This window comes from Photinus pyralis, unplaced genomic scaffold (genome assembly GCF_008802855.1).
Source record: "Photinus pyralis isolate 1611_PpyrPB1 unplaced genomic scaffold, Ppyr1.3 Ppyr1.4_LG6, whole genome shotgun sequence".
Taxonomy (NCBI): Eukaryota; Metazoa; Arthropoda; class Insecta; order Coleoptera; family Lampyridae; genus Photinus; species Photinus pyralis.
In genome coordinates, this window is record NW_022170663.1 from 19,055,315 (window position 1) to 19,127,403 (window position 72,089).

The 72,089-nt window shown below is 35.5% G+C and overlaps 4 protein-coding genes, 1 long non-coding RNA gene and 1 other non-coding gene across 7 annotated transcripts; 4 read left to right on the top strand and 2 right to left on the bottom strand.

Annotated features, from left to right (window-relative positions):
* Positions 1–3,202: 3,202 nt before the first annotated feature.
* On the bottom strand, positions 3,203–5,591 carry LOC116175013 (crossover junction endonuclease MUS81). The gene is made up of 5 exons (XM_031493054.1): positions 5,529–5,591; positions 4,584–5,479; positions 4,100–4,526; positions 3,637–3,750; positions 3,203–3,583 (listed from the first exon to the last, which is right to left on the bottom strand). Exons 2-5 carry the CDS (start codon positions 5,432–5,434, stop codon positions 3,338–3,340), a joined length of 1,638 nt encoding a protein of 545 aa, XP_031348914.1. The 5' UTR covers positions 5,435–5,479; positions 5,529–5,591; the 3' UTR covers positions 3,203–3,337.
* Positions 5,592–15,850: 10,259 nt separating this feature from the next.
* On the top strand, positions 15,851–31,541 carry LOC116173139 (formin-binding protein 4-like). Of its 2 annotated transcripts, none has more exons than XM_031490429.1 (9): positions 15,851–16,134; positions 16,343–16,610; positions 19,002–19,080; positions 19,340–20,125; positions 25,115–25,248; positions 30,445–30,710; positions 30,760–30,866; positions 30,920–31,099; positions 31,153–31,541. In XM_031490429.1, the coding sequence occupies exons 1-9, from the start codon at positions 16,017–16,019 to the stop codon at positions 31,240–31,242; spliced, it is 2,028 nt and encodes a 675-aa protein (XP_031346289.1). In that variant the 5' UTR covers positions 15,851–16,016; the 3' UTR covers positions 31,243–31,541. The 2 variants fall into 2 exon arrangements, with proteins under 2 accessions (XP_031346289.1, XP_031346288.1); XM_031490428.1 differs by having other exon boundaries at positions 15,852–16,134; positions 18,999–19,080.
* Positions 31,542–38,361: 6,820 nt separating this feature from the next.
* On the top strand, positions 38,362–48,366 carry LOC116173412 (ubiquitin-conjugating enzyme E2-17 kDa). The gene is made up of 5 exons (XM_031490871.1): positions 38,362–38,707; positions 39,201–39,264; positions 39,325–39,356; positions 39,430–39,613; positions 47,720–48,366. The coding sequence occupies exons 1-5, from the start codon at positions 38,684–38,686 to the stop codon at positions 47,857–47,859; spliced, it is 444 nt and encodes a 147-aa protein (XP_031346731.1). The 5' UTR covers positions 38,362–38,683; the 3' UTR covers positions 47,860–48,366.
* A 7,492-nt stretch (positions 48,367–55,858) lies between these two features.
* On the top strand, positions 55,859–55,931 carry Trnav-aac. The gene has a single exon. It is a non-coding gene; the product is annotated as a tRNA-Val (tRNA).
* A 2,860-nt stretch (positions 55,932–58,791) lies between these two features.
* LOC116174068 lies at positions 58,792–59,612 on the bottom strand. Its single transcript, XM_031491852.1, has 2 exons — positions 59,362–59,612; positions 58,792–59,309 (listed from the first exon to the last, which is right to left on the bottom strand). Exons 1-2 carry the CDS (start codon positions 59,489–59,491, stop codon positions 59,074–59,076), a joined length of 366 nt encoding a protein of 121 aa, XP_031347712.1. The 5' UTR covers positions 59,492–59,612; the 3' UTR covers positions 58,792–59,073.
* Positions 59,613–62,050: 2,438 nt separating this feature from the next.
* Positions 62,051–68,930, top strand: LOC116173000. Its single transcript, XR_004145823.1, has 2 exons — positions 62,051–62,218; positions 68,822–68,930. It is a non-coding gene; the product is annotated as an uncharacterized LOC116173000 (long non-coding RNA).
* Positions 68,931–72,089: the final 3,159 nt, after the last annotated feature.

Here is a 72,089-nt window from a genome sequence, read left to right on the forward strand (position 1 = left end):
GGTAATTTTTAAAAGTGATAACTGATAAGTGGCCACCATTAATGACCCAGCATTTAAGTCATTTTTGCGGTCACTTTTAAATCTTGATCCAATGCGTTTTATATGCTGTATTTACTTTTACCTATCAAAACGACACCAAATACATGACCATTCAATAAATGTTTTGCCATTTAACCAGACTTGTAAAATTATGAAGAAAACACAAGGTCAGCGTGCAAAATAAGTTTCACTCTGATTTTTATTTTTTATTCACATATTCAAAATAATACCCTTAATACTTAAAAGTTAAAACAAAACTTAAACACTGATAGACTGCCAACATCAGACATTCTTGGTGCATGACTCACATATTGAATGCCACAAAATGTACAAGTAGCATATTTTTTTGATTTTTGGATAGGTTTTTTTTTTGTAATATTTCCAGACAATATTGTGTCTGTTTTTACCATTTTTTACGGAAGAGCTTCAAACACTTTTAGTTTTAAGCTTCATTTACATTCAATTCAAACACGAATTACTTCAATTCAGAAAGTAGTCATCATTTACATTACAAAGAAATTTATAGGTTAGGTCTAACAAAACAAACACATTTGTGTTGCTTTGGTTAATAGGTGTATTCTTGTAGAACTGTACCCTTTTGCTTGTGGGTATTGCAGGGTAATTGCAAATATGTTGTAAAAACATTTCATCATTAAAAGGTATGACCACATTTGTAAAGTCTATATATTGTCACTATCTTCAACCAACTCATCTTCAAACATACTTTTTCCTACTTTACTCCTTAAAAGTACACAAATATAACATAAGAAATACAGAAAAAATAAAACTATAACATTAAAATTTGGAATTACTAAATTGCGTGCTTGCACTAGTCAAGCTGCTTGACGAAATTCGAATTGCACTTCGGCTTACTTTTAAATTAAGTTGGTTTGTAAACGATACTGTGTGCTGCCACCATGGCACCATATGACAAGAAAGTAAATTTTACAATTAATTCAATATGGAATTGAATGTAAATGAAGCTTTACTGTTTGAAAGTTAACATTTTGAGGTTAGGACAATACTGTTGGTGAAAAAGCTGGTCACTTTAAACGACCGAGAATTTTTAAAAATGACACGATCATTTTTAAGCACTTTTGTGGTCACCTTGAGCATTTATAAAAGTGACGACCATATCACTACAGTAAAAAACAAAACTCCAGGGGTCTATAACACAAACTATACAATTGTAACAATAGTCTACAAGTTACAAGTAATCTGCCCGTAACTATAACCTATAATATAGGAGGATAGTCTGCTATAACGACAAGTCCTAATGAATTCGGAATTCGGTAGGTACCTATATGGAAATAAGTTGTGTTGTAGGCCCCAGGTGATTAAGGAAAAAATCACCCACAGAAACAATTATCATGAAATCAGAAGCATAGTAATCTTTATGATGGGAGTGGTCTCAAAAAGCTCGCCACAACCAAATAATGTTTAAATTGTGATTGTAACCGCATCAACATCTGTATACAACTGACAAAATACTAAGCAGTACAACAATGAAACAAAATGACACAAAGATTCACTAGAAATATAGCATCTGTTATGAGTACTTTTTTGAATGTACATGTACGATTGTGGTAGGTAGGTAGGAACTATTTCAACCAGCATCCATGAAGGTTTTGGTAAGACTCATATAGTATTTTATATTATAAATACAATGGTACTTACTTATAAGAGTTATAAGCTTGACTGGTGATGGACTAAAATGCTCTCGCTCCTTGTGTCGGCATGGTCTTTCAAGTGGACACGTCATAATGCGCGTACTTATTTGTGAGCACTAATTAGTGCAACTACAGCTAATAATACACTCTTAAGTGTCTCCTCTTTCTTGCCACGTATGACATAGGTATACCATCCATCTTGAAACCTTTGACTTTTCCATGGTAAGGTTAACATTCCTCATAATTACGTGAAGAGGAAATTGGCAATTAGTAGAATTTGAAATAAATGAAATATTTGATTTCTGTTGTTGTGACGGTTGTAACGGCGGATGTTACAATGAATTCGACTCCAACGAACCTCTAATTCATTTTAATATACGTCTCAATTCAATTGAGGTGTTATGTAATTATATTAAATATGTTCCGGCTAGCTGTCCTCTTCTGGCTTCTTACAGAGAAGGGTAAATGGAATAAGCAGTCAATGATATTTATTAAGAAATGAAACGGTTCCTTTTTTAGAGTTTTGTAAAGCAAATGATTAAAAGTTCATTTGTAGAAACACACTTCACATTGATAAGAAATATTCAAAGGTACTAAAAGAGAATGAATTGTATTTTCATAAACACCCTGTATAATTAAAAAAAAAAACAAATACCTAGAAGAATTTTCAGGCGCAGTCTAAAAATTATACCAGCAAAATGGGGTCCACAAACACCAAATTGATGCAACATTGCAAGTAGGAGGTTAAATAGTCTTTACATAAATGTACCAGATTAAACAGTGCTTGAACACAAATTTCTTTCCACTATTAAATACAAGAAACTAAGATGCTAGTTGAAACATACAACACGGCAAATAACAACAATGGCAAAACGACGACGCAATAAAACGAAAATCGTTCATAAATACCGTCAATGTTCTTGTACTCGCAATTATACATGAGCTCCCTTCTCTTTCTCGATGCAGAATGCAATAGGTTCCATCTCCCACTCTTATTTTAAAAAAATTGCACGGACCGGCTACAGAATCCGTAGCTTTCTTACCCCACTCGATCAACTCCTATTCTGATACCCGACCCACCATTGGCCGAGCTGTTTTCCGCTCACGAGCCCTTTTCCGCTCCTGAGCGTTGTTTTCGCTCGTGAGCGCTTTTAACCGCCCTCAAACGCTGAAGGATTAAGCGCCGCTCGCGAGCGTTATTTCCGCTCACGAGCACTTTTCCCGGGCACTTGCGATAAACCGCTCGAGCACTTTTAGCTCGGAACTCGCAAGCGGTTTCGCTTTGCAAAACAGCTTGATGCTCGCGACCATTTTTGAGACAATTAGAGGGCTCGTTGCTTGATTAGTTTTTTAGAACGTTCGACCCAGCTCTGCTTAGAAGTCACTGTATAAAGGTCATTTATGGAAATCGTTGAAAACTGTGTCGGTATATCAGTGTTTAAATATTGCAAATTTATCATTTAACAAATTTATTGATTAATCAAGATTATTACTTAAGATGTAAAAACATTTAATTTCCATTATCTTACATTCTTATATGAGCAATATACAATTTAACTCAAATAAATAAACAAAAATGCAAAGTAATGACAATAGTCATCCTTTTTTATCATTCCATCCACTCTAAATCAGTAAGATGCACTTGTGAAAAGTTGGTATATCACTTTGCTTATAATAGCCCCAACTTTTTTGTTTACCTTCCCGTGCTGCAACGTTGCCAATAAGTTTTGGCCAACACTTCCGCCTTTTTCTTGATATGCCATATTTAAATGTCTAGGCGTTGGATATTGTTCCACAATTGCTAGCGCTTTGTCAACAGACATCCCTTTCAATTGTAACAATTGCCGTATGAATAGTTCTTGAACTTTAAAATCCTGTACACAAATCTCATAAAATGGACATATACGTAGCATATAATAATACTTACATGAGTTTTAGAAGCTCCTTGATTGAACTCTGTGAACGTCATCAACGATATTAAATCATCATCCACGTTTACCTCAGAAAGATTCTGTTTGGGGCAGCTAATAAGTGTTTTATTCTGGAAGTAAGAATTGCTGCTTGCAAATACATAATTAACCAAAAGTAAATAAGTACCCGCCAATAAACGTAGAGCTTTGACAAACACAATCATACCAGTTTAGCCGCCCAATTTGAAAAATGTGTGATTAATAACTTTTGTAATTACCTGTGGAGATATTTTTTCTGGAAATAATGCTTTTCTGTCCAAAAAAAACACTCAGGCATTTTTATTCTATATTCATTATTATTCTGTAATTCTACGACAACTTATTAATTCAGACACACCTATTTTACTTAAGTCAGTTTGTCCTAAGGTTATACATCCTTACTTCTACTTCAACTATATAATTGCATAATTCAAACCATACCTTGTAAATATTTCCTAAGACTGAAGTAAAGGTGGCAAAATAATTAACAGTTCCTCTAACATCGTCAGTAAACTTCACATTAAAACCATCTTGGATGTAAGTATTCGTTGCGGCCTGATATAAACTGCCAATGGGCAAACCAACATGAGTATTTGATCCATGACTCTCAATCAAATAAATCACGTTTTGTATACCACATTGCTTTAGCCTAAACTTTTGTTCGTGGAATCGACCATCCTTTATACTGTGACTTAAATCGTCCATTCTTTTCCTTTCAACTACATAGGGTAAAACTAATTCTTGATTCGTTTCTTTATGTCGGGCGATCCAGGTATAGTCTCCTACTTTTAAGTGTCTCGATTCAAACAGTACGTCTAAATGTGCCAATTCTGTAAGGGTTGCATTATCTAGTGGTCCGCTTGAATTCCTACAAGTGATTGTTTTGATTTTGTAAGAAACCGTAATAAAAATAAATCACGCTTACCCTGTGGTTTCTTGTTTATCAACCAACAATATAATGTCAAAAGTGAATGGGGCAAAAATAAATGAATCTTCTTGAGTACTAGTACTCGAACACGATGGAGCTTCGATCTCCTTATCTAACTCAACATTTGCATCACTCTGTACCACATTAGTTTTCTCTGCACATTTTGCATTAGTTTTCTTTGCAGTCTTGACTTTTGTGGAGCTTTTCTCACTATTAACATTGTTCTTCGGTGGTTCTCCAACTTGATTGTCCTTTGTTGAGTACAATTTATGTGCGAGAGCAGCACCTTCTTCCGTTAATGAATACTTGGCGGGATTAGATCTTTTAATTACTAAATGTTTATCGAGCAGTGTTTTCATTGATGACCATGCCGTGTAGAAACTTCCTGGATCTGGTTTAACAAAAGACTTATCTGAAAGATGCTGACCACCTTTGATAATATCAATTTTAAACATATAACCGCAATAAGAAGGTTCCAAACTTTTCTCAAACATAGCAATTAATATAGCATAGGGACCAGAACGCCACTGTGGTACATATTCCCTGCCACCAATGGAATTTTTTCGGTTTGTTGCTGCTCCACCTTCTACGTTACTGTTTAGGTTCTTATTGTGTTCCACTAACTTTTTATCCAACATACTGCACAATTTTTCGCCAAAGCCTTTTAGTAGTTTACAGTCTCTTCCAGATTGCAATGGCAAGGGATATTTTCTTAAAGATTCCAATGCTTTCCCATAGCAATTTTGCATCTTTGAATTAGTTTCAATTGCCTTATCTCTCCATTCAATTAACCACTGTTCAAATAGAGGATTTGGGGTCTTCAATTTCACAGTTACTCTTCCGCTCATATCTGTAGTAAGTTGCTGCAAGGTAGAGTTGCTGAAAGACAGAGCCTGAAAGACAGAGTCACAGGAGATAATTGCGAAAAAATACTTCCACTACCGTTATTTATTTTCTACTGACTTAACCAGTTAACCTAACTTTTTTAAATCCTGTATTACCGGGTCATTGCTGCCAAATTAACAAAAAAAATTATTCTTCTTTTCTTATATATACAAGGTGTAGAAACAGTTTATGCACCATAGCGATTTCAATGTAATAATATAGGTACAATGGTAATACCATATACATACAATGGTTAAGGTTAATCAATGATTAAAAATAATAATAATAATGACATTTTCGTACTTCCGAGACTAAAGTGACAACTTCACTCCATTATGACAAGTACTGAAGTGTCACTTTTTTCCCGCCGGGATTAAATTTGGACGAAAATCCCGGAAGGATGAAATTACTAACAAGGCAATTTCAGTATGTTGTTCCACAATTTGTATGCGGCACTACTTCGTAAACGCATCGTGCTGCTGCTCATATAGTTTTTTGGATTTCGGTGGTATCAATTCTTTACCTACTTTGGCTGCTTTTTATCAAAATGAAATACACCTTTGTCACCCACGACCAAAATTGTGACACTAGCAATGACAGTTTCCAAATTATTTTTGTTACCATAGCATAGGGTTTGTCGTACCAACGCAACGTTCCTATGGTAACTTGTTAAGGAGCGATTTTTGAAAGAACGCGTTCTCTAACTCCATACATATTAAGTGTTTCCGTTTCGGAAGTATGAAAAATATCGTATATACCTTGCGACTGAAGCAGTGGTCTTAATCCGTCAGGTAAATTATGGCCCTCCCTTCGGTCGGGCCATAAACTTTACCTTCGGGATTAAAAATGCTACTTCAGTCCCGCGGTATATAATATACTATTATTGAGTTTTAAGTAAGACAGTATTTTAACCCAATATTAGAATGTTCGCCACCTTTGATTATACGCGCAATTGTCTCCATTCTAATATTTTTAATCAGTGATTAACCATAATCAACGTTTGTGAAACCGGGCATTAGAGTAAGATTCTTACTCTACTGGGCATTGAATAAAAAATGTTTTATTCAATGCTCTGAGGTAGCATTGTATATGGAGGTAGTAACCAAGTGGTAACATACCCCTACGGTTAGGCAACCCACCTCACATTTGAAAGAATCACAATAAGGGAAAAATAGGAAATGAGCTTATGTAATAGCTGGTCGTGAGTATTTTATGCAAAATGTAAATAATAACAAATTGTGACATGAAATTCAATGGTTAATAGTTAGTAAAAGAAAGATTATAATGTTTAACTTATACTTTTAAAGCAAAACAAACAAAATAAACATTGAGAAAATCCGGGAACGCGTGATGCACGTTCAACGCCATTGCCATGCCCAACCATAGACAAAACAAATGAATTTTGTATACCATCACAGACAACATATACTACAGACGGCCAATCTTAAGGGGAAAAAGCACGCTAAGTTTTGTGTCAAATGTCCCCTTATTTAAAAACCTGCTATCCCTCTATTTTGCTCCATCTATTAGCGCATACAACAATGTGTTGATTCTTCTACAGATTTCTTTTATTGGAATGGTTTTGCAAATTGTCTAGGGAAAGAAGTATTGATACTTTTTTGTTAGAAAGCTGTCCCACAAGAAATCCCCATAATTTACATCTGAGGCGAAGTGCTGATAATCTTTGCAGGTACACATACAAAGCAAATATCACTTCATATTCGCAATTACGTATTACTCGTTGTCTTTGGGTGCATAAGAAACGATATAACTTGCACCACTTTTCGAATTCTCGAAAAAAGTGTAATCTCCGTGTTTTTTTTATATACCTACGTACTCTACTTGCCTACTTGTCTCTCCGTTTGTGGAATAAATCTTGCAATCAGCAATTTAACTTCATTTAACTTGGATAAAGAAAACCTAAACGTAAGCAAATTTTCGAATGAATATTTGCCTCATATGTAATAAATCCCATTTGAGGTGTGCAATTTTCGGTTAATTACAGCGGTAATTGCATTGTAGAAAACGAAAGAGCCCTGCGATAATTGTACATTTCATGGGAATACACTTAACAATTTTATAAGTAGGTAAGGTGAGTTTGTAATGTTTATTCGGGAAATATTCCCCCGAATTACACTCGTGCATCAAAATAATCCTGATAATTTTTACCGCATTTTCCAACGAAGTTGGGTGCACTATTGCAGCCACTTTCTCTGTCCGTCCGTCTGTCCGAGGCCTTAACTACTCCCACAGTTTTTGAAGATATTTAGTTCGTTCTTTTTGCATTCGGTAGCGTATCGCTCTGGCACCTGAGTCAAAGAAAATCTTGACGATTGAACTGCGCAATGTTAACCTTTTTATTTATTAATATATTTTGTTGAAATTTTAATCACAGATACTTGTAGTAAAGGCAAATACATCGCATATAGTAAAAATCAGATGTGCGCATGCGCAGACTGCGCAATGCAAACTTTCTTTATGGAGATATTTCTTTGAAATTTTAACCAAAGATACTTATAGTAAAAGCAAACGTAAGTATTGCATTTTATAAATATCAGATTAATAAGCGCATGCGCAGGACGCGCAATATCAACTGCGCAGTGAGTGTCAACTTCCTTATTTATGAAGATATTTCTTTAAAACTTTAACCATATATGCGTCTAGTAATGAAAAACGTAGCGCACATAGGTATGGCCTTTGGGGAAGTATTGATCAATTTATGGAAAATACGCTGAAGTTACACTTCATAATTTGTTAAAAGAGCATTTTGATGCACTTGTGCAATTACCTACGAAAATTGTCACAAAGCAAAGTTTTAATAGCGATCCTCGAGATGGTTTATAGTTTTATATCTATTACCTACTGTCTGCCGGTTTAGTGTGTTGTCACTTCACTCAACGAAACCAATGTGTATTGTATGCAAAAAAATCCCCTGAATCCGTAAATGACAGTCTAGCTGACCGGAAACTCCGGGAACATATTGCTATACACAAGTAAACGAAGAAAAAATGGGAAAATGTCGTTTTTTCGCATTTAATTAGGTAGGTATCTCGTTAACTATTCCTCTTACGGAAAAAATGAAGAGAACGAATTTGTTTAGGATCGATTTTTGTATCAGATACAGTTGGTATGATTTTTATTAAACAGAGTGCCAAGGGTCTATTATAAAGTTACTTTCTTGTTCTATTTCTGGCGTTTCCACTAAACTAATTCCACAATCCGTCGATTTGCAAAACTCATCGGGACAACAGACAATTGTTGGAATAGGTTGTTTTACGGTTCCACCATCCATAAAAATATTGAAAACGCTCTGGGAGTCATCCAGTTTGAAGAACAAAGCATCGAGAAGGGCGTATCAACAAAAACAAAGTGCTCGGAATGGAAATTTTCGCCGGAACGCAAGCATCAGCCCATCAGGAGGAAGGGGGGAGGGGGGGGGTAACATAGAAAACATGTACTACGTACATTAAAACAACGAGAAAACGTAACAAAAATTAAATGTTTCATTTTTATTGTTTCCCTTGGTGTGGAGACCAGTGGATACTAATGGGTTTCGTGTGCTGGTATGATCTGAAGGACGTATTTTCGTTTCCATGTGATTTTTATCGCATTAATGACAAATAATCCAACAATATGTAGGGTTCTGTAAAATTTTTTTGTGTGCGGGTGGAGAGGATCTGACGCTGCGGTCCCTTTACGAAAAGGAACAGTGTACAAATATTTTCGACGAAACGGAACGATATTGTAATACTTTTTACCGTTCCGGACCATTCCGAGCCCTGGTACCAACTGAAAATTCGATTCTAAACAAATTCATTTCTATGAGCTCGAGCGACGAGATAATTGGAAGTCAAATGCATTTCATTCATTCCATTTTTTCTTGTTTTTTTTGTTGTGTATAGCAATATGTTCCGGGAGCTTCCGGGCAGTGAACTACATAGAATACACTTGGTTTCGTTGTGTGAAATGCCAACATCCAGTTCAGAATACTTTTGGAGCTAATTTGACTGGACTATGTTGACCCTACACATTGACATAAAATAAAGTTCGTTAAGTGCTCCCTCCCCTAATCAAAAAAATTTGTGATGGTATTATCACAGATACATATAGGTAGGCAAGGCCGTGTGAGGGGGAGGGGCGAGAGGGGCCCAGGCCCTGGACGCCAAGTCTGGGGGGCGCTGAAGTCGCCCGTCGTCGCCTTCGTCGGGAGCGTCAAAGGCGTGAGTGAAAGATAATAATAATAATAATAATATATATTTATTCTGTAAATTGCAAAAACACAATTATAGAAACGTCAAAATAATACATCACAATATAACATTTTTGAATAACATATAGACACAATAGACTAGCGAGAACAGATACAATTGTAAATATAAAATACTATACTGCACTCATAGAGCCCATTCCTGAAGTCTGGCGTCACAAAATTCCATGAACTCTTGCACGTTATAGAATGCATTTTGTTGGAGAATTGATTTTAGCTTTTCTTTAAATTGTTTGGTGGCACAGATTGTAAGGTCTTTCGGTAGTAGATTGTACAGTTTCGTGGCCATATGGAACGGAGATCTTGTATAGTATGTGTGGTGATGCCGGTGGCTTAGGATCTTTTGTTTGTCTCTAGTATTATGTTGATGCCAGAGACTTGCTATAACTAGACTGCGCTTAACGTATCTAAGGTGTTGTCGACACAGTATGCAACACACAATGCACCGCGGGGCAAAAATCGCTGAGATGATATGCAATATAATGAAATAAGCTGTTATTTTAGATGTTCCGTTCATTAATCATTCTCGTGATTAGCTCGAATTAGTGAACAGATACATTTCTGTTGATAATAAACCAATAAACTTAGGTTAACTTGTGCTTATCAACATGTACTCTGTCGATAAATTTTTAAATAATATGCTGATTTTCAACGGATACAAGTTTAAAGGGCCAATGGATCAGAGCCATTCGAAGAGAAAAATTTACTCCCACCATAGTGCATTTGCGGGGAATGAAGCCGATTTTAGAAAGATACCTACGAAGGTGTTAAAAAATAATGCAATACCGAGCGTTTTCGACTTTCCCATTCACTTAAAATAACGTAGAACTATTATTCGACATCCTTTACCAGCAAGACAACGGCAATACCTATTTGCCTATTAGGTATAGACGTAACTAGGTACTAAGTATATTTCAGGTTTTGTTACAAGAAAAATAGCTAAGTCTGTTAAATGTTCCATATGTGCAGATGCGATATTCGCATCAGAGAGTCATTCAAAGCTTTTAACTAGAAAAAATCGTGGAGGATTGTTGCACGTATCAAGCGATGCATTAAAAATTTGCCAAATTGCTGAAAATGTGTTCAGGTTTTTCATTCAATCCACACCACACCGCGTTGTAAACAAAATGGTTATCAGCAGTCTAAGAAAAATAAATAACAGTTACAGCCCATTTGGGTTTTTGGATAGGCATATATTGAAACAAAATCCGCTAAATAATCATATCTTACTACTTATATCTTTAGTTTTAAGAGTATATTTTCCCATACGTGTTCACCACTAAAATACACATATAAATCAAATTAGGACTAGAGTAAGGCAGTTATATACCAATTTAGTTCAAATAAAATACCAACAAATTCGATTAAAATAGTTAACAGCTATATGTTCTCTTTTTTTGCTACTAAAATTTAGAATAAACATGGCTAAAGCAAGCTGCAGAACGTACGTCTGCCCCGCGATGAACAGTTGGTTGCCTATCCTATCTTGACAACAGGCGTTTATAGTAAAATCTACGTTACGCGCGGTCTAGTTATAACAAGTCTCTGGTTGATGCACATTATTTAATTTGATAAAGTTATCATAATGCGAATGCACGTATGTTAATAATTTCAAAATGTAAATACATGCAAGCGGTAATATTTTGTACTTTTTAAAGGTATCTCTGCATGTCTGCATGTACCCTAGATTAAATATAAGCCTTATTATGCGCTTCTGTGAAACGAATATTCTTTGCATTTCCGGGCTAGCACCCCAGCACATGATATTGAAATTTAAGTGCGAATACACCCCTGCATAGTACACTTCAATTACGCTATTTTGATCGATTTGATGTTTAATACGAGTTATCAAGTAGAATGCTTTATTTAACTTTGTTCGGATGTGCTCGATGTGAGTATGCCAGGATAGTTCGTTGTCAATTTTACATCCCAAGTAGGTAGCAGTTTGCGAACATTGAATGGTCGTATTTTCTATGAGTATATTGCAGCAGCCTTTTTTTATACGGGACATATTGGTAGTTTTATCTATGTTCGCTTTTAGGTTATTCTTACAACACCAGCTTAAGAATTCTTTTATAACCTGATTGAGTTTTGCGATCACTGAGTCCACATCCTCAGCACTCACAAACACAAGATTTACCTCGAATTATATAAACGAATCCGTACATACTCTTGTTCCGTATTTTATAAATTCAGAATCAGTAAAAATTAAAAAATTAAAAACTGTCGCGTTTATAAAGTCGGTAATTCCATGGAGTTAGGAAATCAAACAAAAGCGCCTGCATTTGCCATGTTTGATCTCAAATTGCCATGGCACCACTGATTTTCTTAAAAGCGCCAGTTTTTAATTATCCAATTTCTTGGATTCAAAGTTCAGGAAATTAAAAGCTATAGTATGCAAATGCATGGATTCGTAATTTTTTTCCCTGCAAAAAACCTAAATAGACTTTCTCTCTAAAATAATTAGAGAAGTGAAATGAAAAAATTTCTATTGCAATTCCTATGGTGCGTTGAACAAGTCACCACCCGGTATAATAATATATTTATTATGGAAAAACAAAAATTATGTTTATTATTCTAATAAAATCTTTCCTTGTCCAACCTCATAATTTTATATGTGGAGGCCAAATTTAGTTTCCGCCCTTGTATAATAACCAAACCCGCTCCATCAATTTTTTAAATGTTTAGAAAAGAGAAAAATGAAGAATTAAAATGTATCCTATTTCATGTAATTTATGATGTTATACAAGTGAGCGCTTATCTTATCTACATAAAGGCCGGCGTTGAAGCCGAGGAAATAAGGTTTGAGTATATGTATTTTATTTTTACAAAAATGACTCCATCTATTACACACTTTTACCACACACAACAGTTTTCTGTGCGTCTACCACATTTTACGACAAATTATTTCGACTGCTGCAAGGTAGACAACACACTAACCGTACTCTATTAGGTGTTGCGTTTATTTCTATAGCATTGCATTGACCGTCTGTAGTATATGTTGTCTGTGATACCATTAACCAACGCTAACTTTCTCTCCTGACTTTCGTTATGAAACCCCCCTGGTATTCGGCATCTGCGCAGAACGATCGAAATCGACAATGTAGCACGATGGAACAGCAGTTCTAGAATTCGTAAACGAACGCACGAGTCATCATGCTTGACGAGTCCGGCCGGCGTAGTAGCGCATACAGCTCTGTTGTTTGTTCTTGTTTGAATTGTGACGTGAATATGTAAAATGAACTTGAAAACGTGTGGGGATAATCACATTTTGGTAAGTAGGTATTTTAAATCAGGTAAGTGGGCATGAATATGAAAACTTGCACTTTTTCCATTCGAGGACATTTTCTGCCACATCTCTCCAGCCTTAACGCTTTTTTCACCGTAAGACAGTGCCACGGACCATCAACGAGACAATGTAGTACCACAGAACAATAATTTTTTTATGTGCAGTATTTCCTTCATTCTAAACAAATGTTGTGAGTGCGCGTTGCAATACTGCACCGACTCGTCAAACATTGATGACTCGTCAAACACGATGACTCGTTAAACACGATGACTCGTCAAACACGATGACTCGTGTTCTCGTTTACAGATTCTAGAACTGCCGATGGAACAGACGGATAAGGAACAGACGCTAGAATTGAAAATGAAGATGGCCGAGCGGCATATATTAAAACAAAATATTAAGAAGCATCCTGAAATTGTGAAATACACATATAAAATAAACCTATATACACTACAAACTACAATGCACAAACATTCGATGCCTTCTTGGGTTCAAAGTTTCTCTTCAGCCATCCGAAAAATGGGAGAATACTGCGCAACAATAATAAATGGAACACTTTTATAAAGTTATAACACAGATTTAAATTTAAATCTGTGTTTATAACTTTAACGAAAAAAGGACGATCATGAAGTCGACAGTCAATTGTTACACTATTGAATACATACAAACTAAAGGTGGGTTCATAGCTCTCCGTTCATCCGTTGCGTTGATCCGTCAAACGGATAGTACATTTTGTTAAGGTTCATAGCAATCCGTCCACATTGTACATTTGCAAGTATAATCATAACGTAAACTTTATTTTGTACTGTACCGTCAGTGATTTTCAGTATGTAAAAATGGTACGAAAGTAAGAACACATTGCTATCTGGCATATTACCGTGAAGAACGAGTAGGCGAACGCTGTTAACGTACCAAACATAACCTCACTCTTGTTAAAAACGGACCAACGGAAACGTAAATGTTCAACTTCAACCAACTTTTCCGTCGTAAACGGACGACGTACGATTTAAAAATTTGCTGTCTTCTGATTGGCTAACGGACAAACGGAAACGTATGAACGGAGAGCTATGAACTTACCTTAAAACTATGTTTAAACATTCAAATTTCACGTGCGTACTAAATTCTATTTTCAATTCTTTTTTGGATGAAATATTCTCTTCAAGGCTGTAATTGGTTGTTCAAATCAACACCAAGCTATTGTGTTCTAAAAACCTTGAGACTGAACGGTTTTTGAACGTGAAAGGTTCCACCCTATATATACAGCTTACGACGATACATACATTTTTGAGAGTTGGCAACCATGCAATTTCTAGGTGGGAAAAAAAGTTGCCTGCGCCACCTAGAAAGCACGAACGAGAGTTACGTTTGGCATCTGGTCTTGAATGGAGGTAGTGAACGTTTCGCTCCATAAATGTTTGTTGTTATTTTGTGTTATTTAATGCAGGTAGTAATTTTTGCATTTCTTTATATCGTATTTGTGTTTTGTATGCCGCATTTTATATTTGTTGTGTGTTTGAATCTCTGTTTTTGAAATTTACTTTGTTTAACCGCAATGCAATCATATGTGTGATACCGTTATGCTATTGTTTTTAATTGTTTACATTTTTGGTGTAATGTTTGCTTAATTTATGTTTATTGATGTTGATTACTTGGTCTTGTCCTTGAAGTTACATTCATATAAGTTTTCATTTTATTTTATACTTATGTGGAAATTGCTGATTCGTTTGATGTATGTACTGACTTGTTGTTTGTTACTAACAATTTTCTCCGTGAATGAAGCAGTCTCGGGAAGGTGGAAAAAGAAACTGTAGTCTATATTTATGTGTTAGGGCACCTAATTCCGTGCACTGTCTTCGACATCCAACTGTAGGTTCGAAACCCCGAAACCAGGGGCGGACTACCCATCTTGCAGGAGCGAGATTACGCTAATCAAAGCTCTTCAGTTTAGAATCTATGTGTGATAAATGAGTGGCGATTCAATAATTTCCACATATTTTGTTTTTAGTCAAATTTGCCTACAAGGCCATGTAGTTTTCCATCTTGCTTTCAACAAAAGGACTTTATTGCACCAAAGATGAGTCACATCCTGTACTTTTAACCCTTTCTCAGAATCTTGGTACCTGCTTCTACCTGACCCATTGTCCCCAAAAACTTGCTTTTAACCTTGAGTGTAACCATCCTTGTGTATATGCATTTACTATCTTTTCACTACTGCTTAAACTTTTACAAAATATTTTGTTAATTAACTTTTGGACTGTTTTAATCAAACTGCAAGGTTTTTCTTACGTCGTACTCTTTTTATCCTTGGCAGTGACTTTTGCGAGAGTACGACTCCTTTTGGCTTTGTTTGTTTTGTTTATATTAATGTACATCAACTAAATCTCCGGGTTTTCACAATCATAATAATTACGATCATTATTAAACAAACTTCTCACAATTTCAGTGTTTTATTTAAAATTCCTTCCCTACTGTGCTTCAGGTCAAAGCGTTGTCTACAACTAACGTAAGGGGGCCCTGCCTTAGATGTTTTATCACGTGCCACTTTTCAAATTTAAGCGGGTACTTGTTTAGTTTTAGAGGGAATAGTCATTCGGGTGGCCATTTTTTAAAACGTTGCCGGGTTTATTTTATTTCCGTGTTCTTGTAGTGTGAAGTTAGCGTAGAACCTGGGGGTTAAGTACACTACAAACGAATTCTTTCAAAATTTTAGCAAACAGGCCTCTTGATCAGATAAATTGAACCAGCCAATTAACCAACTTTCACTTTTACACCACCTTGTATATACATTTTTATTTTATCGAGGGAAGTTAGCATTTTAACAGGTTTGCAGTTAGCTATGTATCTTTGCTGTGTTCGTTGTGAACGTTTTTTTTTAACATCTTCCGTGTATTTATCTTTTCATGTTTGAAATTGGTCCACTTTTCAAAATCCATTAAAAATGAAAGATAAATATTCTTATCAGATGTATAATACTTTACATTAGTAGTGGATGCTTTTTATTGAGGCTGTAAAGCTATTTTCTCCACAAATGGACAACACGGTTGATAATTTTTTTAATGAAATTGACCAAATAGCTCCCCCAAAAGAGTGCAGTAAAGGAGGTTGTGGTATGTAAACTTGGATACCTATCGAAATTGTAATCTGTTTGGTGATCCTACCTTTTGCTCATCCTATACCTTTGAGGTTATCTAGTATTATGTGCCCTTACATTGAAAGTACTATTAACATAAAAGTATGTACGAGTATGCTCTCTAATGGATTACAAGTTCACCATAATTGTATTTAAAGCCACTTTATCTATAACGTCTATCTTAGATTGGCAAGAATGTTTTGATAGTAGCAGTGGTTTTTCTTATTATTGGAATGTTAAAACGGATCAAGTCACCTGGGAGGCTCCTACAGAATTTAAATTGTGGAAACAGGAGAATCCAAACCACAATGCCACAAATCAAAAACCAGCAGTAGCACCTCTATTTCCAAGTACACTTTCAAGTACAAAGATATACAAATTGCAAGACGATGTTACAAATATAACAAATAATCGGCAAGAATCGAGTACCACTGCTAAATCGACTAGAAATGAGTAAGTTATGTTTTAAAGTTTCATACGACAGTTCTAATTTAGTTAGGGTAGCGATTATTAGTATTTATGACTATTTTCCGTTCCCAACATTCTTTCAGCTTGGAAAGATTTATTTGTTTTAGGAATACTGATTTAATTATGTCAAAGAGATCTGTGAATCTGTCACATTAATCTATTTATGCAATTCCTTCTACAGGGTGTAATACTAAGTCGTTACACCTGAAAACGGCAGTTAGAACTCATTAAAAGAAATAATTTGTGTTAGTTCCAATTTTTGATTTGGTGCCCCTGTTCGATGCTATTGGCATTCTTTTGCTTTTTGAAAGATCGTCATTACTCCCTTATTCTAAGGACTATTGAACACAAGTCAAAAAGTAATCGTAAACGATTTACACAAAGCGCATTTCCACTTGCATTCATTTCCTATTTGTAAGATGCAACTTTTGTTAAAATTGTAAAGATCCGGCCGCAATTATGATAGATAGCGTTGCACATGTGCAATCCATTTTTGACATGCTACTTCAATTTCAGTTTATAAGAAGAGTTTCATTACAATGCTTTTCTAAATAAGAAATTTGGAACTGCGCATGCGCAAACCTAAATTTTGCAACTGGCATTAGCTTTTCTTTTATTCCAAGTGCCTATGTATAAAATTTTATCTAAATGCGTCCATAACTAAAAAAGTTGGCACTGCGCATGCGCAAAACCAAATTTTGAAACTGGCGTTAAATTTGCTTTTATTCCAAGTGCCTATGTATCAAATTTCATTCAAATACTTTTATAAGTAAAAAAGTTTGCAATTCGGTTTATAAATGGTCGAGATGCGAAAAGGGCAGTGTGAATTTTGAATCGATTCGATTCAACTTTTGGCATTGCGTATTATATGGTTAAAGCTATGCCCATATTGAATTTCATGCAATTCAGTTCATAACTAACGGAGATGTAAAAGCGATCGAACATTTCTAAACAAAGTTATCGTTCACACGGACAGATAGATGGACAGACAGACAAAGGAACAGACGGACAGACCAACAGGCAGACGACAGACAACAATACAACATTATAAACGATCTCTAGGATCGTTAATAAACGGCAAAAGTGTAAAATTATGGAACATGTAAAAAACGGTTTTTTGTTTTTTTTACAATAACTTTTTTTGTAAGCGGTACAGAAAAAATTCCTTCCTTGGTACAAGACTCGACACCATAACGAACCAAATAGCGAAAAAAGTAGAACAATAGCTCTTAAGATAAAGAACTAGTAGCGTCGCAAAACGAGCGGACGAACGGACGGACGGACAAAGTGGCCACAATTTTTTTTTTTTTTAATTTTTGTGGAAATGCGCTAAAAAGCAAATGTTTTCAAAAGCATCTTTCAGCTCTAAAACATTTGTATTTGCAATTATTTTTTATTTTTTCAAATAACAAAATGGCGATCGATCAAAAATTTCAAAACGAGTCACTTGCAATTTTAGTGTAAGTAATGGGTAGGTCACGAACTTATAAATTAATTTATAAGTTCGTGAGGTAGGTACATCACATTTCTATTTCTAGATATTTCTAAAACATATCTATTTGCAACGCTGTTAAAATGGTGTACCCAGTGGTCGAATTGGAAGGGGGGGGGGTATGTGGGGGTATGGCGTACCACCACTTTTTATAAATAATTAAAACGTACCTCCACATATATCGTGAAACAAAAACGTACCCCGAAGTATATGAAGATTGTTGACCAAACATAAAAATTAAATTTCAGAATTTTTTCCCAAAAAAGAATTCTATCCAGCCACAAAGTATCAAACAGATTATGTTTTGTAGCTGTAAATTAAAGGTATCTATGTAGGTATGTACTACGTGCTTGGTAAATACAACAATTTTCTGCTTCTTAATATTTGTCGGTCTCGTATTTAAAATCGTCACTGTCAGCGGCTTTTGCAAATTTTATTAGCAAATTACGGCGTACATATTTCTTTTAATTTGTAACGAATTGAAAGTTGCTGTCGAATTTTTTTACTGTGATAGTTGTGATACTTTGACGCGTACACAAATTTATTTAACAGTTTAAATCTTAAATGTCAATTTCAAAATAAATAAATATTTTTATATCTCTGTTCGACAATGTTTTGTCCCCCCCCCCCTCAACATTCGTCCGACAACGGGATTGGCACGGATCAGACGTACCCCTGCTTTTTTTTAGCCACTTCGACCACTGGGTGTACCCCTTGTGAAGAGCATGTTTACTGAAAATGCAACAGTGTATTTATATAGTTTTGTTTTTCATGTCTTCATTTGAACACTGCACCATGTCTCAAAATCACTTTGTGGTCATTGTAAATTAAGTTGTTAATTTCTTAGTATTTATTATTTATTTTAGTATTTTGGTTTTCAGTAGAGTAGTATTAATTCCATCCTATGGAGATGGTTCAGACTCCGAAACAGAGGAGAGTAACGAAGAAGTTAAAGCTAATGTGGTAAGTTTTTTCTTGGTTCCTAAATATATATAGGCATTCTACTGGAATTTTCTGATGAGTTGTAATAACTGATAATAAATATCAACTGGTTGAAGTTGTATTTGTGTGTGATGGATAAGTTTTCAAACTGAAAACAAAGTTGTCATTAATGATGATATTAGTGCTTGAGTTCTCGTTAATTGTATTAAATTGAGAATTCGCACGTCTGAAAATGCACAAACACTATGCTATACATAACTTACAGATCAATTGCTTTCAGGTTAAACCTCATCCGTCTCCAAAAAAGTTAAAAGAAAATTCCAAACAGCCCTCCAAAAACAATAGCGAGGATGACGACATTGATTTACTTACAAAATTACAAAAACGTGCTAAAATTCTCAAAGATTTAGGGGGTGAACTTCCTCCCGATGTCAAAAAGATTGTTGAGCAAAACGGTTCTTTTACGAAGAAAGAATCTCAGCATAAAGTTAAAAGTGAAGGGTTTTCATTAGTGGCCGGGTACGGAGAGTCTGATGATGAAGATGAAGCAACCCGCAAAACCTCAGATGCAAGTTCACCACCTGCAACCGAAATCGATTCGGGTTGCAGCACTCTTTTTTCAACCTTAAAACCGATTGACGTTAAACAATTCCTTGAGTCCAAAAAGGAAACTGAAACAGAACCGATAGAAACGAAAGTATTTCATAGAAAACGCAGAATCGGTATAGATTTCAATTTAGACAAATCAAAAACAGATACATCTCCGGCAGAAGGAGAACGACAAGGGCTAGGTTTTAAAAGTGAAACTGACAATAAATCGTCTGCTCAAGATAAGACGAAAATAAACTACCCCGGATTTCAAAGCGGAGGGCTAATTTTTGTTAAATCGGATGTATTAAATCCAGTTAATGAGGTGGAGGAAAGAGAAACTGAGTCGGATGTAAACAAGGCAGAAACTTTAAAGAAGATCGAAGAAACGCATAAAACCTTAAACGAGAAGTTAACTTTCTTAAGTGAAGGTCGTGATCCAGTGTCTCCTGTTCAAATAATTATAATTCAAATGGAGGTAGGTTTTTACTTAAGAACTATTTTCGCATTACAGGGCGATTGCTATTCTTTGTATGTGCTTTTTTCTAAATTTGACTCTAATAGACACGGCGCATTGCTCTACCAGATCGTCCGTTTCCTTTTTAATCATCCTGTATATCACGCAACTTTAAAAATTTCTCAAACCTTTTATGGATCATGTGAATCTTGTCATTCTAATATTTGTTTGTCCGTAAATTTGTCTTTATGATGATTCTGAATTGAGAATACGACCTCCAGACTAGTGATGGGTAATCCATACATTTTTTCGGATCAGTTCCATACTGTTCCAGTTCCCCAACTGTACCTGTTCCGTGGTTCTGAGTCCGGTTCCTAGTGTGACGTCCGAGTCCCGTACCTATAGACTTAAGTGGGAGTACGAGTATGGAATCAGAACCGCATCTCAGGTCATACGCAAACCTGATAGTAGACCTACTCAAGGCTTGTGGAACTGGACTTGGACCTGGAACCACCAGAAAAAATACCTGTAATGTGCATTCACGGGTATGTAAATTTGCTTTGCATTTCGCATATATTTGATTACTCGTCGTTTTGAATTTTTGATTGATAACCGTTGCATGTTGCATTTATTATTATAAATTATACTATAGTCTTAGGGCTTAGAGCGATATTTACATCGGAAGCTGCATTTTATCATTGAATAAAAACACTATAAGAAGCCTAACACTTATGGAAGAAAGCGCGACATATCCCCTTGTACCCGCATTGGTTGGGACCCCGAACTCTCTTTGAGGTAAATAGGGGGAAAGCAAATTTTCATTCTTCTCAGTTCAATCTCTGTCGCGCTTTATTTCCACAGGGTTATGCTTCTTATAGTGTTTTTATTCAATGATTTTATGCAGAAAGCAAGCCGCTTTTTCCAGTAATACTAGGGACCAATATGAATGATTTGGTCCGAGGAAATGCAAATTTTACTCACTGTAATTCAAAATGGCGGACGTTTTCTAAAATGGCGACTGCATAATTTCAAAAATTTGTAGACCCAAAACGGTTGCACCGATTTTAGTGATTGGGGTGTCGATCAATTCGTATTGACACCTGTAATCAAAAGAAAAAAATAATGTTTAAGAAATTAAAGATGGCGTCTAAATATAAAGAAAATTTTTCTAATTAATTTCTTCATTCTAATGAAAATAACTACTAAATATCCTATAATATGTTTACGTATTTTCTCATTTAAATACCTACAAACCAAAAAATAATTCTTGACAATCTGTCCAGTAGTTTTTGCACTATACGAATTATAAGAGAAGTGTGTGGTTTTGAAAGCCGTCACTACACGTGATGTGACGCATCGTACAATCAAAATGAGTGCACTGATTTCAGTAATTTACATCACAGACGATATATTTATCTATATATCTTGGTGTTTATTTCCTGTATTATATGACGTTTGTGAAAAACGCATAATTATAGATGTTAGTTGGGCTCGAGCATAAAGGGTTTCGTACCTTTACACACACAATGGTTTATTTGTTTTAGTCACAATTTACTAGGCCCTGTTACAAAAAGACAACACTGCCGGCCCCCCGTTTCTTTATTTTTAAACGTAAAAAACGCTTATCTCTCACACGCTCGCACTCGCTGGGATTTACTATACCTACATTTTTTAACTTGTAAGACGCTGCCACTATTAAAGCTACACTTAATACCGTCTGCCAGGATATATTTTAAAGCAGTGACAAAAAGAGGAATTTTTTATGTATAATTTTTATACGGTCCTCATGGTTTAGTTCAGGGGTGTTTTTCCCTACATTGGAGGGCGTCTTTCGCTACCAACGCTGCACTTGAAATCGTCTGCCATAGCATATTTGAAAACTATGGAAAAAATGGGATTTCTTGATACAAATCTTTTCCGTGACCCGTATAGTTTGGTAATTTAGTTGATCACCTAAAGAAGTCACCTATTCAGCGCCGCCCCAAGTTAATGCTGCCACTTACGACTGGCAGACGAGTGCTTTTATTATTAGTTTTCAACATACTTTCAGCCTGTATTGTCGAATTTTTTGTCGCTTATGGTTTAGTTACTATGTATAAATGTACGCTGCCTCCCGGTCTACAAGATATAGGTATAGATAAATACATATCGTCTGTGATGTAAATTACTGAAATCAGTGCACTCATTTTGATTGTACGATACGTCACATCACGTGTAGTGACGGCTTTCAAAACCACACACTTCTCTTATAATTCGTATAGTGCAAAAACTACTGGACGGATTGTCAAGAATTATTTTTTGGTTTGTAGGTAATATTGTCAGCTTTTATTTAAATGAGAAAATACGTGAACATATTATAGGATATTTAGTAGTTATTTTCATTAGAATGAAGAAATTAATTAGAAAAATTTTCTTTATATTTAGACGCCATCTTTAATTTCTTAAACATTATTTTTTTCTTTTGATTACAGGTGTCAATACGAATTGATCGACACCCCAATCACTAAAATCGGTGCAACCGTTTTGGGTCTACAAATTTTTGAAATTATGCAGTCGCCATTTTAGAAAACGTCCGCCATTTTGAATTACAGTGAGAAAAATTTTCATTTCCTCGGACGAAATCATTCATATTGGTCCGTAGTATTACTGGGAAAAGTGGCTTGCTTTCTGCATAAAATGCAGTTTCATTTTGCTAAGCCCTATGACTACTAGGGAGAATGCAAAAAATGTAAGTGCTGTAAATTTTCATATAATATGATGCACAAATGATCACAGAGCATATATCTAAATGAAAGAATTTTTTCAAAACAAGCAAGCGTTTTCACAAAATTAGGGAAAGAAGTTTGAATTTCGTGACGCGGTCCAGAAACGTGGATGACGACACAAGCGCGCTTCAAGCCCCACCTACAAATGTATCGCGGTCATATCTGGAACAATGTCATATAACAGCTTCCAATAAATGATCTTCGCAGCAATAGAATACAGTTTTTTCCTTTGGTAATAGATAATCGACGTGTAGCTGAACACCGATGTCTTCCTTTAGGTCCTTATCTTTGGGAACCGTGTTACAAATATTCAACAAGGTGCAATTTGTTCTTTTCATTTGCGATTATATTAATCGAGTGCATTCTCCATTAATACTCGTATAATCGCGAATGAAAAGAACGAATTGCCCCTTGTTGCATGTATTATAAACATTAAAAAATGGCCAATACGGAATACCAAAAAAACTCAGCGGTATAGGCTCCAACATAGAATAAAAAATTAAATTTTATTCAATGGCTCCAATCATGTGCCCTCTAAATAAAATTTTCCGCCCTTATAAAAAACACAGCCGTCTATAATTACAAGCCATGCTGAGAAGTTTGGCAACGTTGTCCAAAAGTCAATCGGTGGGCCTATTTAAGTTTTAATGGCGTTTTGTTGCTCTTGAGAAATTGCATTTTTCCGCTCTCCTGTGTTTCGCCTTGCTGGTTTTAATACCGAAGAAAGGTACTTAGGCAGCTTACACATACACATATATTTTATTTATTTATTTATTTATTTATTTTATTTATTTACAAACATGGATAATAACATTTTTATTTGACTTTAAAATTCGGAATGCTGTAAATTGGTAACTGCATCATAATGTGTTTTCCATCGAAAACTCTGAGGTAAAGCACACACTTGAGCACTTAATTTCGGCAAAAGGACAGTAAATCGCTCTGCATCGGCGACCTTTGAAACTGGTCAGACTTTGTATTATTTTTTTTATTTTTTTTATATTTTTATTTATATTTTATATTATTATATTTTTATATTTGTATTAATATCAATGTATTAATAATATGTAATTGGAAAAGGGGAAGGACTAATTTTAATTATGGGAATTGCTTGCGCTAATTTTTTTGATGAAAAAAGTACGGATGTACCTTATTTTCATCATAACTCACTTACCTTTTATGCTAAAGTAAAACCATTTTTATTTTTTTAAAAACTACGGTTTTGTTCTCCACAGTTATTTTAATAAAATGCATACTTTTCGAGTTTTTCACGAATAACCAATTAAAAAACATTGTTTTCTATGAAAAACTCATACAACCACCCCCAGGGTGATAGCGCCCTTTGGCAGTATATAGATTTTGATCCTTAGGTTATTCCTTTGAAATTTACAATTTTATTGTTTTTATCTCGGTTTTTATACAAAATTTCCAGAGAAATTCGGATGGAAGCAAATAGGAAGAAACGTATAAGAAGACCCGGTAAATTAACAATTTTACGCCATGAATGAAATAAAAATGCATAAATTTCTTTTACATGTTTTATTTACCCACTCGACTTACAAACCGCCACATATGATACCTATTGAGATAACGCGCTGAAGAAATAAATTGACCTTCAAAATAATAATATACAATTAGGTTCTCTGTTGCATTGGATAACTGTAGCAGTGGTTTCTAAAAGAATAATTGTATCTCGGCGACACCTATTACTTATATCAATAGTCAATTTTACTGACGACGTTATTAATGTTATTATATTTGAACTAGCTGTCTATGGGGTCTATGGTAGTAGCTAATACACTAAAGACGTCAAGGTCTAGCAAATTATACAGGGTGTAACAATTAGAATTAGAAATTGGGGGGAAATTCTGATAACAGATTTAGATTCTGCGAATAAAAGTGCCCATAGAAAGCGCTAACGGAAACTGTTCATTTCCTACCGTGTAAGATAGGGAAAATGAAACCAAATTTTGACAGTTTCAGTTTTTGGATGAATTTCTTGATGTGCCAAATACTGCAGTTAAAGTTTGGCTTTGTTATTTTCATGTTCAAAGATATCCAGACACCAAATTTCGTCAAGATCAGAATATTGTTTGGCATTCCTATTTGCAAACTTTCAAAGGTCATTTCGAATAACATAGGTAACGCTAATGTCTCAATTCCTATCCTATTCTTCTTCCTACGTGCAAATTAGCCCATTTATATTTCTGGTAAATTTGTTACTATCGCAAATTAATATTTTCAGACGTTATACGAAGCCATGAAAGCTGGAAGCTTAACAGTTACCTATCTACATAAATGGTTGAAAGAAACCTGCTCGGAATTGGTGAAGTTGGAAAAAGATGCAGCTCCCAATGGTTGGCTCCTACAGTGGGATAGGTATGATATGTTTGATTTAATTCATACTAGATTTATTTAGCATCCTCCACTCGGAAACCAAGATCAAAACATGGGGGAACATGCAAACTGTCATTTATTATTGCTTTCATTATCAGATTTAACTAGATTATTTTTCATTCTGAAGAGATCAAGACTTACTGAACAGGTGAGCTAACTTCTTTTCTTTGATTATTAAATATAGTGTTTTTTGTAAATATTTTAGTAGTCAGGTGCACTAAATAAGAATGGCAGAAGTAAGTTTTGTGTAATGTTCGCTCATTGGGAAATTTCTCTACATTTAAATTGATTTAAATTGCGCGAATGCATATTTCCAGTGGCGATATAGTTTATTAGGTACAATATTCATCAGGAGTAGGTATATGATCGCCGCCACAAATTTAGTAGATATTAGAAAGCCGACCCCACGATTCACTTGCACGGCACGAGGCAAACTCATTTAATTGGTGGATTGTATTTTGACATTCTTTGGTTTAGGTGTTAGCATTGTAAACAATGGTGTTAGTTAGCAATTGTTGATATCGATGAATAATATTGTTTAGTGTTCACCTATCCGCCATTTCAATTTATAGACTAGGTGAAAAATTCAACACTATCAGTGGTACAGTACCCCTCTCACTATTGTTTGATAATATGTACTTCTGTGAATTTTTTAACGTCTTAACTAATACCTACCAAAGAATGTCACAGTATCCCTACTTGATTTTAATGCAAGTGGTACATCAAATGAATCAGTGAGTTCACAAAACGTACTAAAATAGTCCAAAATTTGACATTTTTAGTTAAGATAGCCTATCACTAAGATTCTTTCATCTATTTAATATCATTTTACTTAGTTTACACCAATGTAATTATTTTTCATTTATTTATTTATTTTCATTTAAAGTTTTGATAAAATAATAATGTATAATGCCTTTATAAAGTGCCATCTAGCGTATAGATAAATTTAAATAACGCCGAGACTAGTGTAACCTCTAGTGTATTCCCTTAAGCACAAAAAACGTTACAAAACTACTGTTTATCCTTATTGTTTAGATTTAGGTATCGCCGCCTGCCATTCTTATTTGGCCACTAAGTACTGTGTCTTTTTAAAAGTGATTTATTAGAATACTTTACAAAGGAGTAGCGTTTGAAATGGCACTTCAATACATTACCACAATAGACTCTCCTATTGAAGGCGGGATTTGTATGTGCTTGGTTGTCATGGATTTCTTACAGAACTTCCTGTGCTTTTTTCTCCCCAATATGGCAACTATTGCGATACATTGTAGGAACGCTTCAATGCTTTAGTCATTATATTGAGGAAAAATTTGAAATCACTACAAGTCTTGGTATGGTAATTAGTTGACACCCTTTCGTATTTTTAGATTAAAAGGGTGATTTTTTGGAATTTTGCTTTAGAAAATAAGAAATGATGTAAGGTGTAAGGTAAACTAAGGATGACGATTTACTGTAAAAAATTTAGATGTTGAATATTGGTCAGTACTTCACACACACGCACACCCTCATTTAATGGCAAGAAACTGGTATTTTATTGAATATCTAATTTACAGAATTTAACAAATATTGATCCGCATCCGCAAAATTAAACTACTTTATAAATCTGTGACAACTGTGAACTAAACGATTCCGCCGCCATGTTAGAGAGAATATAACGGGGCAATCTACTGTGGAACGCTATCAATATACATGTACATGGAAGAAATTTTATCCATAACGCTGAATATGTCCTCAAAATAACATTTTTTTGAAGAAGCTTGTTATGGTATCTGAAATTATAAATAGTCTGCTACTTAATCTACATACTTCAAATTTGTGGTCAGTGGTACTTCTGCAAGAGGAATATATATTACTTTTTTCTCGACTTTTTCATTACATTATTAAGGAGTACACTTTTTGGGCTATAGCAGCATAAACTGTGTGAACTTTATGAATATGTAATAAAAAATAGTGGTTAAAAAAATATGCCCCCATTGACCATGCAAAAATACGCCACTGATCACAAATTTAAAGCACATAGATTGGTTGTAAATTTTTTTAAAATTTGAATACCATAAAAACTTCTTTAAAAAAGCCGTTTTGAAGATATATTCAATATTCCAAACAACACTTCCACCCTGTATATCTACAGGGTGATTCCTATAGTACCTGCCACCGTTCGGGAGCGTGTAGGTGGTGCGTAGGGGAGTATTTTGATATAGGACACTTGGGGTCGGAAATCTAAAATAAGGGTGCCAGAGCCAAATTTACCTTCTGGAATTTCGCGCCTGTAGGTAGGCAACCCAACCGGCCGGCGGTACACACGGAGCGATCTCAGGCGGCGATGTGTGGCTGACACTTGATCAGAATTTTGTTTAAACCCACGAAATCCCGTCTGCAACGACGCGTATCAAGTGAATAAACACTATGGCAACGTTTTACTAACACGGAATACGCGGACATGCACTTCATATACGGATTGGCAAATGGTAACGCACGAGCTGCACGACGAGCGTACGCTGAGCGGTATCCAAACCGTCAGTTACCCTGCAGACAGGTCTTTCAAGAAGTTCACTTCCGACTGTGCGAGACAGGGCAATTGCAGGTAAGCGCATTCCGTGTTAGTAAAACGTGCCATAGTGTTTATTCACTTGATACGCGTCGTTGCAGACGGGATTTCGTGGGTTTAAACAAAATTCTGATCAAGTGTCAGCCACACATCGCCCCCTGAGATCGCTCCGTGTGCACCGCCGGCCGGTTGGGTTGCCTACCTACAGGCGCGAAATTCCAGAAGGTAAATTTGGCTCTGGCACCCTTATTTTAGATTTCCGACCCCAAGTGTCCTATATCAAAATACTCCCCTACGCACCACCTACACGCTCCCAAATGGTGGCAGGTACTATAGGAATCACCCTGTATGTAATGGCTTTTGGTGCTTGCCTCCTTCTTATGAAACTTTTAACAAGATAAAAATTGCTATTATACTTATCATTTATCAGTGATACCTGTCATAAATTCGTCTGGTAATAGATATACTCAAAAGATATTTTATATTTCCTTACAAAGGAAGAATTCACCATCACTTACTTTAGGGCACATGGTAGATTGAAGTTGGTTTTTTTGAAATTTTTTGACGTGCAAAGAAATCATATTATTTATTGAGCTTTGGATCAAGTTTTCATTGAACTTTATCTTAATCTTATTATGAATCACTACCTAATTTGGTACAATGGCCCGTATGAATAAAAGTAAGCAAATGCTTATACTTGCAAAATTCAAAGTAAATACTCGTAAGTGCTCCTTCACACTGGGCGACTTAGCAGCGCTGCTGAGCAGCAGGGCAGGACGCAGTGCAGCGCTGCTAAACAGACCAGTATGAAGGGGCAGTTACGAGTATTTACTTTGAATTTTGCAAGTATAAGCATTTGCTTATTTTTATTCATATGGGCCATTGTCTCACATTATTTTAGTGTCGGTGGGTAGTCTAATTAATAAAGGCTTTGTATTAAATTCTTTGTTTGTGTGGGTTACATTTGGAGATATTTTCTATTGATTATAAAACTGTGAGCTAACTTTTTTACATAGAAAATGTGAGGATTTATTTATTTTCGCTTACTTTCTGTAGCACATTTTTAAAAGAATATGTACATATGAATCGTTAGCTTAACTTTACTGTCGTCATCACATTACTCCCCATTTTCATGGGCAAGCCATTCAAGGAATCTTCATGCCAATAGTTGCAGATGACAAATCAGTTCTGGCAACATTTCCAGACTATTTTTCTGACTTCATTATTTGCGGTGATATCAACTGTTTTGTCGTCACAGCATATTCGTCTTCTCTCATCTCCAATGTGTAGGTGTTAGCTTATATAGCCCATAAAATAGAACAAACTATACTGGAAATTAGTAACTATTGTAGGAGGAATCGCATTAATATACAGAGGAATGTGACTTGGATTCTCTCTGTGAAGATCCATATAATTAAAGGTAAATGGAATTTCCCACGCGTTCTACAATTTGGTATTCTTGTGTTATTTCCTTACCCTGAAAGTCAAATGCTTTCTGTTCTACCATATGTCAAAAGTAAATGGTCTTCAGTGGGGAGACATTTCTACTATATACATTCTTTTATGTGACCACGTAAGAAATGACTCTTGGAAATTTTTTGTCAAAACTCCATTTGATTTAAAAGGAACTCTTTATGTACCATTTGGTAGTATTACATATACCATGAAGTGATAGAACAGGGCAATATTTGATTTCTTCGTGTCCTACTATTATGGTACAACTGGCCAATAAAGTTACAAAAAATCTCGCAAAAAATCTTTTATTATATCTTCTTTAAGTGAACTGACAGTGTTCTTAGTAGGTAATCATCTTTAGGTGTGGTGGCAAATGTGTTTTTGTTTTTCATAACCCAAGTACTCCAACAACGAAAATTAAAAATGCTTTAGCACATTTGGGGTTTCTTTTGGCATAGTGTATTTAATTGGTGAAAGTAACATGCCTTTTATGCAGGGCACTCCTTTTTCGTATCTCAGTACTGGGATTTCAATTCAATGAAAGGATATGATGTCGGATAAAGATGTGGAGGGTTTCTTAATTTAAAGTTATGTTATTCTAACGCCTTATTTGGGGTAACTAGTTCTCTTTGTTTACATAAAAACAGTTGTTATGAGGGAAGCTATTTCTTTGTACTGAGGCGCGAAAAGAGGACGCCGAATATTCAGTACCTAATAATGTCACATTCTTTCAAAATTTCTTTGGAATGTCTTCAAGTATTGTCATCTGCTAAACAGTTAAGTAGTCAATTTTAATTTAACTATTTATGTAGAATTAATTTACTTCTTTTCATAACAGTTTTTCTGTGTGTTTAGGTGCAAAACGGATGGAGATGCCTTCGATGCTACGCAAGCAAGATATAACATTTTGCCTATGTTACTTAATAACCTTACTTTTAAATTAAAAATATTTAGTTTCGTAAGGGCAGGTACAGTATTTTAAAACTTTTTGATAGTTGACAGATGACTGGTAAAAGAAAATTAAATTTTTTTAATGATCGTCATCTGTGATCTGAAAATACATGCAAAATTGTTGCATAACCTGGTGGTTGTAACAAATTTTGTATCACTTACAATTAATTATTTACAAATAGCTACTGTAAGGTTCTGTAAATAGATTTCATGGGATGTTGTAGGGTAAACAAGCGTTATTACTATCGCAACCAACAAACAGGTGAGAGTCAGTGGCAATATCCTCAACCGGATATCGTGGGTGGCGATGAAGCAATGGATATTTGTACAACACCTCCCCCAACCTTAACAGATTCTGTAATTAACGAATCGGTGTTACCTGCACCCACAGCGCCCGTTCCTGTACGACCACCACCACCTCCGAGAATTAAAAGCCCCACACCCCCACCACCACCAATTATATCAAAAAATGTTAAGCAACGAAAAAAAGGTTTGATATAAAGCATGTATGGAGCAATTGCAACTAGTCTTAATTTTAGTAAAGTCTCCTAGAGCCGTCGGAGCAGTTCAGGAGTTACCTCCATTACCAAGTGGTGAACCTCTTCCTCCGGGCGTTGATTCACTGCCAGAACCAGCTCATAAAGAGGTGAGTGAAGTCTGACAACATTCATAATTTTGATTACCTACTGTTTTTTTCAGGAAAGTCAAAATAGCAAAAAGGATTCATTAGGTTCTGAGCTTAATTCTTTCTACTCCGATTTGGCTGCTATGGAAACAGTAGTAGGTAATACGGTACCAGAAACACAGTTGGTCGCTGAGACTGTTTTAAGTGATAATATGTCTTCAAATACTGTGCCGAAGAAAAAGAAAAAGTCTAAAGTGAGTTGCCTTGATTTTGAACTCAGTATTTATCTTTTGTCTTATCTCTTCAGGTCAAATTAGTCGAAGGTTTAGCAATGAAAAAGAAAGGAGTATCCAAGCTTGTTGAAAGATGGAAAAATGTTCAAAAGGATTATAATTAAAATATCTGGGAGAAATTTGACTTAACATACTTAAATTATTTTTATTATGGAAATACGTGATAATGTGCTTGTATATTAGGTTTGCATAAAGCTATTGTGATTTTTCTAGAAGTGATTTTTATGCAACAACAATTTTGATTACTAATTTAGATGATTATATAAAATATTCCGCTACTATATCAACATTGACCAATCGTCCCTTGTAAATTTATTATTCACAGAAATTCAAAAACTAAGAGTAGTATCCTTTTTCTGTACAAAACCTCCATTTTTAATAACTAATAAAATAACATCCTTTATTGTTTTGTTTTAATCATTTTGTGTTAGTCCATGACAAGGAGCACCAAAGAATTGTTTGACAAAAAGTATTGTCATTGCTTGGTTTTCAGTTGTGTTGTGTAAACAAAATTCCTATTTTTGAAATGTTCATTCTTTTTCTTTATCTTGTATTATCAATTGTTTGAAGTTTGGTGTGTGTATGGACAATTTTCGCCTTGAAGAGACAGTGCTGTGGATGGTAAGTAACGGCACGATAGCTAACTAAATGCTCTTTCTCAAATGCAGCCTTATTTCTAGACTGATGAACGGGTAGCCTGTTATTAGGGTTATATACTGTAAATTATTTCACTTGGGCGTCGAGCTAAAAGTACTACGTTATTTTTCTCCAATACGAAATGGTACCATGATAGTCCTACAAAGAAGGTTTCTACGTAATTCCTTAAAGCGAGCCGTAACGCAAAGTGAATTAAGGTTTTCGCCCTAAAGCGAGTAACTTCAGCGCATTTTCCATGAATTGATCAGTACTTCCCAAAAGCCCATTGCTATGTGCGCTACGTTTTTCTTTACTAGAGGCATATATTGTTAAAATAGCAAAGAAATATCTCCATACATACATACAGTTCGCTCATAGGCACTTTTAATTTATGCTTTAGGCACAGTATATCGGGGATATACTGTGCTTTAGGTATGCGATGTTTGTTTTGTTAATAGCGTCTATGGTTAAACTTTAGAGAGAGATCTTCATAAGTAAAAAGTTGGCATTTTGCAATCTGCGCATGCGCGGAGTTGATTTTTACTGTGTGCGATGTATTTGTATTAGTTTGATTTTTACTTCATGTAATAATATGTTCGTCTTCACTAGAAGCATCTGTGATTAAAATTTCAAGAAGATATCTCGATAAATCCCCATGCGCACATTAATCTGATGTTTACAATATGCGCTACCGAATGCAAAAAGAACGAACTAAATATCTTTGCAATAGCGCACCCAATTTCGTTGGAAAATGCGCTAAAAATAACATATTTCCCGGTCAAAATTTTGGAAGACATTTTTATCGTCCTTTGTAATGATAAAAAGAACCGATTGGCGAAAAAAACTTCCCTAGGAATTTTTTCGATTGACGCTTGGACGATACATTACTCTGTTGTGGTAAGCTATGCCTATTGTAGAAAGATCGCCACAGCGCAAGCGCCCCAGTCACGAACTTATAAATTAAAATGGACTGCTAATGCTGAATTGACAAATGACACATACATGGGGGCAGCCGTGATTGGCACTCACTTGGGGCGAAATTCAAATCAACTAATAAACAAGCATTAAACCAACATTAACCTCACGTTTTCTAAATAAATTACTGCGACACATGTCATTTTCCAAGGCTGCAATAATCTCAAAACTTGAGCACTAGGAAAATTCACATCATGGCCGCGCCCATGCTAGGGACATTTCTACCTCTATGCAACTGTTTGATCAGCAGTCCATCTTAATTTATAAGTTTGTGGTCCCACTATACCGCGTTACAGTATACGCGCCGAAACGAGATGACATGAAAATATTTAACTGCGCCTGCTACGAAGATGCTACAGTCTTTTCAAATGTTCACTTCACGCATCGATTAAGTACTTTTTGCACACATTTTAACACTACTTTTAAACTGGTACTCACGATTCTGAGTGATTTTCGACGTTTTTAGTTGCGTCTGCCCCAAAATTAAGTCAAAAATGCTACCAATTTGCGAAATAGTTATATGAGGGGGAGGGTATCCAAAGATGGGTATCTAATATGACGTTCCTTTGGCATACGCAGTGTATGGAACGGCGTGGACCACAAAAAAATGTAAGAAGCGTTAACGCACCAATTCGTGCTCTCGAGACGGCGCATACAGCTTTCCCAGCGAACATAACTGTTTATTCCTTTGTCATATAAAAATTGAACGAATAAATAATCTTGAGACGTCTTTAAAAGAAATGCGCTTTTGTAAAAGAACTATGCGATCAAAAATGAGTTGTTGTCGAGTCACCTTCGGAATTTTGTTTGCATCGGAAATCGTACTTAACTTGAACTTCCAAAGGCGACTCGACAGCAACTCATTTTTGATCGCCCCTTAAAGGCCCCATTCACATGCGGATATGTACGGCGGATCTGTACGGCGGACATGTACGCGGGACAGATCCGTATCAATTCGTATGTGTGTATCCGCGTGTTCGGCGTACATATCTTGCTCGCCATCCGTCGATCAGGATGGCGAGCCGGACAAATACGCACGTGTGTAGTCGTTTCACGGATTTGTTTGCCGGACATAGAATCATCAAATATATTGATCTATTCAATGTTTCTCTAAATGTACTCAAACAAAAGTTAAAATTACATCTCACATATAATGATATGGATTTTTATCAGAAACGTTAACGATAGCACTTTTGGAATGATAATGTAGCATGTTTGTTTATTAAGAGTATGTTATAGGTATAAACGGTAATGTATATTATTATTGTGAGGTATTATATTAATTTAATTTAATTAATTTTGTATATCATGTTTTTTTATGTGTAATGTACACTTTAAACTTGTTATATTGTTATAGGTAATTTATTATTGTTGTTCTTTTTTGGGGTTTCCCTGTAAATAAATATTATTATTATTATTATTAAATAAATACGAAATTCTTGAAAATATGTTAGGAAATTTAAGAAATCAAAATGGAAATGCGACTCAACCTACTCCAATTAAACAGTCATTTAAAAAAATATTTTGTTTAAATTACTTTGAATATAATGCAGGCGCAAATTGTGCTAAAGATTTAAATGATCTTTTGGGTAATTTTACAAGCAAAATTGCGGAACAACACCGAACTCATGGTGAAACTGGAACCATTTTATGCCATTTCCGAGCATATTCTGCTAAGGCAGGTGGCTTATTTGAAAGTTTCAGGTATAATTTTCCCAAGAAACTGTGGGGAGATTGCACAACTGAATTTTAGGTCTTCAAAATTCCTTCAAGTTGCTAAGTACTGTAGCGTGGCAATTAATCACTGTTTTGACCACAGTCTCTTCTGTTTCCTACCTTCAAATAAAACTATATATCCTGCAATTATTGTCAGTTTTTTCTTATGATCCATAGCAATTACCACAGCACTCAAAACCACACCCCAGGGGCTAGCACTACAGAACTGAAATAGTGAGAGAACGCCGCCTGCTCGTCTATTGAGATTGGTCCGTGATTTGTGTACAGACATATCCGCCCTCGTATCCGCCTGTGTGTAGCTCAAGGCGGATCTGTCCGGCGTACAGATCCGCCGTACATATCCTCATGTGAATGGGGCCCTTTAGTAGTCATTAACAAAATACTGGTACACTAACCCTTTGTAGCTTAAATAAACTTTAGGCTATGTATTGTTTCGCCGAAAAAAACCCAACTGGTAGGTATTATAGCACGGACATGTCATGTCGATTTTCTGAAGGAACCTCTTCTGACAGGAGTTCACGATATGGGAATTTGAAGTTTACGGGGCTCCCCTCTTTAAAAGCTTTGTACCTACACCCACTGGAGTAGCGACCATATGTTTACAGTCTGCTATTCCGAATCGCACCCGGAAGTGGTTGATAAAACTTTGCTGATGCACAGCGACTTTACCGCCCTTTTGCTGAAATTAAGTGCCCAAACGTGTGCCTCACCTCGACCTCTTTCGAGAAGTTCACGGTTCACCAATTTCAGAGATCTCGATAGAAAATGCATATTATGATGCAGTTACCAATTTACAGCGTTCCGAATTTTAAAGTCAAATAATAGCTATTTATATATCAAGTACCTACATAAACTTGGTCTTTATGGACGAGCCGTTTATTTAGCCGAGCAAGCTTGCGAGCGAGGCACAAATAATCAAGGCGAGTCCCATAAAGCCTATATTTATGGTCGCGATATATACAAAGCTTTATGTACGACTGTAACAACCCTTAAAAATGAAATTTCATGGAATTCAATAAACGATAAAATTTATATATCATTGACAACAGATGTCAAGCATTTGTCGAGTATTTCTAAAATACTTGAATTTCCCTTGGATTGACACAAGTACGACTGTCATATTGACAGGCGGCCGTTTTTACTTTATCATTATGGACTAGGCCATAATATTGCAAATTATGCCCACACTAATTGCGACTGTAATCACCGCATTATCAAGCAGTCCTACATAAAAATGTTATTGGCCCGTATGAATAAAAGGGAGCAAATGCTCATACTTGCAAAATTCAAAGTAAATACCACAGAGTTGTATATAAGTAAATAGAGAGACAGTCTTATAGCGAAAAATTGACTCCAATTGAACCTTGCGCAGGCCGTTGGTGAGTGTGCGCAGTAAACGACAACAGAACCGGCTTCAAATTAAATGATCCTTAAAGCAGGTTCGGCTTGAGAATAATATGGTTTTTCATTGCAACAAAAATTGAAAAGAAATTCAATGTGTGGTGAATGATATTGTTAACACTGTCTTGAATAAATAAGAAACATTACAGTCGTTAAGAACTTTTAATACAGTAGACTACAATACAAAGCTGGTAAGGGGCTTACAACATCAGAATCGAGAAAAGATTTTTTGAGATTCTGGTATAAAGGAAATCGTATATTTGTCGTGCGATCGAGTTTAAAGATCTATTTATGCACTCAGTGAGTATAAAAATAAGCAATGAAAGAATAAAATAAGTTGAAATTTTATTTTGGTGCGGGACAAAATTTCAGGTGTGCAATGCCGAAAACACAGTTTGAATACGGGTAGCCACAAAGTCGACAAACTTCAAATGCCAATAACTCAAATATCTCAAAAATGGAGCATCGGCAGAGGGTATGTACAGTGGCACCACGCTCAGAAGGTTCCTGACAGGGCGTGTCCGAGGACGTTGGATATTTAGACTGTACATTCTCATGCAAAATTTGACTCTACTAAATATAAATAAGTGGGCCACGCGATATGAGTTGCATTACTTCAAGGGGAAACAGTAAAATTAATAAATTTCTACAAAACGTAAACACATTTAAGATTGTTAGATGTTCATGTTCAACACAATTTACAATTCTGATGCACTTCTGCTGTGTAAATATGGACAGTTATTGAAACAATCACATTGAAATTAATAACACTCACATTGACTAAATTAACACACAATCTTTAACTTTTTTCATTCATTATCGTCACTTGACCACTAATCATCATCGGAACTGCCGGTGTTCACAATAAATTGTACATTGTCAATAAATTCATTTCTCGTAGGAATGATATTTGCTTCTAACCAAGAACGTATCACTTCCTTATGATTATTCATTGTTGGTGGCTTATTTATTTGAACACTAATAAGGTACGTGAGTTTGCTGGTAAATTTGGTATAAGCTGCTTCTCTAACCACTGCATAAAGTTGGTATGATTCATATCATCGTAATAATCCCCCGATTTACTGTGCGACATCCTCTACAAAACCAGAACGACTACCAGCATACTACGATGTACCTCTGACCAGCCCTATTATAAACTTCCGATACTTCATCTGATTGTTAGCAATTACTCACTCCGTACGATGGGTGAATATAGGTTTCGTCCAAGTATATAACGGGTTTCTTGTCACATTCAGGTTGTTCATTTTCTTTTAATCTTCTTAAATCGTAATAATCGAGTGCGACATGAACGACTATACTACGATGGACCAGCCCTATTATAAACTTCCGATACTTCATCTGATTGTTAGCACTCACTCCGTACGATGGGTGAATATAGGTTTCGTCCAAGTATATAACGGGTTTCTTGTCACATTCAGGTTGTTCATTTTCTTTTAATCTTCTTAAATAACGAGATGCCATACTCGAGGCCATACTACAATGTCACTTCTTTCCATTACCAACCTACGTTTGTCCCGACACTTCTTGTATCGAAAACCAATTTCAACAATTGCTTGCGAAGAGTTTTCCTTCCACCCATATATTTGATCTTTTCTTGCACTTTTCCAGGAGCATTTTAAAATATCCTTTATTTATGTACAGATCGTCGCCTACTAAACATTGAAATGGCGGTAAAGAGTATAATGTAATGGGCATGCTTAAATTATTGCTCCAAAGCGTTTGTTTATTTACAAATGAATCTGAAGCATCTGAAAAGTTATTGCTGTTTTGTTTTGTGATTATGTAACTGAATGCACCCAAAAATCGTGCTGATTCCCTTTCACGCACTGCGCATGAGTCCCAACGGCTCCGCCATTAAAAGTCGGCCACTGTAGTTGGAGTTATTTTTCCACGCGCAGGTCGTATGTACTGCCTCTCTATTTACTTATATACAACTCTGTGGTAAATACTCGTAAGTGCCCCTTCACACTGGTTTATTTAGCAGCACTGCGCTGCGCCTGTCCTGCTGCTTAGCAGCGCTGCTAATCGCCCAGTGTGAAGGAGAAGGAGCACTTACAAGTATTTACTTTGAATTTTCCAAGTATTAGCATATGCTCCCTTTTATTCATATGGGCCATTATCTTTTTTGTAAATAAATAAAATATATGTACAATTGTAAGCTGCCTAAGTATCTTTCTTCTGTATTAAAACCACCAAGGCGAAACACAGGAGAGAGGAAAAATGCCATTTTTCAAGAGCAACAAGACGCCATTAAAACTTTAATCGGCCCACCGAGATCGATTGACTTTCGAACAACGTTGCCAAACTTCTCAGAATGGCTGTAATTATAGATGGCTGTGGTTTGGTGAGCGCCTTATATCTATGGTTACATGCGTCAAAATATATCGCCATCTCTGGGCGAAATATAATATTTGAGTAGTTCTACTTGATAAATTTGACGTTACAGAGTCCTACAAACGTTCTCTCACAGAACGTTCCACGGAAGTGATCCGTCATCTTTCCTAGTAATTTTCGGGTAGAAGCGGTTTTATGAGTAATTGCAATTTGAACTTGTGATAGTTTTTGAAGTTTAACATTCGCGTCTTATCGTTCGCGGTGCGTTTTTTGAAAATCTCGAAGTATCACTTCCGTACAGTTAATTTGGTTTTATTTTGATTTGCGTTGTGGTTTGAAGTTTTGAAGGAGGCCATCTTTGCAATCACCTATCAAAGGTCCTTGGCTCGCAGAATCGTTTGTCTGGTGAAAAACCAGTGTCTATAACACATAAATCATCAAATGGCTTTAAAAAGAATTAACAAGGTACGTTGCTACTTGTAGTGTGAAATGTGGTGTTAAATTAATCGAAATTTCGTTCGGAATTCGCGTTTCTCCTTATTTAAACGCCCTTAATGATTTGTGACAGAGAAGTGTGAGAACATCGGAATTTTGGTTATTTCTCCATTTTTCTAGTATTTTTATTAGGGGTCGCGATGTTTTACGTGTCGTCTCATGCATTTAATCGCTTTGGCATTTAGTAAGAAGTAGATTAGGACAGCTGTTAGCTTGTTCATTTTTGCTTTTATGTAGGAAGATTAGGTATAATGGAAATAGTGCCGGAAAAAGCGTAATTAGTGATACATTCAATTCGTCATTTGATTGTTAATGCTTAAAATGCGGGAAAATTCAGGTAGGGTGTTATTTTTAAGGCCAGGGTCAATCACATTTTTAACTAACCTCACCATATTAGGCACTTAATAGCTGGCTTGTTTCTACCATTGTGATATTATTTTTACTACATCCACTTCTGTTTCAGGAATTACAAGACCTCGGCAGAGACCCTCCAGCACAATGTTCGGCAGGACCAGTCGGAGACGATCGTAAGTAATTCCTAATTATCCACGCCACCAAATTGACCTTTTTTTTTATTTTTCTTGCAGTATTTCATTGGCAAGCCACAATAATGGGACCAGTAAGTAATTTTTTACTTCGAATCTTTTTTGCAATATTCCGATATTACCTACAATGTGATTTTCGTTTTTCAGCCTGACAGTCCATACCAAGGCGGAGTATTTTTTTTAACAATTCACTTTCCCACAGACTATCCGTTTAAACCACCTAAAGTGGCATTTACTACTAGAATTTATCATCCAAATATAAACAGTAATGGTAGTATTTGTCTCGATATTTTACGTTCACAGTGGTCACCAGCACTGACTATTTCAAAAGGTATGTCGCTTTTTTTACATTTATGAAACTATTACTTCTGATTTACTAGTGACTGAATGGTTATGCATTTGAAATTTTTTTGAAAAATAAATGGTGCAACCATTCTGTTTCATAAGGAATGCATAACCTCGGCCATTACTGACCTATGTCCGTCTAAGAAGTGCTTAGTTTTTCTTTATTGTTATCTTATTTTTATGGTGGTAGGGTAAGATGATTGTGTTTAACACTTTGACATAATTTTTTTAGTTATTTAGTTTTTTTAGCACATCTTATTTCCATAAAGATTTGATAATTCTTGTAGTAGGTAGTTACTTATTACTAACTATATTATTCAATTTATTTATTGTACCTCACTTACTACACTATCTTGTGGGTAAGTTGTACCCAGGCCAAATTAGTAACTACATTAATTAAAGATGTTAGTGTAGTTTTATTTTTGCTGACTTGCATTAAAACTGAAAATATCATTAAAAGCAGGAACAGTGTGTGCAACAAGTAAAGGTCAATACAGACTACTCTGATGTCAAGTCTAACACAGTGGGACCACGTCAGTCATGAAGCGGTGTGCACATTGGCCTAACGTACAGCACATGAAACAAAAACTTAGTGTGCATTGCATTTCTTGACTTTTTGCTTTGAACCTTCAGCCATAAATGAGCTCCATCATTTTGACATGCTGGAAGAAGAAGAGGCTATTCTGTGTGCATCCATTTACTCTTCTAGAGGATGGGTGTATCCCTCGGTGTATCCTATCAATATGGAGCGGGGCACATTCGAAGAGTTTTAAGCTTTAATGCTTTTTTTTGTTTTGATATTCGCGGTTTGTAGGGTCTACAACACCAAATTTGAGTGCAGATGCCCTATTAAGATCTCTTTCATTTCAAAAAATCACTAAACGCATTCCCACAACTGAAGCAAAAATCTAGAACTTATGATATTCTTTGTACCTGTCATAAGGCGTGTTGCATCAGATTGCATCATCCAATGTGTTCCCACGTTACGTTAGCGCAATATAAACGTACACGCTCAAAACCCTCTCCTGCATTTTTGTATGACGTGGCCCCATGTGTTTGCACGTCACATCGGAGTAGTATGAGTATATGGTACATGATAGTAGATATGCAACTAATTTTAAAGCATTCGGGGGTCCACAAAGGCAGTAAGGGTCAAAATATTGGGCAAGATCAGGCAGTACTGCAGCAGAACTAAAGCAGTATTACGACAGAACAATATGTTGAGCAGCATAACACAAGCACTTATGTCATTTGTATGTGCTTGTGTATTTTGACAGAGTAAATAAACCAAGTACATCGAACTAATATGCTGAGTTAATACGCCGTTCTCTAGAATGTAGTCTCGGAAGTTGGTACTCACGAAGGGAAAGTGATGGGTCGCTCTGAGACACATCTAATGGTAGCATGTTTTATCTATATGTTTCACTAGCACCAAGAATATAATGATATTTTTAAGTGGGCGGAGTTTCAGTCAAAGTTGTTCTCCCAACCCAACCCACTATACATTTACAAATACTTGAATATTTGACCGGGGTACTGCCAGATTAGTGAAAATTTCGGATTACTGGGAGGTCATCAATAAAACCTCTTAAAATGCACAAAACAAGTATTGCATTGTACCAAAACAACTAATAAATGGTATTTTAGCATAAAAAATAACACATTCACATATTACCTCTAAGAAATAATATCTTTATAGTACAGTGTCAAACTAATCACTGGAAACTAACACACTGTAATTGAGCAATCATAGTTCTTTGTTTTAATGGTTTTAATAACGTGTTTCAACTTCAAACCCCCACCACGTCCCTCAAAATACCGCGGATTGCTGAAGTACCAAACTGGCGCGGTGCCGAATTATAGGGGCTTTACTGTATCCATGCCCGAACTTAACCTTGGCTTAAAATTGTTTGGATTGATCTCTTAGTCACTTTTGCACCTGATTTTTGACCTCTTCATTGGATTGAAAATGTTTCCCTTGTCCCTTTTTACGGGGTATATAAGTTGTACAGGGTCCTGCAACTGTGTCAGTCCTAGCTCATACCTGGTAAAAATCCTCTTGTGCAAACGTCAAATATAGGTGGTTGCACATCTATAGATTTAAATTATTTTTTAATGTACAGGGTATCCCATTTTTACAGTTACAAGATTTAGTGATACAAAGTGTTCACAATGAAATGGTAAAATTTTATGAATTTTAAAATGCCATAGCTATTTTTTTTGCAAAGGAAACTACCATTATTATATTTCGCTATTTGATAGTCTTTTGTGTTCGCAATTTTGATAAGGGACGTCCTGTGTCTAAATCTTGTAGTTTTTAGGTTATTCAATGTTTTTCACAAAAGTACCTACCTACTAATTAATTACATGTTTATACATCAGAGTAGATTGTGATAAAAAAAAACAAAAGTGCTCTAAAATAAACAAGTGTCAAAAATTAATTATTTACTGCAAGCATTGAATAAAAACACTATAAGAAGCCTAACGCTTATGGAAGAAAACGCGACAAATCTCACAAATCCCCTTGCACCCGCATTGGTTGTGACCACCGAACTCTCTTTGCGGTAAATAGGAGGAAAGCAAATTCTCATTCTTCTCAGTTCTCGACTCTATTGACAGTGTTCCCATTATATTCTCAGTTCAAACTCTGTCGCGCTTTATTTCCACGGGGTTAGGCTTCTTATAGTGTTTTTATTCAATGCTGCAAGTGTTTTTAGTTTTTTCTCAATCCAACTCGAATTCCCAAGACTCCACTGTACAGGGTGGTTAAATTTCGTGCTCACCATTGTGGAAACGGTGAGAAATACAGTGTAGGTTAAATGAGGGCTAAGTTGCCGCTTGTTGTGATTGAAAAGCCTCATTTGAAATTGTTGAAAAATCTTTGAGCTGAGACATTAACAAAAATTAAAAATGTTGAATTTTGTTTTTTTGGTGGTATCTGTTATTTTTCAAAAATGCAACTGAAACAAAAAAGGGGCAACTTTGATCCCATTTAACCTACATTAAAATATGCTCATAAAAAGAAAATATGTATTCACTAAAGGGGTAACAATTTTTTACCACAAGCTACGAAACCACAAGTGCTTTTATGTCCTCGTGTATAGGTTTCAAATTATTCACATCCGTTCTTTGTTTCCAAGCACAACTTTGTCAAAATGTTACATTTAGGCTGCGTTCAGACACGGCGATAATCGTGCGATTCTCACGCGATTGTCTCTGAAGGATTTCGTACATTTTCATGTAAATAAGATCCTTGTGAGAATCGCGCGATTATCGCCATGTGTGAACGTAGCCTTAGGGCGGGTTTATGCAACTTCTTCATGCTTAATTCTGTTTTTTTAATCAGTTATGCATAGACCTTAACTCTTAAGTAATTTCCCAACACTAATTTATACAATTTTTTAAGTCTTTATTTTTAACACCAAATAACTGCCAATCAAATTGAGGGAATTGAGAGGTCAGCTGATATTACGAACAATTGCGCATGCGTCATGGTCAGATTTCTCAATTGTTAATTCTTAATGCTTAAAAGTTGAATGTTAGGAACTTTCATGGTTGCGCACTAAGAATTACGGTACGAATTACGAACTAAGAAATTGGAGAAACGCCATTATTAGACATTCTACATTTATCTTTTTATTTTATTAGAATTGCGAATTAAGATTTAACTATTATGGTGGGAAATAGCACTTGACTTATCATAAAACAGAAGAGACAATATCAGTTTTGTTTTATACGCCACTATCAATGACGACACGTTTTCCCCCACTCTTGTAACTTCCTTTATATCCATTTCGGTCTCGTGCCCTTTTAATGCAAGGTTCTTTCTTCATATATTTTACTCGTAGAATTACCAACTAGAATAGCACTGGCCACATTAAAACTTTGGACATCTCGTGTACTAAAAATGTGCTTTACTTTAAATGAGTGCTATTAGCGATTACTATCACGTAATTGCACTGATTGCACTTAATATCCTTGGAAGTCTCCAATTTGATTTATCCTTACTTGCGCTAGCACACTGGTTACATTTAAAATTCTTCTTACAAACTACATGTACTTTCCCAAACTGGATATGTGATTCATTGCATAATAAGCACTGACCACATTTTAAAACTTAGCAGCTGTACTTTTTCTACAGCTTCCACTTCAGAAAAATAATTTGATTAGGTCATAAGTTCTCGTTTATATATTTACTTAAAACATTATCTTTCTCAACACTGACTACAAAAAGTACATTACACACTGACAAAGTTGTACCCAAACAGCAAATTTAGTTAGTAATCACCTTCAGCATCAATGCGGGAAATTGGACTTGGCACTCTTGTTATATCCATATCTATTAAGATGCTAGCGGTCGTCGTCATTTGGCTAATCATTGTAGCTGTCACGTGAGTGGCTCGGGTTTAATTCTTGATCGATCCAGGATTATTTTATATATTATTTGACATTTCTACATTTCGCCAGACTAATGCTGATTGTCGACGTATCATGTGACATAGGTCCGTAGGGACTGGTACCTATCTATTATTAAATCTTATGAAATCTGAGAGTTAGCTCATTAGTATTTTAATTTGAAGATTCAGCTTTAAATCTACCAGCTTTGCCTTTGTGTAACCATCATTTGACTTCGCCAAGATGAACAAATATCTCCACAGTGAGGCGTAAAAAATGGGCGCTCCTGTATATGTATGTAATTCTATAAATCATTAATTAATGAATTGAATTTTTTTGCGCTTGTGTAACGAATTCTAATCGCGATTTAAATTATCTCAACCCAGCAGAAAGGCAAAGAAGATGAAAAGTGTGACTGAAATTACACATATCTTATTTTTACACCCTTCAATTTAATGAAAACCAACAAGCATAAAGAAATTTACACACACACAATCCTATTTAACAATAACTTACGTAAACATTGTATTTGAACAAGTGCATGACGTGCGTCGATCATTTCGTACTTTCTTTTTACATTCAATTCTCGATTAAATTCAATTGCGCTCTCATGGATGGATGCTATTGTGTTACAGAATGTCCAAAGCAGCTTTTGTCCTTATTCCATTGTGTTTCTGTTTTGTGCATTTAGTTATTTGTTTGGTGGAAACTGGTGCATAAAATTTATTTTTTGAATTGGCTGATTGGGAATGATAATAATGATATAATTAAGAAAATATACAATGACATAAATTTCTGTTACATGATTTGAATATTATAGAAATTACCTTATTAGACAAAATTCTTATAAAGTTTTCATTGGTACTGTTTTTGCAGTCTCTGTTAGGGTTGAGATAGCTTCTGACAAATATAAAAGCCATATTCATATGTACACATAAATAAATTTAGATACCTATAAACTCTTTTTCCTGTTGAAATACTTCAGACCTGTACGATAAATTATGAAATCAAAACGTTGCACTTGCTGAGTCATGAAAAAGGAAAAACTTTATATTCCCCCAGTTCCAGGGTTTTTCTTAACATCCTGTATGACTGTATGATTCCGTAGTCTTATGTGGAACTGATGCTTGAAGTTTTCATGGTAGAATAAATGTAGGGCGATTTTGGGAAAGGAATACATGTTTATGCTTATCTCACATTAGAGATTAGATTACTACATCTATTTTTATTTATTTCCTTTCTTACAGTAGACAACTAAAAAAATTGCTATACGTCGACTGTTAAACTATTACTACATGGGAAATGGGAGTGCCTGTTATCGTTCTAAGTTTTATAACTGCATGAGATGTAGTCCTTAAGTTGTTCAAGAATGTTAGATCTTCAAAAATAATCCTGAGGAAATTTATAAAATTTTTCTAGATTCGTAGACGGGAAATAAGGCAAAATAACAGTGGAATATCCAGGAAATCTTTAAAGGATCTATTTTTTTTTACTAAGAGTTTGATACACCTTTCAAAATGGATTTTTAAGAGGATTCTTTAAAAAGTCATTTCAGCATTTGGTGGAAGTGTCCCACCCCCCAAATAATACAATGGAATGTGAACAGTGTCAGTATTCTGCATAGACTGCTTGATAATGCCTATAAAAACTACACTCTCCACTGAATGCCATAGTCAATAACTCATCACTAAGACAAACATTGTGAATGCGTAATTAGTACATATTTGCTATTAATAAGTTATATAATTGAAATTTTAAATGTAGGTGATGTTCCACTAATAGAAATGAAACGAAAGAAAAATGTGACTTTTGCACTTTGTATAGCTATTTGTGTATTAAGAGCTCAAAATGATATATTGTCGATTGAAAGAGACAATCAATTTGCGCTCGATTTACACACAAGATTTTTTCTACAATCGAGCAGTTCACATATTTCCAAAAATTTACATCTTTCATTCAAATGAAAGGTGTCATTTACTCGTTGTCATTGGATACTATGAGCACAGCCGTCTATAATTACAAGCCATGCTGAGAAGTTTGGCAACGTTGTTCGAAAGTCAATCGGTGGGCCGATGTAAATTTTAATGGCGTCTTGTTGCTCTTGCAAAATTGCATTTTTCCTCTCTCCTGTGTTTCGCCTTGGCGGTTTTAATGTAGAAGAAAGATACTTAGGCAGCTTACAATTGTGCATATATATTATTTATTTACAAAAATGGATAATAACATTTTTTGACTTTAAAATTCGGAACGCTGTAAATTGGTAACTGCATCATAATGTGTTTTCCATCGAGATCTCCGAAATTGGTGAACTTCTGTCGAAAGAGGTGGAGGTGAAGCACACGCTTGAGCACTTAATTTCGGCAAAAGGATAGTAAATCGCTGTGCATCAGCCAGGTTTTATCAACCACCAGGTGTGATTCAGAATGGCAGATTTTAAGCCCGTCGCTATTCCAGTGGGTCTAGGTACGAAGCTTTTAAAGAGGGGAGCCCCGTAGACTTCAAATTCCCGTACCATGAACTCTTGGGAATAAGTTGAAAGGTTCCTTCAGAAAATCGATTTGACATGTCCGTGCTAGAATACCTGAAATACAAAGTAATTGCATGTTTTCACGATAAACACTTACCGTCCTTACGTACCACGTAGTGTGTAGGTCATATTTGAGCTTGTACAGGTACTTTGAACAAATACAAGTGCTTGTAAAGGGTCCAGTAACAAGTAGCCTGCTTTAGAGGTTAAGACAACAAATCCAATTTCGTTTAGCAACTTACCTGAATAATAATTTCTGTTCATTCCATACGGAGTAACACAAATTGTCGCATTCTCGCTCTGTAAAGGTGGGTTCATAGCTCTCCGTTCATCCGTTGCGTTGGTCTGTCAAACGGATAATGCATTTTATTAAGGTTCATAGCAATCCGTCCACATTGTACATTTGCAACGTATAACCATAACCTAAATTTTATTTTGTACTGTACCCTCCGTGATTTTCAGTATGTAAAAATGGTACGAAAGTAAGAGCACATTGCTATCTGATTATTACCGTGAAGAACGAATAGGCGAACACTGTTAACGTACCAAACCTAACCTCACTCTTGTTAAAAACGGAACAACGGAAACGTAAATGTTCAACTTCAACCAACTTTTCCGTCGTAAACGGACGACGTACGATTTAAAAATTTGCTGTCTTCTGATTGGCTAACGGACAAACGGAAACGTAAGAACGGAGAGCTATGAACCCACCTTTAAAACAGGTAAATAGGAATATTACACCCAAAACACGTATAAAATACACCTGAAATCTGTCAAGTTGAATTAGGAAATCGGTCTACCATGCAGTGTTGCCATAATTCTCAGCACGGCTTGTAATTATAGACGGCTGTGCTATGAGCAATGCATATTTGATATAGTTAATAATTGGGAGAGCGAGCGTTTTTTTTATTTTGTGGCTTATAAGTGACATTCCTCGAAAAAGATGACGTTTGCGTTGTCAAATACGAGCGCAAATGTTTACTTTGGATATTGATTGTACATTGCGATAAAAAATGAGTGACCGTCGAGTCACCTTTGGAATTTTTGTTTACATGGGAAATCGTACTTAACTTCAACTTTCAAAGGCGACTCGACAGTCACTCATTTTTGATCGCCCGATAGAAAAAATGCTTTGTAGATTTTAATATTTATTTTTGTTTTCTTTTTCAGTACTGCTATCAATCTGTTCACTATTGTGTGATCCAAATCCAGATGATCCACTTGTCCCAGAAATTGCTAGGATATATAAAACTGATCGGGAAAAGTACAACGAGCTCGCACGTGAGTGGACCCGCAAATATGCTATGTGATGACCCGGCCCTCATCAATTACTCCACACTTAGAAATGAAAACTATTTAATTCAACAACACGTGGAAGGGAAGCTGCCAAGCAGCACTAGTGTTTATTTCCAACTGTGTATATTTACTTTCAAACTGTTTCCTTCCTCCTCACCTTCTACCACAATATGCTTGGTGGTTTTTTAAATGTTCAATTTATATCAAATTGTAATTAAGAAGTTTCATGATTTCGTCTCTATTATTTAATATATTGTGGTTGTAAGGACCAGTGTTGAATTTCGTTTTTTTTTCCCACTTGCACTTGACACGGAACTATTTGGAGCGTAGAAGTCGCTTGCTAATTATCTACTAGTTGTTCTAAGTGTGTAAGCGTCTCTCTGCTCCGTCCATCAGCGGGTCCCGGACTTTCAATGGCATTGTGTGTTCGACACACTCATGTACTAATTGTAATTGTTAGATAAATTTGTAGGTTTTGTGGTTCAGCTAGGTGTAATATAATTAATAAATAATTTCAATATTTCTCTTTCAACACTTTTTGTTAATATTGATGTCTGAAATTTTGGATCTCAAATGAATCTTGTAAGTTTCGTAAGCGAGGAAGTTTGAATAGCAGCTGGTTGACCACCATCTAGTTATGTTAAAAGGGGTTTTCTTCAAGTGTGGCAAGTAAGTATTTCTAAAAATTTGGTGGTGTAGTAAGTTCAATTTAATTGTGGACAATATATAATCTAATATCTGAAAATGTACATTGAGTAGTTCAATTTAATTCAAGTTGATAGTATGTAAGACTTAGGAAATAATTGGAAAACGTTTTTGGGGTTGCGAGATCGTATTATAGGTTTATTTTGGGAAACATTTTGATGTGAGTCTGAACAATTTTGTGATTGTAAATGGTCCATTCAGAAACATTTTTGTCTATGCGTAAAAATATTTCTCAAAATAAATTTTGTCATTGTTCATATATTTAATTTAATGTTTTGTTGCTTTATTTATCTACAGTGTTAGCAAAACGGCTTGTCAAAAATGTTTTATATAGTTTGATTTTTTTTTTAATAAAACCACATTTAAGGATACTTTTACTTCATACAAATCTGCTGGTGCTAATTTCGTTAGGGTCGAAGGGTAGGAAAATATAAGTAAATTGGAGTATTAAGAATGCAAAATGCTGGAATATTGTAAATAGTTAAGATTCAAAGTTTTATTCTGGCATGCTTTTGTACAGCGTAGGTGGTCGGTCAAATCTACTAAATTATGTTAAAGCAATTGAACTGTCTTCGCTTATGGAAACGACTTTTTTAATGTGTACAAAATAGACCCATGTGACGCTTATTTAAATTAGTTAATGAAACACTGTTGCGTTATCTCATTGCCTGTACCGTTTTAAACATGTAAAACACTTTTATACATAAATATAATATGGAAAATATGTAGAAACTATATTAAAATTATTAGTTCCTGAGTAGAAAGTGGGGACCTGCTACACGTGGCCGTTTTATATCTTTTAATTAAATGCTCTAATCTGTATTCTATGTCAACTTCACAGCATTTTGCATTAGAAATTTTAGGAGAAAAAAGTTGAAAAAAATGTGTCATCTTTTTTTTAAATTCCGTAACTATTTATTTTTGGCTGTGTAGGGTAGAAACAATCTAAATTTTATTTGGGTGTGCTTGAAAGACAAAGCAAAAATAATACTAGCAAATCTACTTAAAATAGATAAACAAAATGTACCTTAGTCTAAAGGCGAGTCCCGTTAAAGTTACTGCCTTCAATATTAAGGAGCAGATTTTTATTGTGAATTCGAGGATTTTTAGACAAACATCTTTCATGTTTTGTAGAAGTATTTTATTAATATTATATACAATGGTAGTGGTAGAAGTAAAATTTCTGTTGTTTGTGGTTTCACAAAGATCATATCGCCCCGTATAAAAAGACTACTTTTTATTAAAATTTTTCAGTTCTTGCGAATTGTAAAAACTAGCAGAAAAATGTTAAAGAGTAAGAGTAGTTTGGTATTTTAAAAGGTTTTGTCTAGAACTGCTGCATTTATATACAGAACAATAAGTTCTTGGCATTGTTTTTGGGTAACCGAATGAAAACTGTGTTAAAGCTCTACTAAAGGGGTTTGCTACCTGCTTCTGTCTTTGGTGCAATGGTTTGATTCTCTGTTCATTGTTTCTTCCTCAAATGGCTAGGTTTATCGTTGAAACGAAAATTTCTGTAACCCAATAATGACCAATCTGCAGAGTGGTTTCATATCTCATACAGGTTGAAATGGGAAGCTGAAAACATAAATCGTATTTTTCCATTTAATTTAGTGTTTATGTTCTACTGATAAACTTCTCACATAGTAGTAATCAAAGTTTGTCCTTTAAGTAAAACGTAGAAGACGAGTAGTGCTGGTTACCAAACATTGTTGAACAACATTGACGCTGTGTATACCGTTTGTCCCAGGTTGAACGCCCTATATGCAAACAGAATTTTCAGTATTTTTTTGTAAATGATCTACGAAGCCTTAGTGATTTAAATCACATACCTACACATTTTGAGTGTGTAGCCACTAAGGCGATTTGATGAGAGACTTGAAAGTGAGGTAAAACATCGCCCACCAATACAAATTTGCCATGTCTTGTTTTTTTTTAATTTTTTGGTTAGCAGGGGATGCAAATTTTCTTAAACCCACATTTTTTTCTCATTTGAACATTCCCTTCAAGCTTGCTGGATTGTGGAGGAGATCCTGTTTTAGTAGTTTTTTTTTTATTGGGTTGTGATGGAATTTGTATAAACGGTTTCAGGCTTTGTATAATAACGAATGACTTAAAAAGTCAAAAATGCTTATTGATGATCTAAGAGGTACTTAATAATAATAGTTTTAAGATTAAGACCAAACTATTGAAGAAGTTATAATCAGATTAAATTATTTTCTTTATCTACTCGATTTACCCATGATACAATTTTTTGTATCATGTGATTTACCCTGCACAGTCCAAGAGAACCTGCGTACCATAGTAAATGGGTTAGGTTTTCTATGCTACGTACTAAAAGGGCTATTTTTAAGCTCGGACAGATTATAATATGAGAAACACTGTTGCGGTTTATGCTGATAGGTGGTGAAATAGTAGAATATCCCAATAAGTCTTACCATTGAATTTTATAATAGTTATAAATTCAATGGTCTTACCATTGGCACAGATTAAATACAATCTGTCTGGTCTTACGAATAGCGCCGCCGGAAGGGTTAGGCAACTTAGGCCTCGCGCCGGTGTCGGAAATGTTAGTGTGTAGGACGTGTAGGTGTAATATACCCATAAAGCTAGAGGAATTGTTTTTGTATGTTGTACCCAATTGCCAAATTCTATCAATAGCCGAAATGTTCACCTACAACGTGCTATGGACCTGTAAGATATTCTTACATACGAATTGACCATATTGGTTCACATTTGATTACACGAACAAACATAATAACATATGTCCTCAATAGAAAATCTCTTGCAATTCCACCGAAGGAAACCTTGACTTCACCCTTTTACTGATAGTCCTAGCCCTACAAGTGGGAAAATGCGCGTTTGATAAATAAAGCAAACCACTTTGCATGATTATATGTATATTGGACTAAAAGAAAAGTTTTTAGAAGGGGCGCCATTCGCCCCTCTGGAGGGGAGGCTAGCACTGGGTAATATTTTACACAAATAGATGTCCAGTCAAAAAGGAATACAATGCTTCTTGTCTTAAAAAATATGACTCCCCTTCCTCCCACTCTCTCTCTCATTGTAGCTATAGAGGCAGTCTGGGAGTTAAAATTCGAACAAGGTATACTTATGTACTCAAAGGTATACATTTTGAAAAATACGTATCTTGTGCAAAATTAGATGCCGATTCTGAATCAAGAGGGCGCGATATGGTAGCAGGAATTGCAAATTCGTTAGTATTGAAGATAGAGATACATATACGAGGCAAAATATGTACAATTAAACAAGGTAGTTTTTTTTATTAACATATTTTTTCAATCAAACAAACAGTTTGAGAAATATAAATATCTAATAGGTTAAACATGTATAAAAATGTAACGGGAGCGCGTCAGAATAGCAATACTATACTGATACCTGCTTAAACACGTACCCTGTCGATTTGAAACAAATTAGGTACGCATATTCTTAGACATAGGTAAAATAAAAAGCTACGTCCCGTGCTGAAACGCGCACTTAAAGTTTTCACTCCATCAGTCGTGTCTCCGAAGGGACTTCCCCCATCGGTGTGACCTCCAGTCCCGTGCTCCGCAATTCGACGAAGTTTAAAGTTTTGACTCCATCAACAGTCAGATCTCGTCGGAGGTTGCCACATTCCCTTTGTCGGTGTCGACCTCCGACGTCCCGTGCACCCGCAATTCGCGTTTGAAGTTTTGACTCCACCAACAGTAAGATCTTGTCGGGGGCAACCACATTCCCACTTCTGATGACATCACTAATTTCAAAAACGCTGCTCTCGTTACCTTTTAGAAATATTGTACGGTAGACTCGATTTCATTGGCAGTTTGAACTGTTTGCGAACTCATTTATTTCACAGTTGCAAAGCAGATATCAGAAACTCATTACCACCAAAGAGTATACTCTTTGTTACCACCCAGGGAAGATTCTTTCCATAACCATTTATTAAGAGCAGTATTTAGTTGCTTGTTTGTAAAACGGCGAGTGTTGTTCATCCTGTGCCTTCTTCCATGTATTATTAGTTGTCATTGTGAAAACATTCCATAAATTTCGATAGACATCGAGGCACCATGAAAGATTAGTCATCAGCGACACAGAAAGAAGGCAGATGTGACGTAATCTTTCCTAGAAGTATGACGTGTTTGTTCGAGAACATTTTGAAGCGTCTTTCACTACCTACACGAGAATATTCTAGAAAGAATTTTAATTAATTAATTAATTTTAAGACTGTTGTTGATTATTTTTAAATAAATAAACGCCGTAATTAAATTCTGTCCAAAAGCTTTACAGATCTTTATTTTAAGTTTGTCTAAGAATATGCGTACCAAATTTGTTTCAAATTGATTCAACCGTTTAGTCGGAAATGAGAGACATACATCAGAGACCGACAGATAGACTGATATGATCGAAATTTTGTGTAGACCGGGTAGATCGTAGACGAATTTATGCGACAGGGTACTATCAGTAGCTAGATCAGTAGTGTTGCTATTCTGACACGCGCCCGTTACATTTTTATTAATGTTTAACTTATTATATTAGTTAAACGATTTGTCAGATTGAAAAAATGTTTTAGTAAAAAAACTAGGTACCTTATTCATTCTAATACATATTTTATTTTGTCTCGTATATGTATCTCTATCTCCAATAATAACGAAAACACCTCGTGACTGAAACTTTTATTTTGTGCTGCTTAATTGGCAAATGACACTACATATTTAGTTTTAGCCAGAGACATGGAGCCATGTCTCTGGTTTTAGCAAAGAGTATAACTCTTTGGTTTGAGTAACTATGCGGCAAGATATGTCTCTATATATCTTGCTATGCGGCAATGTACAGCGAAAAGACCTAGATCGGCAAAGTTCAATCTCTAAATCCAGCAAAGGTCGAAGCATGTTAATGATGTTCTATTATAAAGTATACGTAGTAGATGATAAATGGATAAATAATAATACTACAGACCTAATAATAATGACAAAAAAATGCTTTTAAAGTGGTGAAATGTAGGGTTATGTTACTTACTGTAATTTACGTTGGCTGTATTTATGTTGGCAACGACAGAACCAGTGGGCGGAACGACAAGTTGTTTTTAAAAACATAACCTCTAAGTTGTAGTATAATTATTATTTGTAGATAAACGTCCTAATTTCAGTATGAATGTTTAAGCACAGATTTAAGTATATTTAAATCTGTGGTTTAAGTAATCATAAAAATATAATCATAAAGAAAAACAACAAAGGAGTGCAACTACTTTAGATTAAGTACCTATAATAATATGTAAGTGACAAAATTGCTGACTTTATTTATGCACTGTTAGGAATATTTTAGTGGCAGTTGCCCAAGAAGGATGCTCCACCTTTAACAGCATAACAAGTTACCTAAAATGCGAAACACGTTGCCAAGAGGACATTGGTTCTGGGGCCACTGTTTTTCCAGTTAATGTGTTTACGATGGCGGCCACTTTAGCGTGAACCGTGAAGGGAATCCTAGATCTACCCTTCCGCCGCGGCAGAAGATTTCCACTCCATGGCGTTTCGGTGCTAGGAAATCAGCTCCTTTCCTTGCGCAGAGCTCCGCCTAAAGCAATGCCCTGTAAAGCTTTGAGCATTGGGAAGATGCAGAAACTCGACAATCTTTCGTGGCATGCTACCGAAGGAATTCATACCTACTGGCTGCCGTGTACACTTATTATTAGTGTAATAAATGAAAAACCGATTATGGGATGTATTTTTTATAGTACTAGCATAACTTGTTCTGTATATTCCATAATGCAGTTATCTGTGCACCACTTCGTGAACTTCACTATAACAATTTGATGATTTTTTTGGCAGTAGATTTGCCATCGCCTTATTTGCACAAACTTGTACGTGTTCTGGTATACTCATTTTGACCTAAATAAAAAAATTCAAATCGAAGAAATTTCAAATTCACATAGCGAACAGCAGTGCTACCAACGCAATATCGCGTAGAAAAAAAACCCAATATAACTTTTAAATGTTAAATTTATTTGGGTTATTTAAATATTTCAATAAGTAAAAGCAGCACAAAAAATGTTGTATGGTACGTGAGCTGAAAACTATAGTGTAAACTCGCTTCCATGCCGCGTGAGGCGGCATTAACGCTCATTACGCTATAACGTATTTTCAGCTCTTGTAACATAAATTACTATTACGGCGGTAACAGTTACCGCAGAGTGCGAGATTTATTTTCCGTGGAATTTAAACAAACTTCTATTCCGTCAATATCGACAATACGACAGATAGTTTTTCAATTTGACAATTTCGGCTGCTTAATCTACGGGTCATGGCTACATGATTTTCTTTTCATTTTATTTTGGGAATTTTTGATAAAATAATGAGGAAATACAAATAAAACTTAACTAACTCGCATTTAGTTAGATGAGAAAAAAATCTTTCCAGTGGTGCCATTATGAACCCTCTAAGTTAATTTGGGGAGTAACAAGCTGCGAAAAACTTTTCCCATGTTAATTCCCTATGTGTGAAAGGTTCGAAAGTATTCACCCTGTATACAGCTTTAACAGTTTACAGAGTGGTTGTTAAAGACAACATTGCCTTTCTTCTCAAATTCTTAAAAAATATTAAATAACTTCAGATATGCGCAGTGACGGATTTAAATTTTTTTGGGCCCCTAGGCCCACCGAAAGATATGCGCCCCTCTAAAAATAATCTTTAAATTGCAATAAATTTAAAGATGCTAATAAAAATCACATTATAACTTGAAATTTTTAAAACTAATATAAACAGAAATACAAGTAGGTAGTTGAGTGAAGACCTTAAGATACGTTTTCACACAAGCCAAAACTTGCATTGTCGATTTTCGTTCTTACAGTTAAGTTTGTTTAAATACTCTTTGTTTAAACTATCTACCAATTCCAATTTATTTCACCTAAAATAAATATAGATAGTGCAAAAAATGCCGCTCTCTAAAGCTGCCGCTCCTAGACACGTGCCTAGTGTGCCTATATGTAAATCCGCCACTGGAAATGCGATGTAAACGTAAAATTTCTAATTTTTGGGAAGTGGGAAATTTTGTACAAATTATTTTTCTCTAGCTATTTGCAAGCCTTGCGACCATCGCGCCCTCTTTATTCAGAATCGGCATCTAATTTTGCACAAGATACGAATTTCTCAAAATGTTCGAGGGTAGGTGGCACTATTTTAGAAGCGTCTTTTTGATACCCAGATTTCTGATTATAAGTTGTTATTGTTTTGTTTTTATAAGTAATTTTTGTTTTATAGCTTAGCAGTAAATGAAACTCTAGACACAACTCGTATATTTGCTATACCAACTGTTTCCGTGGTGTAGTGGTTATCACATCCGCCTAACACGCGGAAGGTCCCCGGTTCGATCCCGGGCGGAAACAAGTTTTTATTTACCTTACAAATCGAATTTAAAATCTGCAATTACTGCGTCTCAATTCTATGCGCATTGTATGATAATTAATTTATATCGATATTTTATTTATGATGAAACATCGTATGAAATAATAACTCAGTACTTCCATAATCGTTTGCCAGACGAAGTAAAGGTGTATGAATATCGCGGGCGTGTCAATTTACATTTTTACTAGAGATTTTAGCGCTTTGTCTGTATGTCCGTCCGACGGTTCTCGTGGAGTCTATACTCTCTATAGTAATAACCCTTCTGAGGGCAAAAAATAAGCGGCGGAGGTAGAAAATTGAATTCTAGATTGAATTACTCCTCAGTTTTCAAAATATTGACTCTGGATTTTTCATTACGAAGTGGGTAGCCATAGCCACACTACGTAAAGGACAAGTTATGCTGAGATTTTTTTAGAATCGGGTCTAAACGCTTTAGTTCGATGCTCAACAAGTAAATCTAATACATTTTTGTTGGCCACGAGTATTTTAATCAACAGGTTCTAAAATTTTTATTTGGTGACTGATTTCGTTCGGAAAACGTCAAAGCAATTTAGATTGAAGGCTAAGAAATGATTTAATGATCACGTGCATTTGCCAAAATAGTTGTTTATTACTGGTTTTGTTCCGAAAAAGCGAAAAGATTTAGCTTGATAAAGGCCAACGTGCGTCACTCCTCACCCTCAGACATCCATGATTAGGTATTTAGCAGTCCATGTACTATGTAGGGACATCGAGCCGGGCCGGGTTATTCAAGTTTTCCAGAACCTCCTGAATAGCCGTCGCAAACGTTACTACAACCAAAGAGTAATTATGGTTACTCTTTGCTACAACGCCACGAGCTTCAGTGGCTTGATGTCTAATGATCATTTAACCGACTTTGTTGACAAACCGTGGAAACACTACCGGTGTTGAGTGAGAAGTACATTTTTGGAAATAAAATTTACTTGCAGTTGCCTGGTTGAAATGCGGTTAACGTAGATCGTTTACGATTATACTTTTTATTTGTTTTCATTTAACAGCTTTATTAAATAAATAATAATAAAGGTTACATATTCTGCGATTACTTGCAGTTTTTTTTAGCGCATTTTGCAAATTTATTTGTAAAAAAATTAGCTTTTAATCTCACTATGGGCAGCTGGCTTCTTGGCTATGTGCCAGTAAATTTATTTATTTATTTGTTTAACCAGACACCACACAGAATATAAAAATTCCAATTACATGGCACTGGGGCTCTGAACAAACATTAGGATCGTCAAAAAAGTCGATATCATTCACTGAGGAGAACTTATTTAAAGTGAGCAAAATGCGAGCCCGTAGAAGAACGCTTGTAAAAAGACGAAGAGGTGTACATCGTACATGTGCCTATCGAGGCCGTGTAGTTAACAACATTAGGAACGAGACTACAAAATGTTGGGTCGGCGACATCTGGGCGCCATCACCGAGCGTGTTATACTAACCTGGAGGTTTTTCAGTTTTTGTCTATCTTCTACAGTTTTTCTCCGATTGTTTCTCAATAGGTGTATCGGAAAGATCTTGTCAACGCGCACAACTCCTGCGTGGCGGAATTTTGTTTTTTTTCCTAGTGGCAAAATGAACCACTTTTTGAAAGGCGCGCTTCGAGGGGTAGTCGATTTTGGGTGTCCAAAGGTTTCTTAAATCTCGAATCGCGGTTTCTCTTTCTCGTATCGCCAAAAGAAGCTCGAGCTATGCGAAGTAGGTACCCAAAAATTGAGTACTATTTTGTGCCGGGTTTTTTGCGAAATCCACCAAAATGCTAATTGCCAATAAAAGGGGCGTCGGAACCGGGAACTGTGTATCGACATAAGAGAATGTGGGGTAACCCCTGATAATATCTTTTCTTGATGGTGAAGTCAAAACATCAAACTCTACTTGCCGACAAAGGGAATATGATACCTAACCCCCGACGAGATCTTATTGATAATGGCTAAAAAACACTGATCTTCCTCACAAAAATCTCTTCGATCTCACACGAGGACTTTAAAAATATTATCTTTAAAGAACGCATCACTCGCATAATACGCAACAAGGCACGAAAGCAACTCGGATTTATAATTCGCAGCGCAAGTCAATTCCGAAATCAATTAATTTTTATCTCTGTACTATTCGTTTGTTAAGGCGAGAAACTTCCACATGTATTTGCACTGTGAGCAATAAGTGTCGCGATAAACTGTCGAGCAAGTTGGGTGAGCCATTGCTGTCGCAATTTCTCGTAACCTGTTTACACTCTACTCTTAACTTCCGCAAATGCTGTCAGCTAGCCTGTCAGTTTATACAATAGAGTAATATTATTTACTCTATGGTTTATACCTAGCCTAGCAGCTGTTTCGAGTAGGTACTTATCTCACGTTATGGCACAAATAGGACATCGTTGTTACCGCAGCTGTAGTAGTTTTATGCAAAAAGGTGAAATTTTATTTGTATGTCAGCGGTAAACCTTGAGGAACTGTTATTAGTATCACCACAGATATACTTGGTATTACAAAGGGGTAGGCAAACTTAAGAAGCAGAATACTCATTTACGTGCGCAATGGCACACATCAAGAGAGGGCGATGTGCTTTATAAGTGTGGCCACTTGTTTGAGGACAGCAGATTCATTTGTGTATGGATCACATAAGAGATCAGTTGTATTTTACAAACCTTTCGTTTTCGAAATAAGCACATTATCAGTATTAGTGACTTATTAACCTATGTGGGTGTTGGCATTCGACCTTTGAAGGAAGGCAAGGCAGTGTTAGAAGCTAAACACATAATATTATGTGGTAAACAAAATGATCCGATTGTAGCACTGTGCTTGCAGACCTCGAAATTAACAGACCATCCACATAAAATAACATTTAATTTTCATTAAAGTCGACAAAATAATCCTCTTGCGAACACAGAAGGTATAGTTCCTATTACTTGTTGCAAACTGTACACTTAAAGTATTTGCGATTACGTTGAACAACGTCACATTGGAAATTCCTGTGCAGAATTTAATTCTGTAGTCATTGTTGATAATGTCTGCAATGCTAAACTCACGCTGATCTAAATACGTATTTACTTGAACAGAAACGTCCTTATATGTACAACACATTCAAAGAACTTTCAGTGTCACAACACATTTAATTAACCGGCTCTTCTTCTTTAGTGTGCGTGTTTGCCTCGGTGTTTGCTAATAAAAGAAGCGTGTCGGCTGCTTCCAAACGCACAGCTTTTTCTAACAGTTGTTGTCGACGGACGTAGCGGTCTTCACGTTTTGCCTTAGTTTCATGATTAACTGCCGATTGATGCCGTATTTGAGGTAAATTTCTGCTAGGACAGGCAGTCTTCTTTAAACATTTACGTTTATGTGCAACGTCTAAAAAAAGTAAAATTCATAAAGAAGCACATCATCAAATTACTGCGCTTACCTGGTAAAATATAATCCTCTTTTGTAAAGTGAGCACTACAAACTTTCATTGTATTTGTTATGGGTTTGTCTATTCGTAAAAGAATTTTCCATTTTTTCCTACTCAGAGCATTTTTGGGGAATCCGTGCATTGAGACACTACACGCATAATCATTTCTACACTGAGGAACTGAGCAATAATTTTTGTTATTTTTGTGTATTCACGTTTATTACATACGTGAACTTCCATTTTTATCCTCAAACAGATAGTTCTAAAGTTGACCGCTACGCGGAGACTCTTTGCGAAAAACTCGCACGTACTCGCCGAAAAATCGAAACAGAAAGTTTGCGAGAACTGGCAAGAAAAGTGTGGCGAGAATTCTTCCGCCAGTTCTGTAAAATGGACTTGCAATGTTATTTACACTTACGACAGTAGTGACCGACAGTAAATCGCGCGAGTTTTCTTGTTAGTCTAAACGGGCCTTTAGATGCACTCTAGAATAAATTCAATGCTAGAATATTGCTCTCAACTCAAGTCTGGTTTCCATATCAATATACAGGACAACCTCGTTAATCCGAATAGATTCGGACCACCGACCTTTCAGATTATCAAATTTTCGGATTATCGCGAAACTAGTGAAAATAATAAATTTGGACACAAGTATTAAGAAATAAACTTTATTCTTTTCAACAAAACATAAATTTAACAGACCAAGGACAGAAGTCAGTTAAATACTGCACGTAAAACAAAATTAAACTTTGTCCTTGTAAAAAAACTTAAGTTAACATTCATATGTATTTATGAGTACAGTATGTACATACACAATTATGTACACATAAGTCTTTCGGACTATCGCGATTTCGGACTAGCGTGTATTCGGATTATCGAGGTTACACTGTACATACATTGATATGGTGGAAAAGTACAGCATAAATTCCTTCGTTATTTTTGGTATAAAATGGGTTATCTTGGATCTTGCTGAAAACTTTTCGCATAGTGTTGCTCTGCAAAAATTGAACGGCAACACTTTATTGACTCGAAGAACATTTTTCGATTTGATTCTCTTGGACATTCAGTTTGAATTCTTGAACACGAGGAGAAAAATCTGACATGAAAACTCTATCCGGATCACACAAAGGATCGAATAAACACAACATTCATTGATTATTATGTGGGGTTTGTCCTACAAGCAGACTGAGTAATCTCCTAAATATATATTTGATTTTATTTCACTTCTACAGCTTAACAGTTCTATCTATATATTACAAGTCACGCCCCATTTCTATCCTCCCGGCGCCCGCGTTCGAAGTGGAAGTGGCTAGCGTACCTTAGTGTGGTTATAACATTGATTGACAATAACAAAAATTTATACCGAAACGCATGAAATGAAAAATTAAAACAAAATTCCTGAAAGAAAGAAACGCTTACAAAAATTGCTTGGACGTAGTACCCCACAGTCAAGCGGCCGATAGTTAAAAATATTAAAAATCTTAACTTTGACACACAAACGTTGACAAGTTCTGAAATTTTCTTTTCTTTAACACACATATCATGATGACAAACAACATTATAACTTGATGAATAAAATAACGAGTTGTCGGGGGATCTTTAGACGGTACAAACTTTTAACTTTTAATAACAAGAGAACCTTAATAGAAGGCCTCACCGTTGCACTGCTTGGTTTTTCAACTTGACAGACTTTTTCCAAAAAACGCATAAACCGCTTTAAACTTCTCACACCACTGGGGTTAACTTACCTACTTCTGCAGATAATTGTTGTAATAATGGCAAACTACGCCTTCAAATAATCAAATCGGGCGAATAAAAATTGCGTGAAGAAACGTACACGCTTTCCGACCCTCGGGAACCAGTCACGTTTTTTGTTGATTCCAGTATTTAACGAAACACTACTTCTAATATTAAATTTCGCTAAAAAACGATGCAAGCTCACCTAAGGTGGACATGGATGAATCCGAGACCAATATGAATAATCTAAGGTTGTCTCAGTAGCCATTAGAGATAAGATAAGACAAAATGTATGAGAAATGAAAACATGTATTTTTTATGTTCATCAATTTATGTTAAAAAAGTTTTCTTGTATTTCCAAAAAATAATCAAAAAAGTGAAAATCGGCCTTCAGTGTATGATAGTGGCCATGGCACAGCATGCACGAATGTTGATTTTGGATATATTGTTACCTACTGGCTGCTAGTAGTGCTAGTACCATATATATGCCAAGTTTCACCTTTTACGGAATTGTTTCCAGGTAGAAGAGTATTATTTTAACCTAGTATGAATGGCCTATACCCCAATCATCGTTACACTCTTTCACTCTTCTATGATTCAGGCGTAGGTACCTCGAAACTATTTATTTGTGTATAGATGTAACGTTGATTAGATCGATCAAGGCTATAAAATGTTAGCTCTTCGATTTTTAGTCTTTTCTGAAACCATGGATATTCTGTTAGGTACTCAGTCGCCAGCAGACCGGGTAAGTATAAGTAGGTACGGAGTTTTACCTATATTGTTTCTGATATGCTTCCGCAAAAATTTTACCTAGTTTGTTTAGATAGGCAACAAAATAATAAAAAATCTACAAAGTTAACTAAACCTTTTAGAAATAAAATGTACGAAGTATGCGTATTACAAACTACATAACAAATGTTACTAAATTGAGGTCGCGGTTTCAACATCACTGGTAGCCTTACCATGCGAAAACAGGTGAGCAATTCAGTCGTTGCGTACCACATCGTTTGATGTGGGTAAACTCGTGCAGCGCTCTCTAGCATTTCTCGGTTTTGGTGGTTTTTTACTTTTGTTAGATACCTATCTGTAGTTATTGTGCGATTTGCCGATTCTTAACATTTAAACATTCTAGGTGAGTTGACCGTGAAATCCACCCTTTAGCTTTCCTATACTTATAGTGTATTTTTAAAGTTTTATAAAACTATCCGTGGTTTAGTATTTCAATAACTAATTCAATAATATTAATAACGAGACGATTTTCGAAATTCTGCTAATAAATTTTCTGGCAATAACCCCTCTGCCAGTAATGCGAATTACGTTAAATGATATACAACGGTGTTATCACTTAGACATGTATTAGGGTATTATTATAGTCCCATTTAAATATTAATACAGTCTGAATAAACTCATTAGCAGTTTATGAAGGAATAATGACCTGGACTTGAGTGTTATTTAAGTTCTTTATTGTTCATAGAGACAATGTGCGATTATTGCGAGTCTTGACCTTATTGGTAGTACTGCACTATATCTATTAGTTTCCCGTGAATTACCTACCTCATTTTGGCGCGATAGGTGTTTAATTAATTCGACTTTTCAAATTTTTTACTGATCGTAGGTAGCTATTGTACCGACTAAAATTCATCGTTAGGGCTATTAGACACAAGTATTTAGGATTGGTGTAATTGATACAGAAAATAATGTATGGGTACCTACCTAAAATACTTATTTTACTGCAATAATGATTATAATTGACATAGTCGTTGTACGTCACAAAGTTTCTCTCAGAAACATTTAAAGAATATAGTTAACGACTTTTTTAAAGTGGTATACTTAAATTTGATTTTCAAAAATCGTATACCTCCCTCCCTCCCAACTTGTCGATTGCTGGTATCCACCAATATTTATGTTTCCTCATAACCATTACGTTACACATTATTACATAAATGCGCGAGGCCCGAAATTACCTAAATACCTACCTCGCATACGGAACTGCCGGTCCGCCAAATCCAAATATCTTAACGGTTGCATAATGACGGCATTTAGCTTCACTTTCTTTTGGTCGTGTATAGTGTGGTTTAATATACTTCTATTAAAAAAGTTACTTACTGTAACCAAATCGTTGATTGTTTCCGTAGTAATGCCTAATTAGTATGTATTTATTCCATTTATGCGCTTGAGTGCAACAAACTTCAATAACCGTTTGATATTCTCAAATAAAAAAAGAATACACTAAACTGACTAAACGGTCGTTAGTTAGGGCTGCTAGACACTACCTACTTAGTTGTTTTAAGAATTAGAATGCTTTGAAAATGTTTACACAAATGACCTCGATGATTACCAACGTTTTGGATAATGAAAAACTTCACTGGACATTGGATTAATTGGAGTTGCATCTCACTTGTACTCCGAGGGTGAAAAGGATTGCTTAAGCCCGCTTGACATGGAGCAATAAAAATTGCAATTGCATGCAAGTTGCAAGAAAAATTGCGAAAGGCATGCGTAGTTCAAAGCCAGCTGATCAATTGCTGCAAGAGACTTGCATGCAATTTTTATAGGACCGGTGCTATTTTTCTTGCATGAATCGTGCAATTCTAGGGATAAATCTAGTTGTTTTTGTGGCACCAACCTAGTAAAATACAGCGGCGGCAACTGTGATGCTGAGAGACGCACTCATTACTTGTTTTTACTAATCTTATTTATTCTTGTAATTTTCATGTTTCTTCAAGCAATCAAAATTTAATTTTCATTTGAGGTTAACAACTTTGTTGACAAATCCATATGTTTCTTCTGTTGGCAGACATGTGGCAATTGAAATAGAATTGCACCATGTCAAATACCATGCAATGCTTATTGCATGCAAGGATTTGACCTTGCAATTTCTTTCTGCAAGTTCTTGCGCGTAGTATTGCTCCATGTCAAGCGGCCTTTAAGCCCGCTTGACATGGAGCAATAAAAATTGCAATTGCATGCAAGTTGCAAGAAAAATTGCGAAAGGCATGCGCAGTTCAAAGCCAGCTGATCAATTGCTGCAAGAGACTTGCATGCAATTTTTATAGGACCGGTGCTATTCTTCTTGCATGAATCGTGCAATTCTAGGGATAAATCTAGTTGTTTTTGTGTCACCAACCTAGTAAAATACAGCGGCGGCAACTATGATGCTGAGAGACGCACTCATTACTTGTTTTTATTAATCTTATTTATTCTTGTAATTTTCATGTTTCTTCAAGCAATCAAAATTTAATTTTCATTTGAGGTTAACTACTTTGTTGACAAATCCATATGTTTCTTCTGTTGGCAGACATGTGGCAATTGAAATAGAATTGCACCATGTCAAATACCATGCAATGCTTATTGCATGCAAGGATTTGACCTTGCAATTTCTTTCTGCAAGTTCTTGCGCGTTGTATTGCTCCATGTCAAGCGGCCTTTACCTATTAAATTACTGGCAGACCCCGCCAACTCTAGTATTGCCTTTGGGAAATCTCGTTTTCTTTATACGAGACATACGTTCGGTTTCGGCCGCTGCACCGCCTCACCCCATACACCCGACGACCTTCATACCGCCTTTCAGTCAAAAATCATCTATGAAGTAGTAATAATAGTAAGCGAATCTTTCCTTGGAATGTGATACGTCTTCTAGACTCTTCGAGAACGTTCAGCGATTTTTCAAGAATCTTTTGGTTTGCTATATAAGCTAATTGAATTATGTTTAATAAGTTCCAACATCGATGCCGAAGTGATAAATAGTTCGCTGTCGATTGATAAGTTTATGTTACAAATTTGAGTACAAGTGAGCAAACCATAATAATTACTATAAATCAATCTATTTAGGGACTATTAATAAGATCATTAATAATAATTCATTGTATATTAATAAATTAGGTAATTAAATTTACGGTACAGTACTAATTTGTACTGGGATCGGCCACGTTTACACTGCTATAGGATCATAGGTATCTATATCTACCTTGGACCGCAACTTATGGGAGCAACCCTGAATGTACATATTGTTGTATGCACTGATCCGTAGACCACAAAGACCGTACACAAAACACCAACACAAAAACCTAGCTAGCTATTTATCTTTTATTACGATCACGGAACAAAACTTCTCCCCAATACAGAGGAGAGATTCGACTCTGCTCTCAGTTAACCTGTTAACTTCTAACAGATAGTGGGTCAACTCAAATACTTTAAACTCCAAACTGAACTGCAAAATGGACCATGGGCAAGTCGTTGTGAATGAAACTCACGGAAATTAATGTGAAAATTACAAAAGTGCGATTTAATGGGGTCATCCCGCCTTCATTTTTTATTTCTGATCCACAAAGTACATTAAAAATAAAAAGACCCGTGTGTCCTCAATTTTTATTTGCGAGTAAAATAAACCCAAAATAAACTATTGAAAGCTGTGTTTTTAGGCCGAATTTGAAACGCTTCAGACTAAATACGTCACAAACCTACAACCAATCACCTAGCAGTGAGCTGGCAACCTTACGCGAGGGTCTGACGTTTGTCACATTTGACGTTTTGAGAGGGATGTTTAACTGCATCTAGCACGAAAGTGACAAGTGCCTGTTGCAGATGACGCAAGTTATAAATGCCATTCTCCTGCAATATTGCCAAGTCGTTATGTCATCTGAATGGTTCTAGGAGCTGATTGGTCGGGCTTATTACGTCACAGAGCCCGCCACAATAATATCGTTTTGAATAAACCTTTAAAACCGCACAAGTTCATTATTTTTTTGCTAATCAGCCTCTATTTTTAAATAAACTTTTACTGTCCAAAAAAATGTTTTATGGTTTCAGGTACAAGCTTATTAAATTAGAACTGCGGAATTCAACTAGGTATACTGTAAACCCCCATTCTTAACTTAACACAAAAAAGGAAAATGGTAATACAACACACACAATTATTACAAAAAGACTAAAATTATCACTTAACTACTTACATTATTTGTCCGGAAATTGAAATATCCAATAAAAAGGTATCCGTACAGAGTTCTCAAAAAAAAATTTCAATTAACATAAATGACACTTTACACTAACGACAACGGGTAATCGCAGCATCTTCTCTTCTGGTAGACAAGGACGTTATAAAAAACCTGAACTTCAAACTGAGTCACATTGAAAACCAATTTAGGAAACTCCGACAAACGAAATTCCGGCAGCCGGTAAGATATAAAAAACTTCGGGGTTGTATTATGCACGAACAAACGTAGAAAAATAATTAGCCGCGAATTCGGTTTCCGGTTTCACAAACGAAACTTTTTCAATCTCACATTGAACGAAAACCTTAGATGCTGGCTGTGGCTTCAAATGATTAACAAACTGACCGTAAATCAACGATGGAACTCGCAAGAAGCGAATAAAATCAATGAAACGTAACTCGGCACTGAACGTGGCTAAAAACTGATTTAAATTGTGAGACAAAACGTAGTTCTGCGTTGACTGGGGCAAAAATCGACGCTTTTCTTGTTTGCGTCCTATTTAAGGCGAAACCTTATTCCGATATTAAAAATTACAACAACCAAAAATACACAGTTGACAACAAAGCTGTCCCATCAACACACATTATTAGACCAACAAAAATAGAGGTCGATTATTTTTCTAAATCAATTTGTTATCAGACATTAAGAAATAAATTAAAACTTAAATTCTAGGGAAAAAAATTTCATCTCCTGAACTACACAGAAAAGGCGATAAATGACATCTACCTGCCTATTACATTAAGCATTTACATTTGATAACAGATAAAGGCCCAAAAAAATTCCCAGAACTTTCTACGTTTAAATAAAATGTAAACAAAAACAACCTTGGCCGCTTTCCCGTATAGCACAATTAATAATCTCCATGCCATTACATACACCAACGACAATTAATAAAATTTAATTAGGAAAGTTAATAACACAAAAAGGAGACCGCCCTTGTCAATCTTAATTACGATTTCCGAAAATTTAATCCCAGCAATATTTATACCTACAGATATTTATGCGAGAATCTTGTACTTAGGTTGTACTAATTTGTTCCGTAAGCATTACTACATGTCAACCATTTGAAGCAATATATTGGGGTTTCAACTGGATGCCACAACTCCTTCATCAAAATTTAATTTTTTTTGCAAATCGACGTTTTTCAGTATTCTTTAAATAACTTTTAATTGGACCTGGTTTGAAATTATCTAATAGTTATTTATATAACAAGAGCGCGAAGTTCAATTTCGCGCATTGAGACTGAAGGTATTTTGACGAGGCGAAGCCGAGTTAAAATATCAGTCAAATGCGCGAATTAACTTTGCGCTAGCGTTATATACAATATGTTTTCTACAACTGAACCGATTGTTAATTAAATTTGCTGTTTAAGTTCAACGTTGTCAGCTCGGTTGTCAGGTGCGCGAAATACTTTTTTTCACTGTTGACGGTTTCGCGCACGTTGTCAAGAGCAACCTTACTTATTAATTAACCGTTTAAAAATCTAGTACTTCGCGTTTCGAAATTCGTCAGAAAATGACAGGTTTTTTTGACAGTTGTAGAAAAATGGAATTTTAGTCAGCAGACAATATTGTTATATTTTGAGCATTTAACACTGTCTCAATAAATTTATTCAGCTGAGCGTCAAGGAAACCGACAGATACCTTCTACCTCGCCTTCTACTTTAACACCTGTCACTTTGATGGGCTTCGACGTTTTGACCCTAAATTCAATAGGGTTGTTGTTAAAATCCTATATCCATACTATGTTTCAAAACCCTAAGACCTTCCGTTGGCAAGCTGTCGATGGATGGATGGACAGATACACGATTTCAAGAAGGGCCTACCGGGTTCTTATTAATAACAAACTTACCCATGGAACTCTACTAGATCTGGGACACCCTGTTTGTGAAGATTCATAAGCAATCGCGATTGTGGGCGGGGAGGTGAGGATTAGTGAATTAATAAAAACAAGTTGAAAATCAGCATATGCATGAAGAAAGCGCATTTTTTGTAATACCGATCAGTATTTTATTATCGAAATTTTCGATGAATCGCTCCATTTTTGAATTATAAGGATGCTATTAATAAAGCATTACGATTACGGCAACACCAAATTGTATTATTATTTATTATCGAAGTTTAAAATTATCTATCTCATGAGTACCTAATCTACTCAAAATAGACTAGAGCCTACACATTGCACAATCTACATTATAGCAGAAAACTTTAGTGAAAATTTCAAGTCTCTAGCTATTGTAATTGCTGAGATCTCAGTCGAACAGCCATAACGAATATAATAGTGTATTTTTGAAAAAATGCGCTAAAAAAACTGTTATTTATGCATCAATTCCGATAGGAAGTCGACCACGTCGACAACAGGTATCAAAATCGTTATTTAGGCATATGGCTTGTTTAGCTGTAGGTATCTAAAGACAATTTTAGTGCATTATCTGCGATCTATTATTAGTTGTTTTTTGCAATTTTTTCCTTCTTATCAAAATTATGAATTGTATAAGATTGTTTGTTGTGAAATGAAAGCCCCGTACGTAGGTATATAACAAGTACCTATTTTATACATCAAGCAAACTATAAAAAATGAGGACAAAGACGAACTTACATTTTGGAAAAGTTGACATGGTTTCGTTTCATGAACTTAAAGAATATCATTTGTGTTTAGTCATTATTCAAAAGGTGCGATAATAAATAGGCACACATTTAATAGTAAATGTTAAATCCACGTTTTAATAGATTTTTTAATGATAGGTGAAAGGGACAGCTGAGCTCCGATTTCACTATGACTGTTTCAATTCCACCAAAATGCGATGTTTCTAAAACGGATACAAACGACAACGAAACTTGCTGTACAAATAAGGTGAGTGAAGTTCTTTAACCTCTTTTTAATGCTATGCTTTCTCTTTCTGTTTTACACATTTCTCTACCGCAATATTGTTCCGGCAGGAGTTTTTCTTACATAGGTATTAAAGACGTTTCGACTTTCGAGTAATACTGAAGAATGTTATAAATTTATATTGTAATTGATATTCCTGCATCAACTGCATAGCATACACAACTGACTAATATGACAGTATTTATTTCTGAAATATATAATAATATCACAAATAGCCTACCAATTAATAAAGGCTTATTATTTACTTATATAGTTCACAGAAGTAGGTAACTTATTTAGGAGCAGCCAATTTATTAGAACAATTGTTTTAGCATCGTTTAGCTTTAGACTGTATTTCCTGGTTCTAAATTTTATTGTATTGGAATAAGTTCCCGAAAATTTGGTATTTCTTCTGTTTAAATCAACAGACTTCATTAGGGAATTTTTTATTTCCTTTTATACTTCGCTAGAGCCGTAGTGTTACATTTGTTTCATCTGAGAAACAGCTTTATCTGAGTTATGCTTGTGGAAATACGTATGTTTACAAAAGTGAAATCAATCGAAGAGTAGTGGTTTATAAACGAGTTTATAACAAGGGCATTTCCATTTCCATATTTTGCATATTTGCAAAAAACTGCCAATAAAACTCTCTCCTAGGCAAATTACAGTTCTTTCTCGGTGCTGGATAAATTGTATGCCATCATGTACATACTATTCTTATCGTTCTAGAGGTTCCTTCCCAATCTTTTATATTCGGTAATGCTATCTCATCAATTATGCTAAAAGGTTGTTTCTTCTTTCTTCTATGATATTTTATCGATTTTCTTTAATTTCGATTTTATAAATATTTATATAATTTCCTTGTCACCGATCTTTGTCTTTGTTCACAGCTATTTTTTTTTAAATTTTAACTACAGATGCTTCTAGGAAAGGCAAACGTATCGCCAATATCAAAAATAAGATGTGCGCAATTTACTTAGTTATATATATATTTTTTTGAAATTTTAACCATATAAACTGGTTCTAATAAAAACATATACGGTTTTCCCATGTCTTCTCTGAATCTGGATCATACAAATGAGCCAATGAAGATTTATGACCACCAATGACTATAGATTTGATCAAGAGACATTAAAATCGTTAATTATGCACCAATTTACGTTTTTGAAAATGCTCAAGAATTTTGCCACATTTGCGAAGAATTTTGCAGTGGCGGATTTAGGATTTTGTGTAGGGAGGGGCGCATATAATTTTTAAAGTGAATATAATTATTAAAAAAAACATTTATTATACGTAAAAACATATAGAACATTTTTGGCATAGTACGTAATATATTGAACCAAATAACTAATTTTTAATAAAATAAGAAAAGAACAAACCAGAAAATGTCTTAATGACAAATTCCAGCTTTCTTTTTGTATGTGCAAATCGATTTTTTTCACGAAATTTGTCCAATAAGTATTCTTGCATGATTAGGGCATTTTGCGCGAGTACACCATCTTGTTAAACCAACAGTTTTCGACTTTCATATCTTCTTCTTCATATCTTCTATGGTTTCCGAAATCCCCATAATAGACATCCTTATCTGGGACACAGTGTATAGCTGCACTTCATCCAAAAGTTCTGCTAACGACGGGTTATCCGTACTCATTTATTATTAATGTTAAATGATCAATTAAAATGTTATCATCTGCGACGCCTGAAGAGCATTAGGTAATATACCTACATATTTAAGTTTAAATTTTATAATTTTTTTTCATTACAACGATTTTTTAGGCCAGTTATTAAATGATCAAGAATTGTCGAAGAGTGTCTAGCAGGGAGCGCCAGAGACGTAAACGTAAACCAGCTTGTGTTAATAATCCAAAGCGGTAACAAAATTAAGTTCCGTTTTACTACGGATGTTACTTCTGATGTACCTACCATAAAAACAACATTCCAATAACTACTCGTTCTCTAAGCAATTGCACATTAACACAGTTCACTTTCATTTATTAGCGTTGCTTGGTGGCATTGGTCTTTAGTGGCAAATTGCATAATTGCCGATTATGTGATTGGCGAAGGATGACGAACCGGAACAACCACGATTTGTTTTGATATTCTGATGTCGAAATAAGTTGCGACTTTACCTGACAATACTTAGGTACTTCTTTGACAACGAGGCAATAGGTAGGTAGGTATACAAATACGAAATAGTAGTGAATAAACAAAGTACTATTAATTTATTGTAAACCAGTTCTAGGTTCTACCATTGTTTAAATACTAAACAATGGTATTTAAACAATGGTTCTACTAATTAAATATTGTATTGGAAGTAGCATAGAGGAAATCCTCTATGGAAGTAGGTAGTCTTTCTATGACAGCACAGATATATATATCTGTGCTGTAGCTAGCTACGTAAATCTGTGATGACAGTGAAATTTAGAAATAAATGGTCGTAGTATGTATGTACATATCTAAAATTCATTGATTGCGAGGCATGACTCACATGAGGTTTTAGTGGTCCTAACTTTCTTTTTCACAGACAATGTAAGTATTTATAACCAGTCGGTTATAGTAGGGGAGCTAGCTCGAAATCCACTGAACGAGAGTAATTAAAATTTTAACCGACCGAGTTTCACTTTGGCTTATCTGAGAGCCAATTGCACCGACAAAATTAAGTATATAGAAACATGGTCAAGTCATTGGCAGTACCATTGTATATGCAATGGCAGTACCTACCATTAGCCTGTAAAAATTCAGATTTATTCATCCAACCGTAACCTAGTTATACCTATCCGTAGAAAGTTCGTGAAAAACCCCTAAGAATTGTTTTTTACGGACTTCGCGTCTCGCGATTTTTTAAGATATTTTTTTAAGAGCTATTATCAACGTTTTCATTTGGTGTATAACCTATTTTCTTCAAAAACAACCATTTAAAATTGGTACTGCAAGAAGTATCGCAGCGCCTTAAGTCATATAACCTGAGGCGGCAGACGATCGATTTTAGCATACTCGGATAGGCCAAAGTGGAACTCCGTCGGTTAAAATTTTAATCATTCTCATTCAGTGGATTTCGAGGTAGCTCCCCGGCCCTACTATTAGAGGATTCGTGTTTGTACGCGAAGACAGATGTTTCAGCGCAGCGCGTTTCGGCGGCGAGAC

Excerpts from the sequence above, each read along its gene's own strand:
- LOC116173412 (XM_031490871.1), top strand. The coding sequence starts at position 38,684 with ATGGCTTTAAAAAGAATTAACAAG. Across the intron at positions 39,265-39,324 it reads AGGACCAGTCGGAGACGATC|TATTTCATTGGCAAGCCACA; the intron begins GTAAGTAATTCC and ends TTTTTCTTGCAG. Across the intron at positions 39,614-47,719 it reads AGCACTGACTATTTCAAAAG|TACTGCTATCAATCTGTTCA; the intron begins GTATGTCGCTTT and ends TTTCTTTTTCAG.
- LOC116173139 (XM_031490428.1), top strand. The coding sequence starts at position 16,017 with ATGCTTTTTATTGAGGCTGTAAAGCTATTTTCTCCACAAATGGACAAC. Across the intron at positions 16,135-16,342 it reads GTGCAGTAAAGGAGGTTGTG|ATTGGCAAGAATGTTTTGAT; the intron begins GTATGTAAACTT and ends CGTCTATCTTAG. Across the intron at positions 20,126-25,114 it reads TAATTATAATTCAAATGGAG|ACGTTATACGAAGCCATGAA; the intron begins GTAGGTTTTTAC and ends TAATATTTTCAG.
- LOC116174068 (XM_031491852.1), bottom strand. The coding sequence starts at position 59,491 with ATGCACGGATTCCCCAAAAATGCTCTGAGTAGGAAAAAATGGAAAATT. Across the intron at positions 59,310-59,361 it reads AGAGGATTATATTTTACCAG|ACGTTGCACATAAACGTAAA; the intron begins GTAAGCGCAGTA and ends TACTTTTTTTAG.
- LOC116175013 (XM_031493054.1), bottom strand. The coding sequence starts at position 5,434 with ATGAGCGGAAGAGTAACTGTGAAATTGAAGACCCCAAATCCTCTATTT. Across the intron at positions 4,527-4,583 it reads GATAAACAAGAAACCACAGG|GAATTCAAGCGGACCACTAG; the intron begins GTAAGCGTGATT and ends AATCACTTGTAG. Across the intron at positions 3,751-4,099 it reads TCTTAGGAAATATTTACAAG|AATAAAACACTTATTAGCTG; the intron begins GTATGGTTTGAA and ends TCTTACTTCCAG.